Source organism: Apium graveolens, chromosome 8 (genome assembly GCF_009905375.1).
Source record: "Apium graveolens cultivar Ventura chromosome 8, ASM990537v1, whole genome shotgun sequence".
Classification (NCBI taxonomy): domain Eukaryota; kingdom Viridiplantae; phylum Streptophyta; class Magnoliopsida; order Apiales; family Apiaceae; genus Apium; species Apium graveolens.
In genome coordinates, this window is record NC_133654.1 from 118409729 (window position 1) to 118481817 (window position 72089).

Sequence of the window (72089 nt, forward strand, 5' to 3'; positions counted from 1 at the left end):
CACACACTGTAGAGGGCGGTGAATACAGTGTATAGCACAATCAAATCGAACTTTAATAACTTAAGTAACAGAAAACAAACTTTATTCAAAGTAATAAACTCTGTTACAGTATGGAACTGTCCTCTCTCAGTGATGAACAAATATCACGAGAGCTGCTAGGGTTATATTGAATAATCTTCTCGATTGTGATAACACTTATAGTGTAAACCCTATGTCTGTGTTTATATACTACACAGTTACAAGATAATCGCTAATTGATATGGAATATAATTCTGCTTCCTAAAATATATCAATCAGATATCTTTTCTTCCAAGTATTCTATTCTTCATAGAATTCCTTCTTCATGCATATCTCTTCTTATGTTTGTCTCGATCTTCTCTTCCTGTAAATAAGCTGCCTTCCTTATCTGAACGTTTCCTTTAAGTCCTGATATTATCTTCTGATAAATATCTTCTGAACCTTAAGTACTGATGACTTAAGTTCTGACTTCAGTATAAGTGTTGATTTCAGTTAAGTACTGATTTGTCCTGTTTAAGTAAGATCTGTAAACTAAACATAAATCACATTAGTCATGACATTATCAAATATATCTAACATTGATATTGCAAGTGTTTGGGATCGAACACGCGACTTATAGCGAAAGAGTTTTAACGTGTCATCTTCAACCACTCCACCACATCATTAATTGTGTTATTATATATATAACTAATATTTAAAAAATCAACTCAACTGATACCCAGTTTTTTAGATTTATTACTAAAACATGTTTTGTTAACCTTATAAACCTTATCACCCATTTAAATGATTGAATAATTATATTTCATTAAACTTTATAATTAGTTAATTTTTAACATAAATATAAAAATATATGTTCTAAAAATTATATAATAATATGTATAAGGTAAATTATAGAATATATATATTATATAATATTATAATATGTAATATATAAAATTATATATATATATATGTGTATATATTTATTAATTCGGGTTTTTTTTCGGATTTCGGGTTCGGATCGGGTTCGAATAGCGTTTCGGATCGGTATACCTAATATCCAAATCCAAATCCAAAAATTTTCGGGTTTAAAAATTAAATCCATATCCAAATCCAAAAAATCGGGTTCGGTATATCCAAAATTTCGGGTTTCGGATCGGATATCCGTCGGATCGGATTATTTTGCCATCCATAAAAATCCCTCCATTCAAGTTGGAGAGGTTTAGGACTTACCCTTACCCAATACCTGACATGAGATCAAATGCACAGTCTAGCACAACTATGGTCCCTGAACCTGTGGAAGTACAAACACAGGAACACCTACATGGACCTTCCCAAGCTGAAACCACTTCAAGTGTATGGTAGGAGAAATAAGGATGGCACACACAATGAGAACACATCTATTGAAGCTCCCTCATCTATTCAGGGGGGACTGCCAACACTCACTTCTGAACAACAACTTCGAATCTCTCAAATTTCTTCTTCCCATACAGCACTTGAATCTATTTCTCAAGTGAAAGCTAAATCAAGTGACTTGGTTCAAGAAACCTTGCTCACCACTCAGACACTACAATCAGATGGTGAGAGGCTACTACCTGGGGTAGACCTTGATGACACCATCAAAACCATGAGGGATTCATCAATTTTTACTGAAGACCCCATGGATGTCACAAATGCACCTTCATGTGCAAATCAGTCTTCACAGACTGTTAGGTTTAAGGGTAGTACTACTGAGGGAGAGCTATCTAAATCCTCTCCAATTCAATTGGAGGTTCCTCATGTAGGAACAAATCCCCTCAAAACCCCAGCAGAAATTGCATTAGCAATTGATGCTAGGAGTACAATTGCCAATGACCCTGCTATGAGAGAGGCAGGTTTATCACATTCACATGACAGTGCTTTGCAAGAAGCACAAGGGTTTGAGATTGGTGCACATGACAGTAAGCCAGTCAAATCCCCTCCAATTCAATTGGAGGTTCCCACTATAACTGTGGAACAACTGGTCATAAACACAGAGTAATCTGTGAGTAAAACTGTGATTTCAGTCACAAGTGGTTCTAATTCCTCACACCAACCTTCAACCTCACAACCTCAACAACCACATCTTCTCTCTGAATGGCTACAAGTATCTAACTCTCAACTTATATCTGTGGATGATCTTCTGGTTGAGCTGATTTCTGGATTAGCAAACATCTCACAACATCCACTCACTTCAGACATGAGTAATCAAGACTATCAAGCCATTATGCTCACATACAATGAAAATGTTGAAAAACAGAAGGAAAAGATTATGAATGATGCAGAACAAGATGGAAATGTAGATGCACGGCTATCTCAGGACTTTGTATTGGAGATGGATCAAGTTTTGGCTAGGTTTAGGGATGAATATGTCACTATTCTTGGAAGCAATGCCAAGGTCTTGACTCCACAGGATGTCTATGATGTAGTCACTGAGGTCTACAAAGCTCACTCAAGGCTTTTCACCTATTTGGTAAAGCTCTAGAACTTAAGCTGGCTGGTCATGAAGACAAGATAAGGAAGCTGGTGAAGGAGAAAATGGATTAGACTATACCATCTCAAGTACAGATCACCTCCAAGTTCAAGCATTTTGCTGATCAAAATGTCAAGAATGGATCTGACTACCATTGAAAAAGAGGTCAAAAATTTTAAACAATCCACCATTGCTCTTCATGAAGTAGTCCAGAAGCAAATCACCAATACAAATGACTCAAAGGTCAAAATGGAACAGCTTCACCAGAGCAGATTTGAACCTTCTGCCTTACTTATGGATGGCATCAAATAGGCTGTGGAAGCAACTTTTGGCTCCTCCTCATCTACAAGCTCTCATCAGTCTGGTCAACCTCTACAAATCTTCAAATTCAGTCTCTTCAAGGTCAAGTCTCCACTTTGCAAGCTTCAAATGACCAACTCACAGCTCAAGTGCATGCTTTCACTACACCGGTGAAGAGTCAACATGCAGACATTCAAGCCTTGGTGGACTTTCAAGAGCACCTACAAATGCAAAATTCAGTTGCTTTGGGAGCCATCATGGGTAAACTTAATATTCCATTCCCTGCACAAATTGGGGGAGATTGTTGTGCAAGACATGCCTGCACTTTAACAAGACTAAGTCAAATTGACAACCCTAAGTAACTTGTTTTGTGATCTTAGTTTGCATTTTGTATTGTAACATTTAAAGTCTGTAAAAATGATCAAGAGCAGACTGAAGTCTTTTTCTGTAAATAGTATCAAGCCTAAGAATTCTATCTGGAAGAACATCAAGAAGATCATGCCTCAGAAGAATTATGAAGAAGCTTGGAGTTGAATAAATTTATTTTGAGAAAAATGTTTTTAAGTCAAGATCTCTACAACTCACAAATTTAATGTTATAGAGAAGTCATTCGAGAACTCCAGAATGACTTATAGAGAATGCAGGAAAGCTACTAGAGAACTCATAGTTATCGACAAGTCAAAATTCACTAGAGAACTCTGAGTAATCGACAAGTAATTTCTTCACTAGAGAACTCAGAGTCATCGACAAGTCAAAATTCACTAGAGAACTCTGAGTTATCGACAAGTCAAAATTCACTCGAGAACTCTGAGTTATCGACAAGTCAAAATTCACTAGAGAACTCAGAGATGTCTATAAGCCAAAGTGAAGACATGAAGTGGAGAGATCTCGACAAGCTAACTTCTCTTATAGAGAACTCAGTGACCTCTACAAGTCAAATCAAAATAGAGTGGTTAGAGATCTCGATAAGCCAATATACTTATCGGGGTGTCAAGTTCTCTATATGCCTAACTGGAGATCTCGAGGTAAAATCTCAAAGTACAATTGCAGACCAGTTCAATATCCAAGATTTTGAGAATTAACAAATAATCCAACCAGTTGGATTGACAAGTCTACAAAAAGCAGCTTGAAGAGTGTGCAAGATCAAGGGTGAAGATTAACTAACAAAGGAAGATCAAAGTTAACACAATATGCAAAGATATGCTTGAAGGGTTTTTAGTACATAAACGCAGCGAAAACGTAAATTTAAATCTTAAAAAATCGAAACCCTCCGCAGGATCCATGCGAAAAATAATATTTAATTCGTAGTTCAATATGTTTACCTTAAGAAGCTTTATGTTAATGGAAAGATGGAGGTCTTTAATGGCGATCCAAAAATGATGAACGGAGATCCTTAGCAGCAGCTCCTCAAGTGTGAAGCACTCCACCGGTATCCACCAAGAAAATGATGTAATGAAGGAGGAGGAGATGGAGAGAATTAGGGTTTTGTAAATCTTTTTGGTTGAGGCAAAAATAGGGTCTATAATAGTATATTTATAGGCAAAATTTTCAGCGGAAAATTTTCCCATAAAATATTATTATTATTAACCCTTTATTATTCTCACTAATAATTAAAACACCTTTTAATTATTAATCCTTTTTCTAAACTCTTTAGAAATAATTCTCTCACTTGATTTAATTTCCAAAAATTAAATTCTTAATTAATAATATTAAGAACCTTTTCTTAATTAATTTATAATCAACTAAATCTCATTTAATCAATTATTAAATTTGCCAATTAATTATTTATTTCATATATAAATAATTATCAGCCATTATTAATTAATTCCTCCACCATTAAATCATTCTCTTTTATGGTGTGACCCTGTATGTTCAATATTAAGCCGGTAGTAGAAATAAATAATAATAAAACTATTTTATCATTATTTATATAAATTCTCTAATTCATTAAATATGATTAATTAATTAATCATATTTATTCTACATCGTGAGGGATACTTCTCAGCATATCGCGACTATCCGGATAATACGAATTCACTGCTTAGAATACCAAGAACCTATTCAGTGAGTAGTTACCGTACAATTAATTCCTTCTACCCTGCAATGTCACGATTAAATACAAGGCATGGAACTTGTGTCAAGCCTATCTTATTAAATCACTTGCTTTCCCATTCACTATGCTTAGTTCTATTTAATGTAAATTAGAAACTCCTTTCTAATTTCATTCACTCTGGCCAGAGATTCCTGAACTAACATAAGTAGATCAACATTGAACATTCTCTTCCTACACTGGAAGGGGTAGATCCTTTATTGATCATACACTATCTTCGTGTATAAATTCCTATACCCAGTAGAGCCCTTATAATTGTCCCTTGAGACTAAGAACTAAACCAAAGCATAGTTCAGTGTACACAAGATGACTATGATGACCTCAAGTCTAAGGATACTTGTACAACTATCACTATGTGAACAATTGCTGACACGTGAGTGAACTCCATCAGTTGTTCAGCTGTGTGAGTCATGTTCAGTGAACTTATTCTATAATAAGCACCTACATACTAGCTATAGTGTCACCACACAAATGTCTATGAGAACAGACATCCTTCATAATGAAGCAAGCATAGTATGTACCGATCTTTGCGGATTATTAATTACCAGTTAATAATCCTACGACCAGGAACTATTTAAGTTTAGAGTTATCATCTTTTAGGTCTCATTATTATGATCTCATCACAATCCATAAAAAGCTTTACTCTAAACTGTGGCATATCTTATTTAAACATTTAAATAGATAGAGCCCGCAATAAAAACAAAACAGGTCTTTTATTAATATCAATGAAATGAAAACAAATTACATAAAAGTTATTCCCAAATCCTCATACATGATTGGACTTAGGACATATATCTTTCAATGCTAAGCCATAAATGGAAGATATACTTTTCCTAAAATGGAAATGATAAGTGACAGTTTACTAAAGTGAATAGCATCTCTTATTATACACTGTGTAAACCAGTAGTTAACTATGATATAAAGTTAACACTGGTCCTTTGTTAGTGGCAACAATTTAGATAAGAAAATCTTGTATTCTCTCAAGGAAGAAGCTAAGCTCTTTATCAACAAAGAGACTAAAAATTTTGAAAGAACTGTGTACACTGTTATTGCTTGTTTAATTTCAATATTAACACATTTCAGTGCAAGATTAAATTTACTTAGTTCACAACCATAAATACTTCAAGAAAAGCCTAAAAATACTAACCGGTCTACCAGGATCCACCAGGATACCTAACCTAGATAATTCACTCCCTGGATGTAAGTCCGTCAGTAAGTAGTGAAAGAAGAATCCATCCCAGTAGTGGATCAATCGGTAGTTAAATAGTCCAAGAAGCTTTGGGCATTGCCGGTGGAGCTGTCAGCTTATCGTGCTTCGTTCTAGTTATGTAACTGTATATAGAAGCCCAGTCTACCGAAACTTTCTTTCTTCGTATTAATTAAGAAAGAGGAAAAAACAAACATTTTAGCACGTCTTTCGAGTAAGATTGCGGAGTTTTTTGCCCTTTTCCATAATATAAAACGAGGGAGCACTCTATGGATTTAGGATTTTACAACGGTGGAGAAGTTCTAAAATACTCCACGTTGGCCCAACAACCTAATATAGTATAGAAACAACACACTCTATGTAAATACTGGAAAACTACTCCTTCTAGACCATAGAGATTGGCCGGCTATTACTCTATAAGAGGGACCCCTGGTTATATAATATTTTAAAAGAGGCTTTCCTCACCTGCTAGACAAGATGCAACCACAAGAGAGAGAAAGTAGAGCTTATGCCTAGGATGAGTTTATTTACAGTAATTTTTTCTGGTTAAAGAATTTGCTCTGGGCCAATTAGGAGATTCTCTGGAAGAAATACGGGGTTCTGCTTCTGGCGACAACATGCTATTGGGTGGTGATCCCGCTTATGGGGTCAAATCGAGCAAGCGTAGTAGCATTCAGTGCTCTACGATCAGAGTTCTTTTCTACGGCTAATTGTGCTTTCTTGAAATCTTACGTATCGGATATCTTGTTATCTAAAAACTTCTCATTACTGCGCTTTAACGACATCGGCAGTTTTAAAACCCTCACCAGAGGCCTCGTTCTGTAATTGCTAGTTGCTGTAGAAGGTAGTACCGTCTGGCAGCATGACCCCTTTTGTGTGTAATTCATTACCTAACACTTATTTTCTAAAAATTGACATCTTCCTATTGTACTTTTTCTATCAATCTTGCAACCTGCATAATCTGCATCTGAATAGCCAATTAGATCAAAACTAAAAACTCTAAGGTACCAAATGCCAAGGTTTGGCGTCCCTTTGAGATATTGAAAATTCTCTTAATAGCTACTAAGTGAGATTTCATAGGATCAACTTGGAATCTAGCACAAAGATATGTAGCAAACATAATATAAGGCCTACTAGATGACAAATATAAAGTGAGCCAACCGTACCTCTATAACTTATAATGTCCACAGACTTTTCAGTTGTATACAATTCAAGTTTAGTGGCAGTGGCCATGTGAGTTTTTGCAGATGAGCAATCCTTCAAATTAAACTTCTTTAAAAGATCATAAATATATTTAGTTTGACTAACGAATATCCCATCACTAACTTACTTTACTTGTAAGTGAAGAAAATAAGTTGGTTCTTCCATCATGCTCATTTCATATTTGCTTCGCATCAGTTTGACAAATTTTTTGCAAAGTTTATCATCTGTAGAGCCAAATATTATATCATCCACATAGATTTGGACAAGTATAGTAGATCCATTTACATTTCTAAAGAAAAGAGTTTTGTCAACAGTACCTCTAGTGAAGTGATTTTCTGAAAGAAACTTTGACAAGGTGTCATACCACGTTCTAGGTGCTTGCTTCAATCCATAAAGTGATTTCAATCGATAGTATACATAGTGTGGAAAGTCGGGGTCTTCAAAACCTGGAGGTTGGCTAACATAAAGTCCCTCCTTTAATTTTCCATTCAGAAATGCACTTTTCACATCCATTTGATAGACTTTAAAATTGGCATGGGCTGCATAGGCTAGAAAGGTTCTGATAGCTTCAAGTCTTGCAACTAGAGAAAATGTCTCAAAAAAATCTATTTCCTCTTGCTGAGAGTATCCTTTTGCAACCAATATATCTTTGTTCCTTATGACTATGCCATTTTCATCCATCTTGTTTCCGAATACCCACTTAGTATTAATAGAATTCTTGTTTTTAGGTTGGGTACCAGCTTCCAAACTTTGTTTCTTTCAAATTGGTTTAGCTCTTCCTGCATAGATAAAACCCAATTTGGATCCATTAGAGCCTCTTCTACCCTCTTTGGTTCTTCCTGTGATAAAAAAAGCTACTTTATAGACATTCATCTTGAGTTGTACTCCTTGTTTGCACTCTAGATATTACATCACCAATGATCAGTTCAAATGGATGATTCTTAGTCCATTTTCTTTAAGGTGGTAGATTAGCTCTAGATGAAGTGGCCTCATTGGTGTCTTGATGTGTGACTGAGTTTTGACTAGATGATACCCCCCATGAGTTAGTGGATCTTTGATTTAAAGATTGAGTTCTGTCAAACAGTGATCTAGAATGACCTTCAGCGCCTATTGAAGATTGATCATCAACAAATGTTGTATTCTATCTTTAAACGGATGCTGCATTTTGTCTTTCAACGGATGATGTACTCTATCTTTCAACGAATGATGCGCTTTGTATTTTAATGGATGCAACACTCTGTGCATCAACTGCAGTTGCTTCATTTGATGACAAGTCTGAATGTCCTTTTGTCATTCCTTCTAGACCACTCTCATCATCACTATCATCATAGTACATCTCAACATTGTCAAATTTGAGGCTTTCATTGAAACCTTCATATTCCACTCCTTCAATCTTTTTATCATCAAACACAAATTGTATAGATTCCACAACAATGTTGATTCTCAGATTATAGAATCTATATGCTTTTCCAACAGCATATCCAACAAAAATACCTTAATCATCTTTTCCATCAAACTTTTGATTCCTTATAATAGAGCACTTGCATCCAAAAATAGAAAGAAAGTTCAGTGCTGGCTTCCTTTTCTTGAACAATTGATAAGGAGTCATGCATTTGGCTTAATTGATCAAAGAAATATTCTGAGTGTAACATGCATTGTTGACAGCCTCCACCCAAAAATAGGTTGGTAACTTTGATTCTTCTAGCATAGTTCTTGCAGCTTCAATCAATGACCTGTTATTTCCCTCAACTACTCCATTTTGTTGTGGTGTCCTTGGAGCTAAAAACTCATGCATGATTCCATTTTCCTCATAAAATATCCTCATTATAGAATTCTTGAACTTAGTTCTATTGACACTCCTGATTCTTCTAACTTTGAGATTAGAATGATTGTTGACTAGCCTGATGTGATTGATGATGATTTCACCAGCTTCATCCTTGGATCCAAGAAAATTTGTCCATGAGAATTTTTAAAAATCATCTACAAACACAATGCAATATATTTTCTTAGAAATTGACAATACATTAATTGGTCCAAATAAATCCATATACAATAGTTGTAATGGTTTATCAATTGTTGTTTCAAGTTTTCTTTTGAATGATACTTTCTTTTGCTTTCCTTTTTTACAAGCACCACATAGTCCATCCTTTGAAAATTCAACTTGAGGAATGCCTCTAACAAGGTCTTTCCTGATCAACTCATTCATTATCTTGAAATTCAAAAGAGATAGATTCTTGTGCCATAGCCAACTTTCATCTTGACTTGCTTTACTGAAGAGACATGTAACTGAATCTGCATATGTGGAGTTAAAGTCAGCTAAGTACACATTTCCTTTTCTTATTCCAGTAAGGACCACTTTGTTATTATTTTTGCAAGTGACAACATGGGCTTCTGAATTAAAGGTAACTGAGTTGCCTTTATCACACAGTTGGTTGATACTCAAAAAATTATGTTTGAGTCCATCAACTAGTGCTACTTCATCAATGATGACATTCACTTTTGAAATCAATCCATATCCCATTGTATATAATTTGTTGTTATCTCCAAAGGTAATGCTAGGGCCAGCTATTTTCTTAAACTCTGTGAGCAGGATATAATCTATAATCCAAGTACCATAGATTCCTTATATTTCCCTACACACATCAAAACCAAATTAAGTTAATTTTGGTACCCAAGTTTCCTTGGGTCCTGCCTTGTTACCTTTCTTCTTAAATTTCTTAGACTTTCCACAACTAAATTTAGGTGATTCAATATTAACCTTTATCTTGGGAGTTGGAATTTAAAACACATGATTAGTTTAAGATACATCATGCACATTATGATTAACATGGTATGACATAGGTTGTGCATACATGATTAACATGGTATATCATAGGTTATGCATACATGATTAACATGGTATGGCATAAGTTATGGTTATTGATCTAGTATCATGAGTATATCTATTAAGCAACACACACGCACATTTCTGGTTTGTGAGTTGGTTTGTGAGATTTATTTGAACTCTGTTTTAAGTCATTTCATTCTTAGAGGCATTCTCTTGTTGGTTGGTTATAGTTATTCTGAGAGGATCGATTGCATAATCATTTAGTTGCATTCAAGTAGTTGCATTCATGCATCAGGTTTGTTTTATAGTTTTTGAGTTTGTTTATGATTGAGAACAAGCATCGATTCAAGTTTGGGGGTATGATAAATGGATTTTATATCTACTTGGAACGCTTCATTACAGGCTTAAGTTGGTGTTTTGGACTCAAGTTGTTGGTATTTTTGATATGTTTTTGTGTTCATGTATTACAAGCATTAGTTGGATGATTAACTGAGCTTTTCAAGGTAATATGTTGCAAGGAGGTCAGAATATAATTCCACGACCATTCTCATGTTGAATAGCATCTCGAGAGCTTCACGTGGACTATTGGATCATCAAATTCTGACAGACAGAACTCAACTTACATCAAAAATAAGAAATTGGAGTAAAAATCCAGAAGCACGGTGCGCCCGTGCTGGAAAGTAGGGCGGCCGCGCTGAAAGAAAAATAGCACGGCGCGCCCGCGCTGGAATGCGGGGCGGATGTGCCAAAAGTCAAAAACAGCGCGCGCCCGCGCGCAAGGCGGGCCGACCGCGCGGGTTTGTTTGGGCAGAATCCTGTTCTACTTGATTTTTGAGAGAATTAAAGCCCTGATCAACCTGCCTATATATACCCTAAATAAGACGTTTTTAATAACAAGGAGCCAAGGGAGAGCAATAAGAAGACCTAGAGAGCACGAGACGGCTACAGAGAAGAAGATTTTTATATTCTTTGATATAGTTTATACTTGGGTGCCTGTTTTCGATTTATCTTTGAACTCTAATACTCTTATATTATTTTATATCATATTTTCATTGGAACCCATGGTGACCATGAGTTCGGTTATGAACTAATCGTTGTCATGGGGTTCTGACGGATTTACTTATGGATTTCTATAGTTAATTTGTTTCAATATCTTGGTGTGTGGTGATTGATTGATATCCTAGTATTGGTTGTGCTTATTCGTCTTATGTGTGTAGCTAACATATAAGATAGCGTTTTAATCTCTATTGAAGCGATAGTAAATATAGAGGTTTAGAACTTGCCATGCTAGTATAGGTTCATATATAATTGTTATGCATGATTCGTAGGTAATTTTAACCATCTTACTTGCCCTATGTAATCACGATAGATAACTTGCGCATTAAACCTTTATGTTGTCAAATTATAAAGACATATAGGGTCTCAACATAATTGGTGTCTATTCAGCTTCTATCTCTTTTATGGATGTCTACTTGATTTTTGAGAGAATTAAAGCCCTGATCAACCTGCCTATATATACCCTAAATAAGACGTTTTTAATAACAAGGAGCCAAGGGAGAGCAATAAGAAGACCTAGAGAGCACGAGACGGCTACGGAGAAGATGATTTTTGTATTCTTCGATATAGTTGATACTTGGATGCCTATTTTTGATTTGTCTTTGAACTCTAGTACTCTTATATTATTTTATATCATGTGTTCATTGGAACCCAAGGTGACTATGAGTTCGGTTATGAACTAATCGTTGTCATGGGGTTCTGACGGATTTACTTATGGATTTCCATAGTTAATTTGTTTCAATATCTTAGTGTGTGGTGATTGATTGATATCCTAGTATTGGTTGTGCTTATTCGTCTTATGTGTGTAGCTTACATATAAGATAGCGTTTTAATCTCTATTGAAGCGATAGTAAATATAGAGGTTTAGAACTTGCCATGCTAGTATAGGTTCATGTATAATTGTTATGCATGATTCGTAGGCAATTTTAACCATCTTACTTGCCCTATGTAATCACGATAGATAACTTGTGCATTAAACCTTTATGTAGTCAAATTATATAGACATATAGGGTCTCAACATAATTGGTGTCTATTCAGCTTCTATCTCTTTTATGGATGTCTGGTAGTAGGGTATTCGTACAATGAAAGTTGGTGTTTACGAGTTTCGTGTTATCTGGTTAGTTGTCATCACCATTGCATGCTAAGGTTAAGAACAATGACTTTGAATGAAGTATTTAATGAAGTTAGAATCCCATATTTGTCTCATATAGTTAATTTAATCACTTTTAATCTCTTAGTTAATTGCATATTAGTTTAATCTTAGTATAAACAACTCAACTTGTTATTGTCTTAGCACTGAGCGATATCCATACATTGTTGAATAGGTGCATAATCTTAAGTTAACTAAATAGAGTCTCTATGGGAATGAACCCGATTTATATCTTATACTACTTGCGAACGCGTATACTTGCATGTAATTTTAGCGCATATTTTTGCCCTAACAAGTTTTTGGCGCCGCTGCCGAGGACTCGGTGTTAATTTTTAGTTTATGTGCTTGACATTAGTGGTCGTAAGAGTTCACTGACTCAGATTCTTTTACTTTCACGGTTTACTTGTGTGTGTTTCAAGTACTCTAATTTTTATTACAATGGGAGAACCAACAGAAATGAAAGTGTTGATGAATTATTCTCAACCAAAGATCAATGACATTCAATCTAGCATTGTCAGGCCATCTATTGCAACTAATACCTCTGAGATCAAGCCTGGCATAATTCAGATGGTACCGAATTCAATCCAGTTTGGGCGTTCTCCAACGGAAGATCCTAATATGCATATTAGGGATTTCATCGAGATCTGTGACACCTTCAAGTTCAACAATGTTTCTGAAGATGTTGTGAAGCTGAGACTTTTCCCTTTTTCTCTGAGAGAAAAAGCTAAGTGTTGGTTACACTGTCTACCAGCAGGTACTATCACTACTTGGGAGGATCTCACTCAGAAATTTCTTACTAAATTTTTCCCTATGGCGAAAATAGTTGCAATAAGAAATGCTCTTACTCAATTTGCACAGTAATCGGGAGAATCTCTATGTGAAGCTTGGGAGCGCTACAAGGAGATGCTTAGAAAGTGTCCTCATCATGGAATGCCTGATTGGATTATCATAAAGTGCTTCTATAACAATTTGAGAGCACAGTCAAGACCCATACTCGATGCAGCATCAGGTGGAGCATTATGGGCAAAGAGCTACGAGGAAGCTAATGATCTAATTGAACTGATGGCTACTAATGAATATCAGTATCCAACTCAGAGATTGCCACAGGGCAAGGTAGCAAGAGTTCTTGAAGTGGATACATCTATGGATAACTATGATGTTAATTAATCAGATAACTAGAGTTTGTGAGTTGTGTGCAGGTTTGCATGTGACGGAACAATGCGCTATATCTAGTGAATCAGCTTAGTTTGTTAGCAAATTTCAGAGATCGCAGCAACCAGTTTGAGACACTTCAGCTGGAATCATCCTAACTTCAGCTGGATCAACAATCAGAATGCAATGCAACAGCTGTTCCAGCAGTTTAGAAATAATCAATTCAATCATCCTGGTTTTCAGCATCAATTTGCACCAAGACAACAACTCCAACTTCAACAACGAACTCATGGTGCAGGTCAATCTTCGAATGAAAAATCTGAACTGGAGAAGTTGAGGCTTATGTGCAAAAACCAGGCTCTTATATGCCAAAGCCAGGTTGTTTCTATCAAGACTCTGGAGAACCAAATAGGGAAAATTGTTAACGCCTTATTGAATCGACTACTAGGAACGCTTTCTAGTGATACAGAAGCCAATCCAGGCAAGAGGGAAGTTAACGAACAGGTGAACGCCATCACCTTGAGACCCGAAAAGGTCACAAGCCCCCAAATTCAACAAGACGAAGAGCGTGAAAACTCTGTACAGAATGCAGGTGCATCTGCACCCTTGCCAATTCCAGAAAATGAGATTGTAGCTGAAAAAGTGGTGCAGAAGGATGACGAGGTGGAATCAAGGAAGAAAATTGTGGAACACACTCCTCCTAAGGGTAATACTAGGGAGAAACAAGTCTATCCTCCACCTCCTTTTCTTAAGAGGCTGCAGAAGCAGAAGTTGGATAAGCAATTTGCTAAGTTTCTAGAGGTGTTCAAGAAACTTCACATCAACATACCTTTCACTGAAGCTCTTGAACATATTCCTAGCTATGCGAAGTTTATGAAAGTTATTCTCTCTCAGAAAGTGAAGCTCGATGACTTGGAAACCGTTGCTCTAACAGAAGAGTTAAGTACTATGCTGTAACAGAAACTACCTCCTAAGCTTAAATATCCAGGAAGCTTCACGATACCTTGCACTATTGGAAATCTGTCATTTGACAAGTGTTTGTGTGATTTGGGAGCTAGCATCAATTTGATGCCCTTGTCAATTTTCAAGAAACTTGGACTACCTGATCCAAAACCTGTGAACATGTCTTTGTAGTTGGCTGATCGTTTCATCACTTATCCGCGAGGAGTAGTGAAGGATATCTTGGTTAAGATGGATAAGCTCATCTTCCCTGCTGATTTTGTCATTCTAGACTTTGAGGAGGATAAGAAGATTCCCATTATCTTGGGAAGACCATTCTTGGCTACTGGCCGAACTATGATTGATGTGCAAAAAGGAGAGCTTACGATGAAGGTTCAAGATCAGAAGGTCACTTTTAATATGTTCAAGGAAATAAAGTTACCCACAGCTAAAGAGGAGTGCTTTAAAGTAGAGCGGGTCGACTCTGTCGTGAATTTGGAGCTTGAGCAATTGCCAAAGTCAGATACCTTAGAGAGATCCTTAATAGGGGAATCATTTATTGAAGATGAAGAAGGAGCAGAGCAACTGCAAGTTTTGAATGCACCTCCATGGAAGAGGAAGTTGGATATGCTATTCGATTCTCTTGGGATAGCAGAGTTGAAAATTTCTCAGGAGCGTCTCGAGCCGTCTATTGAAGAAGCTCCCACACTTGGGCTCAAACCGCTGCCAGGTCACTTGAGTTATGCATTCTTAGGTGCACCCCCTGACATGGGGTTGGAATATATGTATGATAATATAAAGGGTGACCGACCGGTTCCTCCCGTGCTTACAGATGGTCCCTCTCATGCACCACAGACAGTTGATAGGTTTGGTCTTGGTGATGCACAGTATGGATGGTTGATTCAGCGTATTGAGGTCGTGCATGACATCCACATACGTTTTACTAAAGATTTGACACGCGCACTTGGTACTATTTTTTGATACACTGGTGTCGAGGTTGATTGGCCACCTGATCCTCCACCTGAGGAAGGTGATCCTCCCGCTAACTAGGTATGCCTGAAATCCTTATTATTGCCTTCAATGAGGACATTGAAAATTTTAAGTTTGGGGGTGATAATGTTAGGATTAGTTTGTGTGTGCCCTTATAGATTCATATAGATTCATGTTGCATGATTATTTATATTTCATTCATATTTTTGCATGATTGTTCATATAGGACATTTTTATTTGTGTTTGTATGTGAGTTCATATAGTTTCATGTGCATGCATATAACATGATCCCTTAGGTTGAGCTATTGCTATATGATAAGTTGATGTTGATTTGAGTGTGGTGATGACGAATAGAGGGTTGTTTAAGTTCTAATGAATTGATTTGCATGTCAGAAAAAAATCACAAAGCTTTGGAGCTAGATCATGATCATATTTGTTTAATTGTTGAGATTTAATAACTTGGTTATATCTAGAATTTTTGGTATTCTCTTAATGACAAAAGAATATTGAATTTTTAAAACTGGAGAAAAACTTGGATTTCGTTGCTAGTTGTGAATAAGGCTAGGCGTTATATGGCTAGTAGCCGACTCATATTTTTATGAGTAGTCTAGGGTTGAATGAGATGGAGCGAATTTGTTGAAAAAAAAGAAAAAAGAAGAAAAAAAGAAAAGGAAAAAAAGAGTATGTGTTATGCATAATTGATCAAGAATGGGCTCTTTAATACTCAAGTTATTAAATTCTAGGGGAGTTTGTTCCTAGTGATCTAAGGGCTTTGATAGTCTGGGATTCGCTAACCTAACGCTCGCTACATGGGTATTATTGAATAAGTCTGTTGGGACCTCATTCATTGCACGGTCAAATAAGCATCTTTGTTATGTGTTCAATAATAGCGTGAATCCTTGTATAACTCTAGTAGGAAGGAGGTGTTGTGAGTCATTATGCACTTAACGTCTATTCTGTTTATAAACTTGTGATTATTTTGATGATAGATAAGTTATGGTTATTGATCTAGTATCGAGAGTATATCTATTAAGAAACACACACACACACATTTCTGGTTTGTGAGTTGGTTTGCGGGATTTATTTGAACTCTATTTTAAGTCATTGCATTCTTAGAGGCATTCATTTGTTGGTTGGTTATGGTTATTCTGAGAGGATCGGTTGCATTATCATTCGTTGCATTCACGTAGTTGCATTCATGCATTAGGTTTGTTTTATAGTTTTTGAGTCTGTTTATGCTTGAGGACAAGCATCAATTCAAATTTGGGGGTGTGATAAGTGAATTTTATATCTACTTGGAATGCTTCATTACATGCTTAAGTTGGTGTTTAGGACTCAAGTTGTTGGTATTTTTGATGTATTTTTGTGTTTGTGCATTAGATAGATGATTTAGTGAGCTTTTCAAGGTAATATATTTCAAGGATGTCAGAATCTGATGCCACGACCATTCTCATATTGAAGAGCATCTCGAGAGCTTCACGTGGACTATTGGATCGTCAAATTCTGACAGATAGAATTCAACTTACATCAAAAACAAGAAATTGGAACAAAAATCAGAAGCACGGCTCGCCCACGCTGGGAAGCAGGGAGGCCGTGCTGAAAGAACGGTAGCATGGCGCGCCCGCGCTGGAATGCGGGGCGGCCGCGCCAAAAGGTCAGAAACAGCGCACGCCCACGCGCAAGGCCGGTCGGCCGCGCGGGTTTGTTTGGGCAGAATCCTGATTCTACTTGATTTTTGAGAGAATTAAAGTCGTGATCAAGCTGAAGCCTATATATACCCTAAATAAGGCGTTTTTAATAACAAGGAGCCAAGGGAGAGCAATAAGAAGACCTAGAGAGCACGAGACGACTACGAGAAGAAGACTTTTGTATTCTTCGATATAGTTGATACTTGGATGCCTGTTTTCGATTTGTCTTTGAACCCTAGTACTCTTATATTATTTTATATCATATTTTCATTGGAACCCATGGTGACTATGAGTTCGGTTATGAACTAATCGTTGTCATGGGGTTCTAACGGATTTACTTATGGATTTCTATAGTTAATTTGTTCCAATATCTTGGTGTGTGGTGATTGATTGATATCCTAGTATTGGTTGTGCTTATTGGTCTTATGTGTGTAGCTAACATATAAGATAGTGTATTAATCTCTATTAAAGTGATAGTGAATATAGAGGTTTAGAACTTGCCATGCTACCATAGGTTCATGTATAATTGTTATGCATGATTCGTAGGTAATTTTAACTATCTTACTTGTCATATTTAATTACGATAGATAACTTGTGCATTAAACCTTTATATTGTCAAATTCTATAGACATATAGGGTCTCAATATAATTTGTGTCTATTCAGCTTCTATCTCTTTTTTGGACGTCTAGAGCCAACGTAAACCTTATAAAAAAGATAAAATATTTATTATTCGTACAACGAAAGTTGGCGTTTACTAGTTTCGTGTTATCTGGTTAGTTGTCATCACCATTGCATGTTAAGGTTAAGAACAATGACTTTGAATAAAGTATTTAATGAAGTTAGAATCCCATATTTGTCTCATATAGCTAATTCAATCACTTTTAATTTCTTAGTTAATTGCATATTAGTTTAATCTTAGTATTAATAACTCAACTTGTTATAGTCTTAGCATTGAGCGATAGCCATACCATTGTTGCATAGGTGCATAATCTTAAGTTAACTAAAAAAAGTCTCTGTGGAAATGAATCTGATTTATATCTTATACTACTTGCGAATGCGAATGCGAATGCGAATACTTGCGTGTAATTTTAGCGCGTGTTTTCGCCCTAACAATCATCTCCATCAGCTGCCCAATCATTTTCTTGAGTTATGAATGCCTTCTCTTTCTGTTTGAGAAACTCAAAATATTTCTTTTTGTAGCCTACAGGCTCAAACCTTTTCTTTTCATAATTTGGTTTTCTGCACTTATTTGCAAAATGACCACTTAGCCCACACTTGAAACATTTAAATTTGGTTTTGTCAACCAGGTTTCTGTTAGGCTTCACAGCTCCAAAAATTTTCTTGAATTGAAGCTTTGCAAATCTTCTAGATAGAAAGGCTAGATGCTCATCAACTTGATCCATGCCATCTTAACTTGGACATTCTTCATCTTCATTCATCAACCCTTTTCCCTTGCCTATCTCAGACCTTCCTTCACAAACATTACTGTTTGGTGCATTTTTAACAACTTCAACCTTCATTTCCACCATTCTCTCATGCTCAGCTACCAATGCCTTAGACCCACCTTTCTTCCTTCCTTTCTCTATTAGCTCATCTTGTTCTATTTCAAGCTCATAGGCTTCAAAATTCCATACAATCTCGCAAGAGTAAATTCCTTATACTCCTGAGAGAGGTTGTCATTAAATTCCATTCCTTTGGTAAAGAGCTTGGAAATTTTAGGTGGAATCCTTGGTTTTCTAGACTATTCCATACAATTTTAGTCTATTCAACAACTTTTGAAATCTACTGAAAGTATCATTCAGTGACTCACCATCTTCAAAATGGAAGTGTTCATATTATTATATGAGAAGTTGTATTTTGTTTTCTCTGACTTGCTCAGTTCCCTCACACAGTACTTGAACTGCGTTCCAAACATCCTTGGTAGTTTTGCAATTTATGACATTGTCCAACATGTTTTGATCAAGACCCTTTGAATAATATGTTCATGGCCTTCTTGTCTTTATGGACTTCTTCAATATCTTCATTAGTCCATTCTGCTTTAGGATTTGGAACAGTTTGCTCATCTCCAGTAGCATCAACAACATCTGTTGCAACCTTGAGAGGGATATGAGGTCCATTTTCAATGCAGTTGACATAGCTTTCATCTTGAGAGAGTAGATGAATGAGCATCTTCACTTTCTAGTGATGATAGTTGTCTTTATCCAAAATTGAAATCTTCACTCCAATATCCTTCTTGTTCATGTTGTTTGATTGCTTTGATCTTTAAAATCTTTGTATGTTAAGAGTTTGCTCTTATACCAATTGTTATTTCCCAATAATACAACAACATAATTAAAGAAAGGGGGTTGAGTAAAATTCTGGTTTCTTTTTGTTTTCTGAAAAACACTTTATAAATATACAACTTTGTTTTTGAATAAGTGAGAATGCATATAAAGGTTTTATAGTATTCTACTCACACAAAGTAAATAAACACAATGTTTAAAAACTTTCTGGTAGATTTGTCTTTCCACCAGAGATGTATATTTGAAGAAATCTATGTGATGCAAATTGCACATAGCTGCTTACAAGTACTTTCTTACAATTTTGAACTTGAGAGTATTTTATAAAGATACAGCTTAGTAAAATCTTGACCTCTTACTTTTTATCTAAATACTTGCTATACTTGATTTATATTGAACCAAGTTTACATGTGCAATAAAACAAGAATAATGTTCCTAACAGCTAAGTCCATGCACATGCTTCTTCATTTCTCTGTCCAATGCAATCCAAGTAAGATATATCATCTTTCAATATCATATTTTTGCATGAAAATGGAAATGCTTCATTTTCTTCCAAATCTGTAAGAAGCCTGCCATATTTCTTTTGTGCACTATCAACTTATGTGGCTCTGTCAGCCCCTGTCAAGTCATTATCAACTGTTATCTTGTTTATCACCCGTTGAAGTTTCATTGTTGTCATTCGTTGACATTATACTAGTGTCATCCATTGAAACTTTCTTGATAGCATCCGTTGAAGTTTGGTATGATATCAATTGAAGACCTCTTGACTATCTTATCCGTTGAAGGCATATTGAATCATCCGTTGAAACTTGTAGTTTAGCAATTGAAGATGTTTTTTTAGCATTTGATACTCTTTCACTTATACAAAATTACAAGGCATTTCATATCTATACTTAGCCCACCTATTTTGTATATCTTGCTAGTAGTCAACATGACTTAGAAATCACTAAAACTCCCAAATTCCTCGGCTATCATAGTATACAGAATGTGCTACATACTTATTAATATAAGTTACTCCTTCAACGGATAGACATACTGTGTTTATTCGTTAAAGGCCTCAAAATAATACTTAACAATTTTATCTACAAGACTACAACCTATTCCTAACAGTTTTAAAGTTTCATTTTCCGCCGCACTTTAGATTTAAAACAAAGAACATATATTTACCTCCTTCTCTATTTACCTAATGGACCTAACAACTCTTAATGATAAAACATAAAGCAAGGGACCAAATCATCAAATATTCGTAGAGGGGATCAAACTTTATATGACCAAAATAAATATTTAACGTTTGTATAGTAAAGCTATAAGTTCCTTCAACTCACCAAACCCATCTTTAATTGAGTTCAAATAAATATATGTTCAAAATCATTTTTTTTAAAAAAATAAGTATGCATATTTTATCTAATTTTAATTTGAACTTGCCCCATTGTTTACCTATGAATACTCACTAATGAACATCCACCTTTTAATAATTGATGTCAAAAGTTTATCATTCATAAATTACAAAAAATGTAATTTACTAAATGTTATAATTCATTCAACATTCAGATTATTCAGAAATATTAATAGTTCATATATAAATGATTGAAATTTGTCAAATAGCTTAGTCTAATAAATCAACAAGAGAAATTTAATACACTAAAATTATATTTTAGAGGCCAAATTCTTTTTACATGGACTAAATATTAAATTTTATAATTATATAAATAATAACATAATATTTTTAAAAATATAACACACATATGTATATCAATATTATGACGACACCCTGCCTCATGAGTAGAATGACATTTTTGATATGCCATAACTTATACGATCACACAGAGCATAAACAAATCACAACCACTAAATGATGTATGAGTAGGGATCAATACGCATGCTAAAATGACAAGGAACCAAAAGGCAGAGCTTATCACATTATTGTTAAATGTCAGCTATTTCGTATAGGGATTATTTTAGAATCCATGCATGAGACTAGTTAATTATAAACCCATAAATAATTTATTCATTTTAAGTGTCTTACAACTACGCTACACGTACAATTCAATTATTAAGATTAACTCTCATAATGAGTTATTCTCAAAAGGAAAATATCCTCAGATTCAGGCTCCATTTATTTGCCGGAAAATCTTTAATAAGCAAATATTTTTTGGATTTTCCGGTGTTTGTTTGGACTCTGAAAAATATTTACTATGAAGATATATTTTTTACGCGTTAATTTGATTTTTTGTAAAATATTTTTTACATTTTCCTCTATTTGTGTTTAGGAAAATAAAATATTTTCACGGGGAGGAAAATTTTTAATACAAAAGTGACGATTTTGCAGGAAAATGACTTCCCCTTTTTTAAAATCGAAAAATATTTTTCGAATAAACATTGTTTTTCGTAATTTTATTTTTTAATAGCCAAATAAAAAACTTTTCATTTTAATACAGACTTTTCTCAAAAAAAAATTTGAGATAACTTACGAGATTTTTTTTGATAAAATTATCCCGAGAAAATTATCAGGAAAATTTCCGAGAGACTTTTTGGGACGTAATATTTTTGTGGAATGAAATTTTTTTGCTGAGAAAATTTTCAAGAATTTTTTAGGGACAGAAAATTTTTTGTAGAAATATTTTGGGACGGAAAAAATTTCTCGTGGAAATTCGTGAGAAAATGTTCGGGACCAAAAATTTTTCTCGAGAAACTTTCAAACGGAAAATTTCTTAGAAGTTTTTTAGGACCGAAAAATTTTCTCGAGAATTTTTTGGAACGAAAAAATTTTCCCAACAAATTTTCAGAGAATTTTTTAGGGACCGAAAACTTTTCTGGGAAAAATATTTCGGGACTGAAAACTTTTCACCAGAAAATTTCCGAAAAAAATTTCGTGACCGAAATTTTATCACGAAATATTTTTTCCCAAGAAAAATTCCGCAAAAATTTTTCCTTTAAGTTATTTTGGGGAAAATCTCGAAGAACAATTTTCCCCGAAATTTTTCCTACAAAAATTTTCGTAAAAAAAATTTGAAAAAAGTTTCGTAAAAGTTTTGCAGAAAATTATTTTCTAAAAAATATTCTAAACAAACATATTTACTAGAATCTATTTTCCATAGATAATATTTTCCTGAAAAATATCTTGTAGAAAAAAGCTTTCAAGAAAAATATTTTTCTTTAAAAATATATTTTTAGAAAAATATTTTTCATGGTCAAGTTATTTTGAGGCAAACTAACCGAGTCTCGGTCTGTTCTTTTATAAAAAAATTGTTTGTTATCAGAGTGGCAAACCCGACCATGTGTTATATATCTCAACGATTTACAAGGTGTTGCTATATCAGAAATTATATTTGGCCGGTTTGGGCTCGCAAAATGGGTGGTTCAAATGTCCTCCAGATCCTTTATTAGCCGAGGCTTTAACTTGCACCAAGTTGGAAGATTTGTTGAAAGGTGAATTTGGAAACTCCTGTCAAGTTTTCTGTAAAGGTATGTCCCTCATTTTATTGCATGTATGTATCCCTGATGATGACTTAATGTAAGTTTTTATATATATATATATATATAAGATTAACTTACTGCTCCAAATCCAAAGTGAAAACGCGTGAGTTCTCAACTAAAGGCAGTATAATTTATCAACAGAACAGAACTGTGATCAAGGTTAAAAATTACAAAAGTTGATGAGAATTATACAGCAAGTGTGTTGCAAGTCATTTGTTGGCCACAATTTGTTGTTGCATCACCAACACTGAAACTGGACGGTTAACATCTGAGGCAGCCAGAATATCTCCTATAGCTCCCAACTCTGGCAGGTCACACCACTCTGCTAACCCCGTCAACAAAGGAGAATTCTCATTATGCGTCCTCCCTACCATTATCATATCAATATCACTATTCTCCAGTATTGTATTTATTAACAATGCAGTCTCTGGTCCATCTTTCGATTTCTCCTCTCTATATTCTATGTTATTCTGATGTGCTCCTTGCATCTTTATGTCCCTTAATGTTTCCGTGTCAAGAATTGTGTCCCATTGGTTCTCTTGTCCTGCATTTCCTGCAACTATCCGAACCACTGTTAGGCATGTGCCTAGCGAATTTAACATCATTCTCTTCGCGTAGGCTAATGCTTCACGGTCATCTGCTCCCCCTAAGAAAACCACACATATGTGATATATGGAGTCTTTTTCGTTGTCCATTGATGGTTGTTGGGGTCTGATTTTGCGACGATCAATAAGAAGGCCTACCGAGCATGGAGACATTTCAAGTACTTGTCTGTTTATTGTCCTCTGTACATTACTATCATATATGATTTTTCCTTGTGGACTCCATTTTCGATGGAAGGGAATTATGATCAGCGAGACTAACTTGTCGAATGCAAGAGAACAAATGTCATGATGCATGAATTTAGGTAATGACATAGCAGTGAACACTTGAACGCTGGCAACTCCAATGTTATTTTGTCCAAACTTTTCAAAAAGATCAATGAGATGATGTGAGCGCGATGTGTTGGTTGCATTCTTTTGGCCTAAGCCATGGTTGATTAAGACCGGGGTGGCTCTCCCCACGAGCTCCACCAGGTGGAGGGCATAGATTGCTAATGGACTTTCTTTGGAAGGACTGGAAATTTCTAAAAGTTTAACAGCAGCAATGGCGTCATCTTGCCTGTCAGCACAAGCAAGTACTCGTAGTTCAGCATTGTATGGCGTGTGTTGAACGTTTCTCTTCTGATAGCCCGAGTATGCTCTCGAATAATCATAGAGAAATCCCACGGAAAGGTGTGCCACTAATGCCATTACAAATATTGATAAAATCAACACTGTAAAGGTTTCATTATCAACAGACTGCAACAGAGTAATTCCAGTTTAATTAGTAACACTTGGTAAGTAGATAATGAAATAGTAAATACTGTTAAGTCTGACCAACCTTCATATTTCACAATATAATGTACCTGAAGTTTATAGACATTTTCGTACAATGCACCTTGAACAATGCCCTGGGTAGCCATGATAATGGAAAGATTAACTGCATCTCTTATAGGCATCTTGTTCAGCACAGACGTTCCAAAAACACATGCTAACTTCCCCAAGCTAATAAGGCAAATCACAGAAAGTACTGAGGACATGAAAGAGAAATCGTAAAAGACAGCTAAATCCATCTTTGTTGCAGAATATGTGAGAATGAAAGGCGCTAGCAAGCCTGATATGAATGTGTCCATCTTTTCAGCAATTCCGGAGCCTAAAGGCGGTCCAGAAGGCACAGCTAACCCGATCACGAATGGAGCAAAATTAAACTGCAGACCAACATTGTCACAGGTTACAGCACTCACAAGGACGCCACAACAAATCAACGAGATGTAGTAGTTCTTGACAGGCTTTCCTTCAGGTGTCCATTGGATAATTTTTAAGAACATCACACGACTAGCGACGGAAGCAAAGATTACAAGAATGCTCTCAATCAAGGTAAGGCTGATAACTGGAGCTCCATAATCTGAAGTGTAAATTCTGTAAGTAGTTGATAGTGCATTTTGACCTACATAAAACATATCACCAATCAATCCAGCAGCTAATGCAAGGCGACCAAGCTCCGAATTCATGATCTTAAGGTCAATGAGAAGCGCGGCAATGACAGGGAAAGGGGATAATGATATAATCCTGATGACAGATCTAATAGCAGGTCTTCTGTAAATTGGTTGATAATATTCCAACAATCTGTCATTCCCAAGGTAGCTGCCTAAAAGTAGAGGACCAAGGGCGGCAACAAGGCCAATGGACCAGCCTTTTCTTCCAGCTTTTGAAACCATGCTTGGATCCATCTTCACTCCAACAAGAAACATATACAATATGAATCCCAATTTCATCAATGTGTCAAGCAAAACATCATCGTCCGGGAACAACAATCGATGCTTCTCAAATCCCACCAAGTGTCCCAACATTGTTTTCCCTAGTATGATTCCTGCCTGCATTCATGCATATTATATTATATTAATACGTAGACATCATATGTCATTTTTATGAGCAAATAAATACAAACATTCTAGGGATTTTGGATTGTCTACATACCAGGATTTCAGAAAAATTCCGAGGAAAGCTGAAACGTTTAAACAACGAATGTAAAGCTTGAGCAACGCTAAACATTAATGCTAACTGTAACTCAACGCGTGGTAACAAATAACCCAGGAAATCTTGAAAGCCAACTTGTGCAAGACCAGGTGAATTAAGTGGTACATCCATGCTACATATTTCCTGGTATCGCTTCACATCGTCTCCCTGCTTAATGAAATCTGTCTGGTTCATAGATGACATTTTGATGTATGTACTAGTATATGGCTAACTCAATATCATCATTATTATTGACTGATTTGAGAACAAGCCCATTTTATGATTATGACAATAACCTGCATTTAAATATGTTAAATTTAACATAAACACTGATACAAGAAAAATAGAAGATAAAAATTAAACAATGAAAGTTGTTGTACAAGAAAGAAGGTGAAAGAATGACAGATGTTAATTGACCATGTCAAGATTTCATGTCAATGATGGAGAGAAAATGTATGAGAGCAGGGAAACAATGCAACCACAAAAAATAATTGAACTGAAAATTGTTAATTAATCAAAAAGTTTACTTGGAAGCTTTTAAGTTTTAGATGTATAACATAAATTTATCATCAAATATTGCAATAAAAAGGCCACCTACTCAAATGTTTAAGTACCAAATATGAAATATGATATTTAGGCATTTAATGGATAAATTTTGGCATACATGCATATTGAACCAGAAATTTACCGCCCCAGTTTTAAGAATTATAAATTATAATGGCAATGGCCAGATACTTTATTATACTTGTTATACTTTCTCACACCATCGGTGAAATATTTTTTGATGGAATATGACTACAACTTTTTTTGGAATTTTTTAAATATTCAAGAGTGGATTTTTTTAACAAAAGTATCTTTTTTATTAAATATTTTAAAAATTATTTTTGTATAATAACAAATACTTTATATTATCTTTTCTTTTCTTCTATGTCATCAAGTGTAAACCTTCAAACTGACCTAGTCTACGGAATTTATCTTAATTATTATCGAGCTGAATTTAAATATTTGACGAATCGAACTCGAGTAGGGTTATCAAACGGATATTTCGTATACGGATATGATTATATCTGTATCCGTATTCGCAATTGTCGGATTCAAATACGGATAATATCCGCTTTATTTCGGATATTGATAATATCCGTTTTTTCTCGGATACGAACGAATGTCTGATTTTTTGATGCCCCTACCGTATTAACAATGATTTTAGAACAATTTTTTAAAAAATAAAATTTAAATGATATTTTTATATATGTAAAATATTTGTACGATTATATAAAATTTGTATAAATATATTATTTAATTCATATACATACACTATAACATATACTATAAGTTAATAGAATAAATTTCTAATTATATATTATATAATTTAAATATCATATATGTATTTAATTTCGGATTCGAATATCACGGATTCGGATATCAATAATATCAGTTTTACTTTGGATACAGATAATATCCGTTTTTCTATGATACAAATGCGATACAAATACGAATTTTGTAAACAGATATCAGATTTTTCGAATTTTTTTGATAGTACTAAACTCATGAACGGTCATAAGTTACTGTCATAAATTACAAGGAAGCTCCTTTTTCAAATTTGTTAAAATTAGTTATAGATAAGCTCTTTAACTTAATCGGAGATGTGTTTCATAAAATAGAAAAATAATTAATTTATTAAACACAGTATATTAATTTAAGAAACTATTTATTCCAAAAAATTCTTAATCCATGTTGTGGAGTTTTTGTTAGTATATTGATTGTTATAAATGAAATTGAAATTATTAAGAGTCCGGGATCTGACATGTTGTCGAGAAAAGAGTATCAGCTGTATTTTTGTCGTGGTTGGTCTTTCCGGTTCCTCGTAAGTTTCCATTGTGTTTTTCTTACTAAGTTTGCTGTTATCAATTTACATGATTTTCTTGATATTTTAAATTTAATCCTCACCATATCTTCATTTGATGTTGTGGGCATAGTTTGATACATGATATGTCCTTATCTTTTTGTGTTTTACTTAAATGAGTTAGTAATTCATGGTTTGTTGAGGATGGATATTACAACTAACTAACCCCCTTGCAATACCATGAATTTATGTCAAAATATGCTACACAAGTTGCCTCCATTAGTAGTTTCGGCTTTTTTGGTTTATATTTAATTTTTTCATTTCTACAAAATTACCCATTCTTACTTTTCTACTGGTGTTTGTTAGCTATTGGAAAATTTCAGCTGATAACTAGCTACGTTTCTCTTGATCAGTAAATATGGTTTCCGGGTTAATCAATGCCAATCCTATTGTGTATGTCAAAAAGGAGGAGCGTCGACCTCGTACTCGACCCCGTTGCTTTGGAAGATGAGTATTCTGTGCAATCCATTCATCACTTGGAAATTTTTGATATCCTTTCAGTTGTGATATGTATTTAGATTTTAGAATATACTGTATATTACTGAATCACCGTTTGTCTTTGCTATGTTTTTTCTTTGTTAAGTGTACCATTAGGCTAGTATGTTTATTGTTGTCAAATTCTCTCAGAAGTATTAATTGTGTAAAGACTTCTTGGTCAAACGTTTCCATACCTTTTTGTGGAGAGACAAATATTTGTATGTCCATATCATTACAAATTTAAAATGTCTTAGCTTTTTTGCTATTAGTTCTCTCTTTCAGTCTATTTTGAGGAATTTTATAATCAATCATGTATGCGATTGTTGGCACTTCATTGGAATGCTATGAAGTACTACTACATATGGACATCTACATGCCGGGACTCTTTCTGAAATACATTGAGAATATGTGCAGAACTTATGATTTGAAAGTTAAAAGCCAAGAGTGCCGAACAATATTTCTATAACTCTGCAAAGATTGTGCACATAATTTATCACATTTAGTAAAAATTAATAATATTTGTGTTTGTCTGATGATAGATGTATTTCTCCTTGACATTCTTACATCATATTAGAGACATAAAAGACCCGGAGCATCCATATTCTTTGGAAGATTTGAAAGTTATTACAGAAGACGCGATTGAGGTAGATGACAAGCGAAGTTATGTGCGGTAAATTGCTTTGCTCCTTCCCTTTATCAGTTATGCAATATTCAGAAATGCCCTTATGTAAGGTTTTAAAAAAAATTGTACAATATGCTTTAGGGTGACATTCACTCCAACAGTCGAACATTGTAGTATGGCAACAGTTATTGGCCTATGTTTGAGGGTGAAACTTATGCGCAGCCTGCCTTCTAGATACAAGGTATCATTCACATCTTTCCTTAATCATTATAGTAGTATTTTAGTTCTCTGGCCAGGTCTAACTACTAGGGCAAGGGTTGGTTCTGCTCACTTTTGGGGTAAAACTTCGGTTTTTAAAATCGAAAACTGCAACCGCGATTGAACCAATGGTTGAGTTTCGGTTTTAAAATTCTCGGTTTGATTATTATTGGTTCGGTTTTGGTTTCAAAACCGATTAATATAAAAATGAAAAGAAATATTACTATTTACTACTAAAATTAAGTAGAAGCTTAGTAAATTTGAAAAATATGTAGAATTTTAAGATAAATTGAATGGACCTTATTTGGTTTTTTTCCAAAAAAGCATATAAAGTTATCATACTAGAAGCTTCTAGTATGAAGCTTGATGGAAAGTAGCCCTGATCAATGACTTGTGACTACTGAACAACTTAAACTTCTTGCTACTACAGCCCCTTATTTGAACAGTGTAGTCTTACATAAAATCTATAATTATCATAACATCACGTAGAATCTAGGACTATTAGGCTAAGATGAGTACTTAATAATCATGGTTGGAAATGCTGACAAAACATGTATGAAGTCATACCGGTACTAACAAAATATACTCACCGAGTGAAATTATTATCCTGATTTATGATGAAAAGGTAAAGCATCTTACTGCACTGCAACCTACACAAACTGATTAAACGTTAAATTTGTTTTTTCCCCTTTGTAAAGGCCTACAACAACAGTTAAAGGCCTACAACAAAATCTAGTTTTAGTTTTTTTTTTGCTCAGCCTACTGTACTGGAAGATTAAAAGAATAAAGATGTGACGGAAAATAAAAAACAAAAAAAATAAACATACTCGGATAAATCAATCTTTGTAATGAAAAGAAATATTACTATTTACTACTAGAATTAAATAGAAGCTTAGTAAATTTGAAAAATATGTAGAATTTTAAGATAAATTGAATGGAGTCTATTTGTTTTTTCCAAATAAACATACAGAGTTATCATACTAGAAGGGAACTCACATAACTAGATGATGGTAGCTCTAAGAAGTTGCATATATTTTGCTAAAACAAAATATTAGCCAATACTTAAAGACTAGAATTGAAGAATTTAAAGCACATTTTGTGTAGATACTTCAGAATAAAATAAAGGGCAATAGGAGAGGTGAATTTTGCAGTTACATGATTAGTGACCTACTTAAAACTTTTGCAGTGGTGTCCCGTGAATGTGAAGCTTGATGGAAAGTAGCCCTGATCAATGACATGTGACTACTGAACAACTTAAACTTCTTGCTACTACAGCCCCTTATTTGAACAGTGTAGTCTCACATAGAATCTATAATTATCATAACATCACGTAGAATCTAGGACTATTAGGCTAAGATGATTACTTAATAATCATGGTTGGAAATGCTGACAAAACATGTATGAAATCATACCGGTACTAACAAAATATACTCACTGAAATAATTATCCTGATTTATGATGAAAAGGTAAAGCATCTTACTGCACTGCAACCTACACAAACTGATTAAATGTTAAATTTGTTTTTTTCCCTTTGTAAAGGCCTACAAAAACAGTTAAAGGCCTACAACAAAATCTAGTTTTAGTTTTTTTTTTTGCTCAGCCTACTGTACTGGAAGATTATAAGAAATGAAGATGTAATGGAAAATAAAAAACAAATAAAATAAACATACTCGGGTAAATCAATCTTTGTAAATTGTGGTGATTGCTCGGGGATTTTGTATTACTCTTTTTTAAACAACTCATAGCTTGTAAAGTATGTATAAGATTATTTGCTTTAATGTCAGGCTTATAACAGTCTGTATAATATTGTTCGCTGTAATAGTAAGGATTATGTAGCCTGCCAATGAAATCATAACAGTCTGTTTTTTAAGTTTCCTCTCATTTAATCGCTAATCATCTTTCCAGTGCCCCTTCCACCTGGAATAAAACATAACTGACACTGATCACCACAAACCATTTATGAATCCCATCATTATTCACCATGCTGTTCTTTCTTTTGTAACACATTGATTTGATTGTGCTGGTTGTGGAAGAACATTTATACAGTTTTTTGGGTGTGGGGATTCTGCAAGGTCTCCTCTTGTCAGGAAATGTTTGTCGCAGTCCCTTTTTTTTAATACTGTAAAATCATCTTTCAAAAAATTATGATGATTTCTATTCGCTGTTTACTAGTCATAAAGTTTTGTGAGTTGTATAAAGTTGGAAAGATTTGGTGGCTTTGTAAAATATGCATTTTGTTTTTACAATGTTCCAGATTTGTACACATATTTTGATAAATTGGGGTCATCATCTTGAGTTGTATATATTGTGAATATGATATGGCGGGTAATTTGGCCTGTCCATGGACCATGATGACTGGTGTACTAGACGCTACTAGCGATGCATGCATAATTTAGTACTTCCGATTGCTATGTAATAACTCAAGCTGCTTATGTTTTTTTCTTTCCATGTTATATTTGAGTTGCATTTTGTAGGTGGATATTAGAGTTGCTCCTAGGACTCATGCAACTGAAGCTGCAGGTCTCCCCTTATCCCTCTCTCTTCCTTTCTCCCTTCCTCTTTCCCGCATGCTTACACACACTGCACTGCATGTATTAGGCAATTGCAAGTGGTTTAACTTATTACTTTAAGAATGCATTATATGTATGGTTCATTTGGCATGATATCTATGGTTTCAGTTCATTGGAAGTACTTTTTGGAGGTTGCATTAAACACAATATGCTCAGCCAAAGGTTTCTGGCAATTATAAAATGTTGAACTTGAAGACATAGGATGAAAACATAAATCTGCCTACCCTTAAATGATGTGGTCTTGTAAACACTATGCAAAGAATATGCAGCACCCTGTGGAGAACCATCTTATATGGAAAACCGTGGAGAACCATTGATTTTATTATAAAATTTCATCACAAATTGTAAAATTTTATTTCAAAAAATATAAATTCGATGCTAATCTAGAATAATAATTAAAGTTGAATATAATAAAAAATTTAACAATTAAAATTTGATAAAATTACTTGATTTTAAATTTGATTCTATAGTGGAATTTTTTTTATAAGTGTGATTCTAATGTGATTCTACTATAGAACTAATTTAAACTTTTTCATTATTTCAATGATTTTTTAAATATAAAAATTGTGTAACTTCGATTTTAAACTTGGTAATTAAAATTTATAACTATATATGATGAAAAATAAAATAAATTATAAATTTTATATTTTTTAAATGAGGTTCTCCATCTGTATATTAAAGGGTTCTCCATGGAGTGCTACCCATATATATTCTAAAACCAAGCAGAATTTCCCTAATAAATGGAATTTAGCATGGACGTTGTCAAGGGTTTACATCATAGCAAGTATTTGAATTCGAACAAGCGTGGAAATAAGATATATCTATAACTTTGGATGTTACTTACTGTATCTTTATACAGAGACTTCAAGTGGCATAACTAGGATTCAAAAGCACCGGAGCTAAAATATTAACGATAATATCTATGAGCCAAGGCCTAGGTTTCATGAAAAAAAATCTTATTAAATTTCTGATATCATCCGGGCTTTCAGCCTTAGCAAATCCCTCCCTGGCTGCCCCGCTGCTAATGAACCAACAGTTGGTCTCATTATGTTGTTATTATGGATTTGATTTTTATGCGAGAGTGACCCAAGATTGATGTTCTCTGCTGATAATCTATGATTTTGATATTCACACATGCAAATTATTAAATGCCAAATGGGAAAAATTGTTAATTATTTTGCAATAATGTTGCAGTAAATAAGCAGTTAAATGACAAAGAACGAGTAGCAGCAGCATTGGAAAATCCTGATCTTGTAGATATGGTTGACGATTGCCTTGCTCCATCATTTGAGTAAACATGGAAACTCTCTGTCACGTGCTTATAAAAGGAAAACTGGAATACTGTAGAGTTCCTGTTGACACCTCAGAAACTTTGTTCTTACATCGTGTTGCTATCTACTTTCAGTTGAATCCGTTTTCATTTTGGGATTAAGTTGAATGTTGCAATGTTTGTAATGTAATAGGTAGCTCATATTGTTTCATTGGGCGACAAGAAAGAAGATCAGGTTCTTAGAATACTATACTATGAGCTGAGACATTCTGTCAACTCATGACTGCATAGGTGCATAGTTAGAAGCAAAACAGGCAATAGCGTCAATAGATTTCCAGATTCATTCAGCTTGCTAAGATGGGTGGGGGTTTGTTCTACCTAATACCTTTTCTGTGAAATATATACAAAGTTATAACTTTCTAAAATGTTTAATACTGTAGCAGATATAGAGCTGTTTCGAATCTATTTACTTACTTTTGAAGGACATTTAAACGTTCATTTTCAAAATTATAGTGGCAAAAAGAATACTCCCTTCTATTCAATATCTCTATGGGGTAAAGAAGATTCAAAAAGAATTAACAAAAATTTTCGTTTAGTAACGTTATTAACAATGAAAAATCATCATATTTTTTCTTTTTTTTCAAAAAAAACGTATCTAATTGATCAGAATGCAAGAAACATCACACAACCTTTTATTACTATTACCCGTTTTGGAAATAAGAAGTTTTTTTCGTATCCTTATGAATCGGATAATACTATGTTATTTCCTATACTTGTATTGGTTCTATTTACGTTGTTCGTTGGATCCCTAGGAATTCCTTTCAACCAAGAAGGAGTGTATTTGGACATATTATCAAAATGGTTAACTCCGTATATAAACCAAATATATTGATCTGCCATTGCACTTCTATTCAACTTCTTACTATTATTTAATCTTAGTACACCTATCATATTACAGTTTCTGGATACTGTCCATCTTGTTTAAAGGGCATGCATCTTTGGAAGCATTTGAAGTTTGATTTCTTCATTCTGCTGTATCTTTTGTAGTCCTTTGATCTTCATAAAGGTCCTTTGCAATTAAAAGTAATCTTTAATTGGAAAAAAAATAAAAATCTAAAAAATGTTTTAAGTTACCAATTACACCAAAAATCTTTGGAACTATTTTTTTGAACTTCTAACATTTTCCAAAAATAAACCTGATAAATATAGAAGTTGGCCAAATCTGAAATCATAACACAATAGCAATATCTTAAACTACAAACTGTCTGTTTAATATTTTCCCACCAATTCTTAAACCATCCACTCTGTCTGTACAGTGAACACCCCACCAACTCTTTCCAGCATAAGACTAAACAAACTAAAAATCCACCAAATTGTTCCAATAAAAATCAACCCACCTAATGTTTCTTGTTCAAGCCTGTAAAAAGTCCTTTTTTAATTTATTTTTTTTCACATTTACCCCTTCAATTCTATATTTGAATGGTATAAATGTCAAAACTCCATCTTCAGATTCATGGGCCTTGTCTTTTTCCTCACCACTAGGTACCCTCTTGATCTTTTCATGTTTTTTATGTGTATATGTCTTTATCTCTGTCTCTGGTTGACTATTAAACTCAAAGCTTTAATCTTTTTTGATTATTAGACGTGTTAGACTAGCCCTTTTATTTGGACTGTTGAATTTTATCTTTGTTTGATCATTGTTGTGTATCTAGTTACTTCAAAGTTGAAGGCTTTATAATCTTGACTTTCAACTTTTTATGAGTGGTGGGTCTTAATCTTTGTTGCTAATGTTTGTGCTATTATATTCATGTTGACTTGGTACTTGTTTAGGTTGTCAATGTTTGTATAATAACTCTTGTTATCACCTTCCTTTTCTTTGTTCAAAGTTTCCCTTTTTGTTTTACCACAAGTAGTAAGAGCTAGAGTTTTGGTGGGTTATTCTAAACTTGTGGATCAAAGTTGATAGTATAAGTTAAGGATTTTATACATTTTTGGAAAGTACGAGAAATGGCGAAAACTGATAGAGAGGATTGGAGGGAGGTGGTGAGAAAGATGCTACCTCCTGGGGCTTATGTTCCGGAAGATGATGATGATCTAGATTATTCGATAGCTATAGAGTATAGTGGTCCTCCAGTTTCGTATGAGCTCCCTAGAATAGACCCTCTTGATGTGAATTCAGGCTCGATTCCCACTGCATCTGTAGTAGATGATTCGTTTAGAGATTCTAGAAATTTTGTTACTAAAGATGTTCCACCGGTTATTGAACCGATTGCTTTGCCAGTCTCTTATATTGCTGGTGTTACTACTTCGGATACTCAAAGTCATAGGATGTCTGGAAGCTCAGCTTCGGAGGTTTCTGTATTGCAGAATGCAGATTCTTCTTCGGATTCTCCTTCGGTCTCTCCTAGTCCCGTACATCAGCAGTCGGGCAATGAAGTTAGACGAATCCCAGTTGTTACTTTCAATACTGTTGATAGGTCCAAAAGCAAGGAGCTAGATGTAAAGGAGCCAGTATTTCCTGAATATGTTGGTGTTACAAAGGAAAAGAAGAAAAAGAAAAAATCAAAGGGAAGAGTCTGTTATAGGTGTGGAAAAGCAAAGTGGGAAACAAAGGAGTCTTGTTTGGTTTGTGATGCAAAGTATTGCAGCAGTTGTTTACTCAGAGCAATGGGTTCTATGCCAGAAGGGCGGAAATGTGTGACTTGCATTGGTCATCCAATTGATGAAGCCAATCGGTCAAAGCTTGGTAAGTCTTCAAGAATATTGTCCCGACTACTCAGTCCGCTGGAAGTTAGGCAGATAATGAAGGCAGAGAAAGAATGTTCAGCTAATCAGCTTCGACCAGAGCAACTGATGGTGAATGGGTTTCCTCTGAAACCAGAAGAGATGGCTGAACTCCTTGGATGCCCTTTGCCACCTCAGAAATTGAAACCTGGTAAATATTGGTATGACAAGGAATCTGGTCTCTGGGGAAAGGTAATTTCTTCCTTATGTTTTTTAGGAAGTGTTTGTACTTTTAATATACTAATCATTTCCACAAGATTGCTAACGAGAATTTTGCTCCTACGAACTGACAGGAGGGAGAAAAACCAGATAGCATCATCAGTTCAAACTTAACTTTTACCGGGAAGCTTAGTCCTCATGCTAGCAATGGGAACACTGAGGTTTTTATGAATGGAAGAGAAATTACAAAACTTGAACTGAAGGTGTTAAAGGTCAGTTCTTATTTATCCATTTATTCTGAGATATAAAATAGCTGGCTTGAGTGCATTTCTAGATAAATTTTTCGAACTTGATTAATTTGTGAAAGAAGAGGAGTATAAGAGTCAAACAAAAATCTTTGGTTTATCCTTGGAGCAAGTCCAATGTTGGTGTTAAAAGTGGTGCTATTTCTATAATATTGCAGTCAAGAAAAAGGCTCTACTCCAATGGGGTGCCAAACATGAATGCAAAATAGCAAAATGTTATACTTAGTGCTAAATATAGAACCAAGCATAAATGTTGTTATAATCGCCACATGAGCATGCAAGTGGGTAATTGGAGGGAAAATTGACTATTACAATAAATAGTGACAAACGTGATTGTGCATTTAAAGATTAGATAGGATTAATATAGCTTTTTTTTTAATAGGTTTGGTGCCATTTTAAAACTATGCATTGGAGCACAAGTTTAATTTTATCATCAATATTTTTTTTTTCAAAATATAACAATAGCTATACGTATTTTTTTAACACCACCACTAGACTTTCTCTAACACTATCTTTATGCACAAGAATAAGGGAATATGTTCTGCGATTAGTGTCTTTGTATGCTGCTCTATAGCAGTTTAGTTTTATGTGTTCCTTAACCTTCTAATAACTCTGGTGAAGCTAGCATCGTCAGTAAGAAAATTATCTACTAAATAAGAGAAAATCCTCACTGCAATGATTCTCTTAGAATTAGAACTGGCCCATGAAGCCATCTACCGGCTAGATGCCTTATTCAAATGTCAGATCCGTGGTTCACAAATTGATTGTAGGATTCAACTTTTATCGTTTGTATATATACCTGGTTCTTTTCAGGATGGTCGGTGTTCTGGATTTTTATAATTCACTTCATCAATTAATTCTAACCTCATTTTATCAATTTTCAGCTAGCAAAAGTACAATGTCCTCGTGATACTCATTTCTGGGTTTATGATGATGGTCGTTATGAAGAGGAGGGTCAGAATAATATCAGGGGCAATATTTGGGAAAAGGTAAAAATATTTTATGGTGACAATTTCTAGTTATGATGTACGATGTTAGATACCATTTATATCCTGATGGCACTTTTTTTATTTTATATTTCTGACAAATGGATCTTGAAGGGACATTAATAATGTCATTGTTCTTAATTAGGCATCAACACGACTTATTTGCACATTGTTATCCTTACCCGTGCCCCGTGGTCAGTCTCATGGGCGAGATGAGCCCAGCACCTATTCTACTGGTCCAAACTTTTTAGAGCAGAAAAAAGTTCAAAAGCTTCTCCTATTTGGGCTTGAAGGTTCAGGCACCAGTACTATATTTAAGCAGGTATTTACTTTTTGAACAGTAATAATCAGGTACCTTTAACTCTTTAAGCATTTACTTTACTTTCTGAAAGATGACAAATTATACAGTATTCATTAGTGAACTTAGTATAGAACTTTCGTAGACCTAAAAATTGATATGAATATATTATTCTTGGAGTCTGGGAATTTTTTTCTGTGAAGTGTGAGTTACTTCCAAAGAAATATGTTTTTAAAGCTCTGCTTGTGTGTGAATTATTTCCAAAGAGATATTTTCTTAGAGCTCTGCTTGTGTCTTTTATGTGGTTTCAGTGTAATTTAAATTACTGAATCACAGTTTCCTTGTGTTATGTTTGTGTTATGCAAGTTAATATCCTGCTACTTTGGTTCAAGTATCAAAACCGCATCTTTATACTTGTAAGTATTAAACCCAATCATGGGCCATCTGCAGGACAAGGGTAAATAACATTACATTCAAATGTTTCCGGATTATCAAGTGATAAAAACTTTTTTTGTTTATCTCCTTTTTGTGTTCCCCATAAAAGAATCTGGATGCCATTTTGTATGACATGTCAAAATTACATTGCTACTTTATTCTTATTTTTATGAACTTTTAGCACTTTGCACCCCTAACGTTTGGGTGTTTTTTTGTTTTGGTCTCATACTTTAATTATTTACACTTTGCACCTAATAGTTTAAAAGTTGTTGCAGTTTACACCCTTTTAACGGAGTTCTGTTAAAAGGGTTGGAAAACCGTTAAAAATCAAGTTTTTTCACTTTGCACCCTTCGAGGGGCGCAAATTGTAAAAATTCTGGGAAAAACGCAATTTATTTATATAAAATAGTTTCAATTTAAAAAATAAATAAAAGGGTAGCCTTCAAGTAACCAAAACTCATAAGATATAATAAGATTGTTACATTGTAGGGTTTTAAAGCCTAATTAAAGATTGACAATTGCTTACAAAGTCTCCCAATTATAACACAAAACCTAGAGTCTCAAAGTATATATAAATGACATGACATGACCGTGATGGTTGTCATGTCGGTCGACTAGTCGCGACTAGTCGGCGATTAGTCGACTAAGCGGTGCTTGGATGTCGACTCAACATGTCGACTAGCTGAATGTCGATATTTCGGTCGACTAGTCGACTAGTCGGTCGACTAGTCGACTAAGCGGTCGACTAGTCGACTAGTCGAACTGCTCAGTGTATATATTATTTTTTCTGCATAAATTTTTTACATGCTCATCACATCACAGTTGTATCAGACAATTGTTATTGATTAATTGTTACATATTTTACATGATTGCAAGTACTTTTATTTGTTGTACTAAATTGTTAGATGATTGTAAGTACTTTTCTTTGTTGTCATTTGTTAGATCTTCTAGCTTTTTCATCATTCTCTCCAAGTGTTGGATTCTTAATTCCTTAGAATCTGAAATAAAACATTCTGGAATGAGTTGGAACTTAGAACCTAGAACTTAGAAATCTAAAATACATAATATATATACATTTGTGTGTATATATATATGTATATTGATTTTTAAATTATAATAATATATTAATTTTTTGTCGACTAGTCACTAGTCGACTAGCAGGAGGTCCGTCGACTCGCCTCGATTCATCGACGTGACAACCATGATGACCCTTCGTTATCATAATTATATTTTTGAATTGACTCTCCAAACACTAGAGATACGTAAGCATCTTATGAAGGCAGAGTTAAAACTCGAAACTCTCAAAATCTATGCATAATTAAACCGAAAAACCGAACCGAACCGTGCTAATTCGATTCGGTCCTGATTTTTCAGAAATTCGACCGAATAGACCGAAATAAAATTCGGTTCGGTCCAGTTCTTGTAAAAAATATTTTGATCCAGACCGGATTGACCAAGTCATAAATAATATAATTTTATATTATATATATTTTACATATATTTTAAAAATTACAATCATAAATTTTAATTTATGCACTCTTAGAATTACATATCACCTTACTTTAATTATATTTTAGATTCATAATTTTTGGTTTAAAATTTTATTAAAATTTTATTTTTTTCAAAAAATTCGGTCAGTTCGGTCCAAAACCGGATTGAACCGAATTATTTCCATTTGGTCCGGTCCATAATACAATTTCGGTCTGTTTCAGTCCAAGAAAATATGAAAAGGTTTTTCAGTCCATCGGTTCGGTCCGATTTGGACCGAACCGAATGAATGCTCTACCCTAGCAATTTTCGTTATCTCAATAATGTGAGGATGATAACTCAACAATAGAAAAGAGAGTTGCAACCATTACTATATTCCACGAAAATATGTTTAAGAAAAAATATTTTTCAATTATCTTTTTTTAACATGAGATAGTCAGAGGCGGACAATGAATTTTATTTTATTTTTATTTATTTTACCCGAAGTTTCTTACCTTTTATTTTTTTTAAAATTAAAGCTATTTTGTATAAATATTTTTTTTTTGAATTTTTAGTCTTTGCAGTTTGCACCCCTCGAGGTGTGCATAGTGAAAAAAACTTGATTTTAACGGTTTTCCAACCCTTTTAACGGAACTCCGTTAAACGGGTGCAAACCGCAACGACTTTTAAACTATTAGGTGCAAAGTGTAAATAATTAAAGTATGAGACCAAAACGAAAAAACACCCAAACGTAAGGGGTGCAAAGTGCTAAAAGCTCTATTTTTATCTATAACTCTGAAGAAGCATGTTCATCAATGCTATTATGGTTGTAAACTTTCTGGTGTGGATAGTTGCATATAGAGCAGGAAACTATTATTTGTTAGTACTTGATTTTTTGCAAGTATTAGATTCATAGTTTAAAGCCATTACCTTAGAATCATGTTGACAAGTCATTCATCAGTACAACTGTACTTTGAAAAAGTCCCTTTGATCTCTTTCCTTCTTTTCCAGTGTGATACTGATCGTTGAAGTACTAGTGTATTCCAGATATTTGACCCTTTTTTTTGTATAGATTATATTAGTTTTGTGATCGGCCAAAAAGTTTGTTGTGCAATTGAAAGTTATTTTATCTTATGGTTCCTTGTCAAACAGGCTAAACTTTTGTATGGGAACAAGTTTACTCCGGAAGAGATGCAAGGTATGAAGCTCATGATCCAGAGTAACATGTACAAATATCTCAGCATTCTACTTGATGGACGAGAACATTTTGAGGAGGAGTTGCTAACGAGGAATCAAGCCACCCAAGCAGGTGATCTCCCTAACAAGTTGATTTTGTTACATTTACAATATAATTTTATGGTTTCACATGTACTACTTATTTTTATTGATTACTGAAATTTACAACACTATAGAGCTTTCTTTACAAGCCTTAGATTCTTTTCAGATGGAGAGGCTTACATAGAGGAGAATGTTTATTCCATCAACCCAAGGTTGAAGAATTTCTCAGACTGGCTTCTAGACATAATAGCTACTGGTGATTTGGATGCATTCTTTCCTGCAGCTACCCGTGAATATGCTTCACTAGTTGAGGAGGTGTGGAAAGATCCTGCTATACAAGAAACATACAGGAGAAAAGATGAACTTCATTTCCTTCCAGATGTTTCGGAATACTTCCTAAGCCGGGTACCTTATAATTGCTGGCTATTTTAGTATAGTGCTCCCTCTTTCCCATATTATATGTCCTAATTTGAAATTTTCATTTTTCTGGTGAGGTTAAGTTAACTTTTACTTCAAATTAAATATTGTTCTTTTGCATTTTTGTAAATTTAAAATCAGATCTTATAATGTATTAGAAATAGTTTCCTAGAGTATTTTTTTTGTTAATTTTTATGTATTATATAGGTCCTAGAGATGTGTATAAAGTAGATAATTATATGTGTTTCCGTTAATATCTTTTATATAAAAAGGTGTTTAAATATTTTTTTATGAGAAGGCCCATTAAAATCGATTTTTGTAAAATATGTAGCCCTAGAGGTGTGTTTAAATTAGAGTAGTAAAATGTGTTATAATTTGAATAGCTTCTTAAAATAACTGTCAAAATAAGTTTTAAAATACCCAGGTCCATAAACCAGCCCAATTACTTTAAAAATTTGGTATAAAGGAATAACATGTGTTACAAAAACCGTCATTATTACGATAGGAAGTCAAGCAAAACAAAAAAGTGAGGTGGAGGAGTACTAAGTGTGGTTTATGTTATTTCAGTGCATATGCTGGTTTCTCAATGTCACTTTTGCCCCTTTTCACATGTCAAGAGTACATTTTTAAGTTGTATCCACTCTTATGCCTCAAGTACTCTTAAATTATAATTAGCTGATTCAAGGAAGATTTTCGAAATATTCCAGATTGCTAGCTGATCATGAATTTATAATGACACATTAATAAGAACTAGCTTACTCTTTTTATTCGATCATCTCTCTATATATATATATGCTTTGCATTTTGAAAGATATGCCGACCAATGTAAACTTTCAGAATCAGTTTAACAGTTTTTTAGTAGCCCCTATGGTAAATATATACCAACCAAAATGCTATCAGTTTATAAAGTTCCAGTAGCATTGCTTTTTATTTATATATATATATATATAATTGGAAGATTGGTCATATAGAGGGGCATCTTGAATTAAGTTTAATAGTTAAATTAAATATCTTTATTGGTAAGTGGTAGTTAAATTTTTTTCTCTCTTGCTTCTTGAAGCTTCCAATTGCTAATTGGTTGTAATAGTGGATCACACAGCTTCTCTAATCCCTCAAATTTATATTGTCTTCTTAGGCTGTGGAAATATCTAGTAACGAGTATGAACCTTCAGAAAAGGACATACTATATGCGGAAGGAGTCACCCAAGGGAATGGTTTAGCTTTCATAGAGTTCTCTCTGGATGATCACAGCCCAATGTCTGTAGCTTACTCGGACAATTTGGAATCTTCACTGCCGATGAGTAGGTAAGTTATTTAATTATATTGTTACAGACTACCCATTCACCCATTCAATTGACAGTATCACAACTACTAGTACTTTCTATATAGTACTGCGTTGATGTTGTATTGACTAAATATTACCTTAACATATATCACCCTCAAAACCCAAAATGAGTTGAATTAAATATCTTTTAGCAATTTGTTTTGTTTGGTTGACCACTGGACTCAGTTCTCTATTCAATTTTGGCTTCTAGATATCAGCTTATTAGAGTGAATCCCAAAGGCATGAATGACGGTTACAAGTGGGTAGAGATGTTTGAAGATGTCCGTATAGTTGTCTTCTGTGTTTCTCTGAGTGACTACGATCAGATAGAGATTACTTGTGAGGATATTGGAAGTGAGGTGCTTCTTCAGAACAAGATGATGGAGAGCAAAGAGCTATTTGAGAAGATGGTCAGGCATCCATGCTTCAAGGATACTCCTTTCGTTTTGATACTAAACAAGTACGACCTCTTTGAGGAGAAGGTCAACCGGGTGCCACTAGGTACTTGCGAGTGGTTGACTGACTTTAGCCCTGTGCGGCCTTATAGCAACATAGCTCCCCAGGCTTACTACTACATTGCAATGAAGTTCAAAGAACTCTATGCTTCTCTTACTGCTCAGAAACTTTTTGTTTGGCAATCCAAGGCAAGGGAACGCGTGACGGTAGATGATGCATTTAAGTATGTAAGGGAGGTCATTAGGTGGAATGATGAGAAGGAAGAGAATTATTATAACAACGTGGATGATTCATTCTATAGTACAACAGACGTAGAAGTGACCTCGTCGCCAAGGGAGTAAAGTACTGACTGTATACATTATATACATGTACTGTGAAAAATGAAGAAATTGTATGTGAATAGTAATATCCATGTTTAATTCTGTAGTGGTATTGCATAGGAGCTCTAGTGATGTACTGATGCAGATGTTAATAACTCCAAATGTACTTTGCATATAAGCAGATGATTGGAATTCCAAATCTGATTGCAGTACACTGGATTCACAGAAATAACCTCTATATTCCTGGGAAGGGTAGAGCAGTAGAGGTAAGAATATGTTGAATTGTGAGGATATTCTTTAATTTCTTTTTCTTTTTTTTTTTTTAACTTAATTGTGTTTATTGTCTTATTGTGCACCAGTTATATATATTAAACTATCTTAAGCAATATAACTGTTTTTTGTTTTATAGTTTGATTTAATCAGAGAAATGATAATGACTGTTAATTTTTTTTAGTAAATAATTGAGAACTATTTGAACCATGTAAACAACATACTAAAACTAAAAATTTATTTTGTATAATTAGCACATTTTAGTACTTCATTTACTCCACTACATTAAAAAAATTGTTAGGCGTCCAAACTCAGTTTCCAAATACTTATCTGTACATTAAAATGGGATGTCATCATATGTGCATATACCTGCGTTCACAAGACAATTGTTGTGCCAAGTTATTTCTGAAAATAGTTGGGTTTTACCTAGCACTAGCTAGATACTCATACATAATAGATGAATACACATATTTTGCCCTACAACCAAAAATCATATCAAGGATGCCCCTGAATATGAAAGGGCTAGCAGAGTCCAAGGCTGACCTCACATTATATAACCTTCAAGTTTGTCACTCCATTCCACCGCAATGATCTGGGTCCTCCCCTTCCTATATCATTTGGAACCGATCTTAATTTTGTAAACCTCTCCCAAACTCACATCTGCACTATATCCTAGTGAGTGGATGTAAACCTCAAACCAACTATAGACTCTAATTTCATGAACTCAGCAATTGAATTCTGAAACAACCTCATGTCCCTAGCGTATTGCAATGCTATTATCACATGAATAAAAAGATTGTATTAACAATATTATTAACCAAAAAAACGGATAGGTCTCCAGAGAACCAAAACTGTACAATTATACCATCACAAAAGAATTGATCAAAACACAAAAATGAGAAAAGTATAAAGAGATATAGACATAGTCATGATGTTATAGAAACAAGAGATACTACTTCTTAACACACTTACTTGAGCTTAGACGATGATTGTTTTCTTTCGCTAATAGACCGATAGTAATAGATGGGATCATGCAGCGGATGCATCAGTCAGTATATGCTGCTGCAGTTGGTAATGACACTTCCAACACTACCAAATGCATGAAACTTACAGAGGATTTAAAGAAATCTTGCTAGAACTATGTATCCAGATTTGTTCTAGAACTAGCACAAAATCTTGCTGCTTTAACCGTATCAAAAATCCTTTCAAGCCTCCTAATACGAGCGTCAAGTCCCAGGTGTTCTAATTCCACTGCAGTATGCACATTGCTTTCATCTTCAGCATTGTCATTGTTATCCTCCCGACTCACAACTGCAACTTGTTCCAGCTCATTTCCCGTTTCAGTAGATGATTTCATTTTCTTACGCTTATTAGAAGACATACTATGACAACTCATTTCCACAGGTTTCTTCGTGAGCTCAGAATTTCTATCTACATCTGAATATTTTTTTGCTTTAAATTGTTTTTCTGTAGACAATTTACTCTTTTCACACTTATATGAAGACAGACATATTCTGCAGACTCAACTCCACTGGTTCACTAGGGAATTTTGTCTTCGAAACCGATGGTGTATGTTTTTTATTTTGGATGTTGTTGTTAAACAATTCAAGGCTTTTATACCAAGCCACATACCGGGAGGAGAAATTAGGCACAAAATATCGAGGTGGTATATATAGTTGAACACCTCTACTAGTTCTGTTATAACTGCTCCAAGCAGTTTCAGGACTCCCACTAAATTGAACAACTTGAGGAAGATCTTGGTCTAATCCAAATTGCATAGCTACTCGATGGGGCAGATATTGTTCTGTATAGCCTAATCCAACTCACTCAGCAGCTCTCAAGCATCGCGCAAATGACTCTACTGCATCCGAATCAACCACTACCCACTGTTCAGCATCTTTGTACAAGTTAGTTAACACACTATTGCTTGAAATTATAACATAAGGACGCCACAAAAATGACAGTCCAGGAGAAACCAAGGCTGACCTCACATCATCAACCTTCAAGTTTGTCACTCCATTCCACCGCAATGACCAAGGCTCTCCCCTCCCTAAGTCATTTGGAACCGGTCTTAATTCCTTAAATCTCTCCCAAACCCACATCTGCACTAAATCATAGTGACACGATATAAACCTCAAACCAACAATAGACTCTAATTTCATAAACTCAGCAACTGAATTCTGTAACAACCTCATGTCCCTATAAATGCAAGCAAGAACAACGGGTGCTAACGCAATTCTCATACCACGCGATAGATGAATAGCAACATGAAAATCCTTTATACCAATGTAATTCTGAGGGCGAACAAGAACAAACCTCGACAACCACAATGCAAGAAATGCTTCGTGCTCTAAAGCACTACCATTACGCATAAAATACTCCATCCAACTAGAACAACTAACATTTCGTCGATGCCGTAATCTAACATTCTTATGATCAATTTTCAAACACTTAAAAGTATCAATAAATTCATCATCTAAAGGAGTGGTAAATGAGGCACCTAAAACAGAGAAACAACCTAAATATATAACATCTTCCAAAATTATAGTAACCTCACCCCATGGGAACATAAAAGTGTTAGTATCAGCACACCACCACTCAGCAAGACCAAGTATTAACATCTTGTCTTTGGAAACTGTGCATGTTGAAGCCAAGATTGCATCATAAATACCAGCTTTCTAACATTTTTCTTGGTATCTAGGCTTCAAACTCTGGACCCAAGAATTCCATTTCTCTGATGACAGGCCCTTGTAGGACTGTAAACTGTAGCACTTTCCAAGTTTTTGAAAACAGGGTTTTGAGTAAAAGAGTGACTTAGGTGGTGGGCTTTTCAGAGGATGAAGATTAGAATCAGTGATAATGGGTTTAAGTAAATGGGCTGTTCTGTAAACTGGGTTGTTACCATTGTGTGGAACCATGAGCTCTTGTCTCTCTTCCACCAGAATATCTTCCATTAACAACTTTCAAGCAGCTTCTAGCTGAAACCAACTACTAAATATGTGAGGACGCAGAAATGTGTTGGGCATTATTTTCACTTCACTTGTGCTCTCCCCACACCACACTACATAAATTATACTACTTGTTTAAAATATAATTTCTTTTGGCACACTTTACGGGAAAGCGTGTGAAGGAAACTTATTTGTTTATTGAAACTTTATTACACTGACTGGTGGTAAATGAACCTTTCCCTCCTTGCTTGTTTAATAGATGAGATGCCTTTAATTATTTGCGAATGGGATTCAATTAGTGAAGACATTGTTACAAAATCAATTGAATTATCAAAATTAATCAGATTTTTTAGAATTAATTAAAAATTAAATTATTATATTACCCTTACCACCCCGATTGTGATAGAGATTTACTTGGCCAGCTAATTAAGGCCCTGTTGCCCGGGGCTTATAAGTTTTATAAGCACGTAACTTATGACGAGTGTTTGTCGATCTAATTTATATGTCAAATTTATAATTTATGAGTTAAATGTTAATAACGACGTATTTTTTTTCAACTTATTTTAATTTTTTATTTTTTAATTAATTTTTGTTTTAAAATATATATTTATAAATGTTAATTTAATATAAAATTCACAAATTAAGATAATTATATACAAAAAAAATTATTTTAGTTCATTTAAATAAAAAATTCTGACTTATAAATAAAATTATTTAAACACTTACAGAAATTATAAGTATTTATTTATTTATTATTTATAAGACACTTATTAATTTTAAATTATAAATTATCTATTTTAAAATTTCACAAACGGTAACTAAAACACAGACTCAATTGAGAGTTAGATCAAATTGATCAAACTGACTGTTACATGTAATCCTAAAAATATAAGGGATGTAAAATTAGAATTCTACCAATAACTTATTAAGATTAGGGTTTAACTTAAGTGAGTACAGTTAGTTTTTTAATGTGAATGTATGAGAATATTATTCTAATAACAGAAATTATTTAAAAAATTATAACTATATCATTAAAAATATATTATGTACTACACATTTTTCTCCTAAACTTATATTTTAGAATATATGAAGATAAAAACAACCCATGTTACTATAACCTTTTTGAAGCGAGCAAAATTTTATTAACATAAGTTAAGATCCACGAACTTTTAAAAGACCTGGAGGAAAATTATCCGACCATACAAATCCAGAATCTAATAACCCATTATTGTGTATATGTTGTGTACTTGATGATTTCTTTAACAAAACATCTTGGTAGATTTTACTTAATGAAAAATATAGCACTCGACGGATAAGGATTATAGTCCCGACGGATAACTCAATATAGTCCCGACGGATGATGATTCATTATCCATCGAGTGAGTAGCTTATGTAACAATAAGTCTGTAGCACATTTCTGCATACACATTGTTTAGATTCTGTAGTAGTACTCAAGTCATGTTGACTTTAACTAGATATGCAGAATAGGTTGATTAAATGTACATAGATGATGTTTTGTAATTCTGCATAAATGAAATGAAGTTAAGTGCCAGATTGCTACCCGACGGATAAACAACAATGTTATTCGACGGATGATCAACAAGACAACCCGACGGATGATCATGAACTCGACGGATGATCATGAACCCGACGGATAAAGAATTCAAACATCTGTTGACAGTGACAACACAGTCACATGCGTCGAGTGTATATAAATGGAATGTGGAAGCCTATTCAACTGGGTTTTAGAGAACAAAGAAGCATTGCCATTTTCATGCTATTATGAAGATATTCAAAGATGCTGGAATAGAGTAATGAAGTAGCACAATATTAGATTTGATAGTTTTTGTTTTATTATCTTGTCTTATTGCTTTGTAATCTTGGTGTTATATAAACCAAGAGGCAACAAATAAAAAAAAGAACTAAGCAACCAAGAGAGAAACATTTGTAAGCTGTATTCTTAGCATTTCTCTACAATCTTAGTTGTTGTCAATTTGTAAGCAGCTGTGAGCTAATTGCTACACAGAGTTCTCTTGATATATTATATATATCTCTGGTGGATCCATTCAAATCCACCAGAAAGTTTTTAAAGACTTGTGTTTTTAATTACTTGTGTTTTGATTCATTTGAAGTTATTATTCCGCACTCTGTAAATCAATTCACACTGATATATATATATATATTTAAGTTAGAACAATTTTATTTGTGAAAAAGTTTCAAGAATTCCATTCAACCCCCCTTTTGTAATTCTTATTGCATTGTTAAGGGACTAACAATTGGTATCAGAGCAAACTCTTGATAAACAAAGAGTTTAAAGATCACAACAAAACAACAAGATGAACAAGAAGGATGTTGGAGTCAAGATTCCTTTTCTGGATAAAGATAATTACCATCACTGGAAGGTAAAGATGCATCTTCATTTACCTTTTCAAGATGAGGCCTATGTAGATTGCATAGAAAGAGGCCCTCATGTACCAATGAGAGCTGCAACTGGAAATGAGCCATCTGTCCCCAAGCCAAGGCATGAATGGTCCGATTCTGATATTGAACAAGTCAGGAAAGATAAGAAGGCCATGAATATCATGTTCAATGGAGTTGATGGTGATATGTTTGACAACATCATCAATTGCAAAACTGCCAAGGATGTTTGGGATACAATATAGATTATCTGTGATGGCACTGAGCAAGTTAGAGAAAACAAGATGCAACTACTGATTCAGCAATATGAGCATTTTCATAGTGAAGAAAGTGAGTCTCTCACTGACATCTTTAGTAGGTTTCAAAAACTACTAAATGCTCTGAAGTTGCATGGAAGGGTCTATCAGACAAAAGAATCCAATCTGAAGTTCCTTAGATCTCTTCCAAAGGAATGGAAACCTATGAAAATCTCATTGAGAAACTCTCAAGATTACAAGGAGTTCACTTTGAAGAGACTGTATGGCATCCTGAAAACCTATGAGCTTGAAATAGAGCAAGATGAGAGGATGAAGAGAGGAAAGAAGAAAGGAGGATCCATTGCACTAGTTGCTGAGTTAGAAAAAGAGAAGGAGATGAAGATGGAAGCTGTTGAATCAACTTCAAAGGTCTGTGAAAACAAGGGCAAGGGGCTGGCAACAGAAAATGAAGACTCTTTGAGCCAAGATGACATGAAAGATATTGATGAACATCTAGCATTTCTTTCCAGAAGATTTGCCAAGCTCAAGTTCAAGAAGAACTTTGGATCAGCTAAGCCAAATAGAAACATGGTGGATAAATCAAAATTCAAGTGTTTCAAATGTGGCTTGGCAGGGCACTTTGCCAGTGAGTGTAGAAAGTCAGATTCCAACAAAAAGAAGTTTGAGCCTGTGGATTATAAACAGAAATACTTTGAGCTGCTCAAACAAAAGGAAAGGGCTTTCATTACACAAGAAAATGACCGGGATGCAGATGGTCTGGATGAGGATGTTAGCTATGTCAATCTAGCCCTAATGGCCAAGTCTGATGAAACAGAGACAAGTTCTTCAAGAAATCAAGTAATCACCACTAACCTTGCATATTTATCTAAAGCTGAGTGTAATGATGCTATAAATGACATGTCTACAGAATTATATCATTTGCGTGTTACACTTAAGTCTCTCACCAAAGAAAATGCTAAAATCAAAGAAAATAATTTGTTTTTAAGTAAGAGGAATAATGTGCTAGAGTCTCAGTTCATTGAATTTGAAAAATTAAGAATTGAGTGCAAAATTGGTAACGATTAATTAACTGAGTCCTTGAAGAAAGAAGTTATTTTGAAGAAGCAGCTTGAACGTGAACAGGAGGTGATTAAAGCATGGAAAATATCTAGAGATGTTCATGCTCAAATCACCAAAGTTCAAGGGATTGAGTCCTTTTATGATGCAGCCTGGAAGAAGAACAAGGAGAAGCTGGAATCCAAGTTGGTGGAAGGATTGCTAACAGATGTAGACTCGACGGATGATGAGGGTCATCCGTCGGATAGCAAAAAGGGTTATCCGTCGAGTGATATAAATCCTCATCCGTCGACTGTGAGCAAGCCTGTGAGTAAAGCCAAGCTTGTCAAGTTAAATGAGAGATATGGATCAGTTTCCAAGAATTTTGTTCCAGGAGAATCTAGTCAAGTAAAGAAGGAGAAGAAGGCTAATGTTGGTCATATGACTGTCAAGCAATTGAGTGACAGACTTGAAAAGATTGAGGTTAAAATAGAGGCTAAAAAGAAAAATAATAGAAATGGTAAAGTAGGGATTAACAAACACAATAACTACACACCTGATAAATATGCTACTAGAAAAATCTGTGTCAAGTGTGGTAGTATAAATCATTTGTCTGTTAATTACAAATCTGCCATGCCTACTTCCATATCTGTGCCACCTCACTATCCCAACATGGATGCCATGCCTCCTATGCCTATGAATGCTATGTCCACATAGAATATGAATGCACAGTTTGCTAATATGCCATTTGTACCTAATCCTTATTATGCTGCATATAGTATGCCACAAATGCCATTTAGCATGCCTTACTGGAATAACATGCTCAGTAATTGCATGCCATTCCCTGTTAATCATAATATGCATGATAATTCTGCTGTAATGAATGGTTTCAAAGGTTCAACTCAAATGACTAAGGATGAATCTGATATCCCCAAGTCAAATGAGATCAAACCTAAGAAACAGAAAAAGAAAGCTAACAAGGTAGGACCCAAGGAAACTTGGGTACCAAAATCAACTTGATTTGATTTTGATGTGTGCAGGGAAATAGAAAGAATCTATGGTACTTGGATAATGGTTGTTCAAGACACATGACTGGTGATTCTACCCTGCTCACAGAATTCAAGGAGAGAGCTGGCCCTAGTATTACTTTTGGAGATGACAGCAAGAGTTATACTTTGGGATATGGCTTGATTTCAAAGACAATGTCATCATTGAGGAAGTTGCCTTAGTGGATGGTCTCAAGCATAATTTGTTGAGTATCAGCGAACTTTGTGATAAAGGCAATTCAGTAACCTTTAACTCAGAAACATGTGTTGTGACTAACAAGAGAAGCAACAAAGTGGTTCTCACTAGTGTGAGAAAAGGAAATATGTATCTAGCTGACTTCAACTCATCAAATGCAGAATCTGTTACTTGCCTTCTTAGCAAAGCAAGTCAGGATGAAAGTTGGTTATGGCACAAGAAGCTATCACATTTAAACTTCAAGACCATGAATGAACTAGTAAAGAAAGAACTGGTTAGATGCATTCCTCAAGTGGAGTTTTCTAAGGATGGATTGTGTGATGCCTGTCAAAAAGGAAAGCAGATGAAAGCATCATTCAGAAAGAAGCTTGATTCAAAAATTGAAGAACCTTTGCAACTGCTTCACATGGATTTATTTGGACCAGTCAATGTATTGTCCATTTCAAGGAAAAGATATTACCTAATAATTGTAGATGATTTCTCAAAATTCTCTTGGACATATTTCCTAAAGTCTAAAGATGAGGCTAGTGAAATCATCATCAATCACATAAGGAAAGTCAATAATCATCCTGATTTCAAAGGGAGAAGAATCAAGAGTGACAATGGAACTGAGTTCAAAAATTCTGTCATGAGAGCATTTTGTGAAAAAAATGGAATTTTGCATGAGTTTTTAGCAGCAAGAACTCCACAACAGAATAGAGTAGTGGAAAGGAAGAACATATCACTTATTAAAGCTTCCAGGACAATGTTTGAAGAATCTAAATTACCAACATATTTCTGGGCTGAAGCTGTAAATACTGCATGCTACACTCAGAATATTTCTCTGATTAATCAAGCAAAATACATGACTCCCTATCAATTATTTAAGAACAAGAAGCCAACTCTAAATTTTCTTCATGTCTTTGGATGCAAATGTTATATCTTGAGAAATCAAACTGATCAGAATGGGAAGTTTGATGCTAAAGCAGATGAAGGAATTTTTGTTGGATATGCTGTTGGTAAAGCATATAGAGTCTACAATCTAAGAACCAACATTGTTGTGGAATCAATACATGTTGTGTCTGATGATAAAAAGATTGAAGGACTGTAAGATGGAGACTACCATGAGAGCCTCAAATTTGACAATGTGGAGATGGTTAGTGATGACAGTGATGATGAAAGTGATCAAGAAACAGTATCAAAGGATAATGCAGAAAAATCTACTACCAATGAAGCACAAAATTCAACATCTATCGAGTTGCATAATGCTTCATCCATCGGGAGACAATCTGCCTTATCCGTCGGAAGGCAACCTGCTTCATCCGTTGGTACTCAAAATTCACCATCCGTCGGGTTATCAAAAGGAGTTGGGAGTCAGGATGGATCACTTACAGAAAGCTCCCATTTCTCAAATCAAAGATCCATTAACTCAGGGGGAGTTTCTAACATTCAAAACTCAATCACACATCAAGACAACAATGAGGCCTCTTCATCTATAGCTAATCTACCTCAATAAAGAAAATTGACAAAAGATCACCCCTTTGAGCTCATCATTGGTGATGTATCTTCTAGAGTTCAAACAAGGAGAGCAACTCAAGAAGAATGTTTGTACAACAGCTTTCTTTCTAAGGAAGAACCAAAGAAGGTATAAGAAGCTTTGTTGGATCCTGATTGGATTTTAGCTATGCAGGAGGAGCTAAACCAGTTTGAGAGGAATAAGGTATGGAAGCTGGTGCCCAAGCCTAGAGGAAATAATCCAATTGACATCAAATGGGTATTCAGAAATAAGATGGATGAAAATGGCATAGTAGTCGGGAACAAAGCTAGATTGGTTGCTAAGGGCTATTGTCAACAAGAAGGAATAGATTTTGATGAAATATTTGCTCATGTTGCAAGACTTAAACCCATCAGAATCTTCTTAGCCTATGCAGCCCATGCCAATTTCAAGGTCTATCAAATGTATGTCAAAAGTGCCTTTCTGAATGGAGACTTGGAGGAGAAAGTCTATGTTAGTCAGCCTCCTAGTTTTGAAGATCCAAATTTTCCAGAATATTTCTACTATCTTTTGAAAGCACTTTACGGACTGAAGCATGCACCTAGAGCCTGGTATGACACTTTATCAAAGTTCCTTTTGGAAAATCACTTCACAAGAGGCACTGTAGATAAAACTTTATTCTTTAGGAATGTTAATGGCTCTAGTATACTTGTTCAAATTTATGTAGATGACTTTATTTTTGGCTCTACAGATGAAAAACTTTGCAAAAAGTTTGCCAAATTGATGCAAAGTAAGTATGAAATGAGTATGATGGGAGAACTAACTTACTTTCTTGGTTTGCAAGTTAAGCAAGTTAGTGATGGAATATTCATTAGTCAAACTAAATACGTTTATGATCTTTTAAAGAAGTTTGATCTAATGGATTGCACATCTGCAAAAACTCCCATGACCACTGCAACTAAGCTTGAATTAAACACTATTGAAAAGTCTGTGGATATTTCAAGTTATAGGGACATGGTTGGCTCACTTCTGTACTTAACAGTTAGTAGGCCAGATATAATGTTTGCTACATGTTTGTGTGCTAGATTTCAGGCTGATCCTAGAGAATCTCACTTAGTAGCTATTAAGAGAATTTTCAGATATCTCAAGGGAACACCAAAACTTGGCATTTGGTACCCTAGAGATTCTGGCTTTGATCTAACTGGTTATTCAGATGTAGATTATGCAGGTTGTAGAATTGATAGAAAAAGTACAACATGAACCTGTCAATTTCTAGGAAATAAGCTCGTGTCGTGGTTCAATAAAAAGCAAAGTTCAGTCTCTACCTCTACAGCTGAAGCTGAATATATTGCTGCTGGCAGTTGCTGTGCACAGATTTTGTGGATGAAAAATCAATTGCTAGACTATGGTCTGCAAGTTGAGAGGATTCCTATTTTCTGTGATAATACAGTGCAATTTCCATCACTGAAAATCCAGTACAACATTCAAGGACAAAGCACATAGACATCAAGTACCACTTCATAAGGGAACACGTAATGAATGGTACTGTGGAACTACATTTTGTTCCAAGTGAAAAGCAACTTGCAGATATTTTTACCAAGCCACTGGATGAATCCACCTTCTCAAGGTTGGTAAGTGAGTTAGGTATGCTTAATTATTCTTAAATTATTTCAGATAATTTGCAAGTTGTTATGCAGCCAGAAATTTAATTGATTTTTCAGTCTAAGATGGAATTTTGGCTAAGTCAAAATTTACATCTCAACGGATGATCTTTATCCATCGAGTGTGATCATCCGTCAGAATATTGCTTGTAAATAAAAATCAATTATTTTTCTGGAATATTTTATAACTCGATGGTTAACAGTTTATCCTCATCCGTCGAATTGTCTTAATCTTAGCCGTTAATTTCCTGAACATTATCCATCGAGTATACTTACAGTTTGTAAGCATGACACGACGGATAATTGATGGAATTTTTACAGTTTATTTTTAAACGGCTATTTTAGGCAATTTTCATTGGTTACTTTATTTTACTTTATTATTTTTGACAATTATTTTTGAGATAGTATAAAAGCTTATTTCATTTTCATTGCTTTTCTTTTATCATTCTCAAATTATCTACTCTAAATTCTCTCTTTTCTCAAAAGCAATTAACATCTCTATCTCTGCAATTTATACTCTCTAACAATGGCACCAATAGTCAAGATTATGTCACAAACTGGATACATCTATGAGAAGAACAACTTCACGGCTCTAGTAAACAAGGGGATTCAACATTCAAGTGACTACCATAAAAAGATAGATTTTGTGATGAACTGCAAACTTAGTTATGCAATGCTAGAATCACCCACCATCTTCTGTGAGGTTGTTGAAGAGATGTGGACTACTGCTTCATATAATTCAACAGATAAGACCATCACACTCACCATTAAAGGTAAGGGATTCTGTATTAATAGTGATGTTATCAAAGCATGTTTCAAGATTCCTGATAATACTGTGACCTCACCACACACAGACACTGATATAGTTAATATGCTTAATTCCATGAACTATGCTCTCTCTACTTCTAAGTTAAGTGATATTAGGAGATTGGGTCTTAAGAAGGAATGGAGTGTCATGTGTGATGTAGTAACCAAGGTCTTTTCTGGTAAAATCATTAATTTTGACTCTGTCAATATTTCCATGCTTAACAAGCTTTACATGCTAGTTACAGATAAATTCTTCAATTTCAGTGATCTTGTTTTGTTTGAGTTGGGATTTAAATTAGGAGAATTAAATAAGAGGGATAAAAATGTTTATTATGCTAGATTTTTCATGATGTTAGCTAACCACCTCTATGAGGAAATTGAACTTGAGAACCCAAACAACAAATTAGATTGTTGGGTTCAAGAGAGAAGAATTATTGCAGATTTGAACAGGGCAAATCATCATAGAGAAGTGCCACTCTTTTATTTCCCTGTAATGGTAGCACCTCAGGTAAGTGAGGTAAGTTCATCTATCCCTACTATTCCAACCTCACAAATTTCTTTGAATTCTAGTGTAGCAATGGCAACTGTGTCAATGACCCAACAGTTGCCTACCCAAACTACTAAATCATCAAAGATTTCAAAATCCAAATCAAAGAAAGCCCCCTCTGGTATCTCTCAAAAGATGCCATCTGCAAAATCTACCAAAGCCAAAGAGGGGAGTATGAAGGTGGGTAAGGTAGGTGAGGGACAGGGTGAACATAAAAGAAACCCTAAGAATAAGGATGGAGAGTTGAGTGGTTCCCAGCCTAGCCACACTGTACTTTCCCAACAAACTGCAGTGATTAATAAGGATAAAAGCTCATTTCTAGTTGCATCCTCCCAAAAGGATGTGGCTATTGAACAAAGCTCTCAGCCAAGAGCACAGGCCAAAAGGGTAAGGGACACTAGCTCACCCCAAACTTATGCCAGAAAGAAGAAATCCAAAACCCTTGGGGATGCACAGGGTTCACACACCGTGCAAACTGGTGCTAAATACACAGTCACTACACCTTCACAAATTCAACTTGATGTGGCTCCAATAAATGTGGAGTCACAACCAAAATCATTAGTTATATAAGCACCTCAAACACCAAATTCTCCCACAAACTCTCTGGATGTGGACATGATCAACACATCAATTCCTGATTCCCCTTCTTTAACTTTGTTGGGGAAGCCAAAATCTATTGCAAGTGAGCATCATCTTTTGGATGATTTGTTGGCTCACTTGCCAATTCTTTCAAGAACTGTTGAAACATCTGTGCCCAAAATCTCATCAATCAGCACAGAGTCCACAATAGTTTCAATTCCAAGTTTATTCATTTTTACTCTCTCGATGGATATTGCTCATCCGTCGAGTAGTGATTGTATCCTGACGGATAAGCCTAACAGCATTTATCCGTCGGATAGTCAAACTGCTAACCCGATGGATATTTCTCATCCGTCGGGTGTCTCTGCACAACTTCAAATTTTATCTATTATCTCTAGTGCAGAAGACTTAGTGGTTGTACAGTCACTCTTAGGATTGAGGGAAGAGAGTGCTATGAGTGAGAGTCTGGGTTGCTCCCAGGAAAAAGGAGAGAAAAAGAGTGAAAATATGTAATCCATTTCTTCAGGATTGACAAAAGAGAGTGAGAGGAGTCCCACCTTAGATTGTGAAGGTGAGGGTGCGAGGGTGGGAAGCCAGGGTGAGACCCTGATGCAACAAAAGAGAGAACAAGAGAGAAATGCAGGTACAGGAGCTATAAGGATGGATGTCATTGCTAGTGAGTTAATGAATGTCCAGGATATAGACAGGGAGTGACTATCTCAGTAATCTCAAGCTGTTATAGATTCCACCTCCCTTGATGCTGAGGCATTTACTCACCCTGTTCTAGCTTACCAACTTCTAGCTGAACAGGGCAATGACAATACAGAAAGGATGCTCAATTTGGTGCATATCACTCAGTCAATGCTAAGAGCTAAGGATGCCATCACAGCTTTGCCCTCTACAGCTGGTGATGTTGATTATGAGACTGGTGGTTCAGCAGATTTCTTTGGAGATGAAGGTGGAGATAGTGAAGAAGAGCCATTGGACATAGGGGGAGAAGTAGGTTCCAGTTCAAGATCAGGCATGCCATCATGGGCATTTTCAAAACATTGTGATGAACACTACTTCAAGACAACCCTGATCCAACTCATAAATCAGACAAATTCTGCTCTTCAAACCACTACAAATGCCAGCACCAAGAAGCTCCTTCAAGCACATCTTGCTTCTCTATAACTATAACAGATTCAAGGCTTCCAACATGCTAGAGATGTTAACACCATCAAGGGTGATATTGATGAGATGAAAAAGGCTCTTTCTGACAAGATGGACTCTAAGCTTCCAGAAGCTACAATGCTTGATATCAAGAGACAACTCAGGAAAAATTCTGATCTTGCCACAAAGATAGATGCCTTAAATATAAGAATGTCAGCTATGGAAGCATCTCTAACAGCCATTCATCTTCATCAAGCTCAACAAACAGACTTGCTTCAGAAACTAGTGGTTGCACAAACCTCCTCCTCTACTCAACTTGATGATAAAAAAAGGGGGAGAAAGGACCAAGTGAGGGGTAAAGGCTTCAAATTCAAATCAGTAAAGTCATTGTGCCTACAATTGCTTTCACCAAGCCACCATTTACAGACAGCCAATTTAAGAGCAGCTGAAAAGGAGCAGCTGAAACCAATCAACTGGGAGAAGATTGATGAGGACATACAAAAGAAGTTTGGGATGTTAAAGAAGCCAGAAAAGTCAGCCATTCATCACTCTCAAGTCAGACAAATCTCTGTGAAGATGAGCATGAACTGTCTGGAAATGGGACAACCATCCTGCATCAAATCTCCAAAGGCTGAAATAATTCTGAAGCCAAGGGTAAACTATCCAAAATCATCATTAAAGAACCCTTTGGATACAGTGTATGAGACACCTAAGCCTGATGAGAAGAAAATGTTATCAAGGTCAATTGCCTTCTACAAGGATCCAGCTTATTCAGCTTCAAAAAGGAGGATTGCTAAAGTTTTCAGGAATGGGAAAGAAATTTGTGTGGTGCCTGGACATCCTCAATTTGCTCAAGCAAAGAGGGAAGAAAAGGCAAGATTAAAGCAGGAAAAGAAGCAAGCTATTCTAGATGCTAAAAAGGCTAAACAAAAGAAAGAGCAAGCTGCTATCTTGGCCAAGCTACAAGCTGTGAAACCAACACAACAGATTTCTAATCAGCCATCTGAAATCACTGAATCTCAAGATCCAAATAAGCAAGTTGAATCACAACAGGAGAAATCTCAGAGATACAAGGAATTGGCCAAAAGAACCAAAAGGAAATTGGACTTTGTTGGTAGGGAATTGGAGAATCAGTTTCCCAAGGAATCCACTCCAACTACAACTCAAGCATCCAAACCCTATGTGGTATTTGAAGACATCAAGGTGGTGGATCCTTACAGAAACATTCATGGTGAACCTATTGTGCCTAAGGATGAACCAATAGACTGGGAGAGCCTACCAATTCCTGACTTCAATCTGCCAATCCTTAACAAGTCAAAGAGAACAAAGTCAAGAGCAGTCAAGAAAGTGAAGTTGTCACCTCTAAAATCCAAATCTCTAGTCAAAGCTCAATCTAAAGTCAACAAGGGATATTACATGTACTTGTGTGACCTCAATGAATTCTCTGATCTAAATCTCTATCTAGATGAACTAGAAGAAGTGAGAGGGATTGATGCATACAGAAATCTACCTAAAAGGTTAGTTTTCAAGTACAAGGGAGGAAAGGAGATTCAATGGCCTCTTCACAGGATCCTTCAAGAAAGCCAAGCTGTACTGATAAAAGTTTATTCATCTTTCAAGAAGAACTTTGGGTTTAATGTAACTGCAAGAAGACTGGTTCTAAAGAAGATTGAAAAACTGAGGAGTATTAGAGCTAAAGATGCGCTCCCAAAGACTCTAGTTATTCCTTACACAGGGAAAAGAGTGCATTTAAGGCCCTACTGGCTGATGGAGTTCATGGATGACAAATGAGTTAGAAGAATTTTTAGATTAGAAGACCAATTGAGCATCTCTAGCAATGAGACTCTATTGGAGATGTAAGAAAAGCTAAATCTCTCAGAATCTGATGAACTGGAATTCCGCAGACAGCTCCAAAATCAGATAGAAGAAAACAAAAGAAAGCTTGGAAAGAGATCCAGACCTTCAAGGAACTAGATAAATCTGCTCAGGCTAGAGGAGCACCTTGAAAATGACTGTGAGCTAAACTTTGTACATTTTGTTAAATGAAGCACTTTACAGTTTTATCTACTTACTTTCAAAGTTGTATTTTTAGGGTGTTTTGTTATCATCAAGTTTCTCTTAATTTATGGCTACAATTCTAGTAGACATAAATTGGGGGAGATTGTTGTGTATATGTTGTGTACTTGATGATTTCTTTATCAAAATACCTTGGTAGATTTTACTTAGTGAAAAATGTAGCACTCGACGAATACGGATTATAGTCCCGACGGATAACTCAATATAGTCTCGACGGATGATGATTCATTATCCATCGACTGAGTAGCTTATGTAACAATAAGTCTGTAGCATATTTCTGCATACACATTATTTAGATTCTGTAGTAGTACTCAAGTCATGTTGACTTTAACTAGATATGCAGAATAGGTTGATTAAATGTACATAGATGATGTCTTGTAATTATGCATAAATAAAATGAAGTCAAGTGCTAGATTGCTACCCGACGGATAAACAACAATGCTATTCGATGGATGATCAACAAGACAACCCGACGGATGATCATGAACTCGACGGATGATCATGAACCCGACGGATAAAGAATTCAAACATCTTTTGACAGTGACAACACAGTCACATGCGTCGAGCTTATACAAATGGAATGTGGAAGCCTATTCAACTGGGTTTTTGAGAACAAAGAAGCATTGCCATTTCCATGCTATTATGAAGATATTCAAAGATGCCGGAATAGAGTAATGAAGTAGCACAGTATTATACTTGATAGTTTTTGTTTTATTATCTTGTCTTATTGCTTTGTAATCTTGGTGTTATATAAACCAAGAGGCAACAAATAGAAAAAAGAACTAAGCAACCAAGAGAGAAACATTTGTAAGCTGTATTCTTAGCATTTCTCTACAATCTTAGTTGTTGTCAATTTGGAAGAAGCTGTGAGCTAATTGCTACACAGAGTTCTCTTGATATATTATATATATCTATGGTGGATCCATTCAAATCCACCAGAAAGTTTTTAAAGACTTGTGTTTTTAATTACTTGTGTTTTGATTCATTTGAAGTTATTATTCCGCACTCTGTAAATCAATTCACACTGATATATATATATATATTTATGTAAGTTAGAACAATTTTATTTGTGAAAAAGTTTCAAGAATTTCATTCAACCCCCTTCTGTAATTCTTGTTGTATTGTTAAGGGACTAACACCCATCTTGCCAGAAAATGAGCTGCACTATTACCTTATGGCCGGACATCAAAACATCCAAAAACTTACACTCCGTGTTGGGGTACCATTGAAAACTGCTGTACTGTGAAAAAAGTGCTGGTAAAAAAATGCTGTCAGAAAATTAGATTACTGTCTGGTAATTTTTAAATTTATACATATTTTGAGATATAATATATAAAAATAATGTTATTGAGAAAGTTTGATAATGAAACTGATAACTACTTCTTGCAAAAACTGAAAACAGTTTTTTTCCAAAAGTACGGGAGAACATACTTTTGGTAACAACAACTTTTAGACCAAAAGCGTTTTTCCAGACAGCAATTTTTAGAATTTATTAAAAACCTTTCTGACAGATTTTTAGTAAAAAGCTGATTTGCAACAATAATACCAAACGGGACCTTAAACAAACTATTGATCACATCTATATGTATCATCATAAACTAGATATATAGGTGACTTGTCATTTTGTTGACACAAAACTCCTCCATTAATATGATGTGCCTAAAATGTATAAATTAAAAGTACCATAAGATGCAGTACTGAAAAGTGCAGGGACATTATAACTTCTCGAAATTCCTGCAACAAAATGGAACATATAATATGATATGCCCAAAATGTGTAAATTAGAATTTACTTTATTAAAATTTATAGACAAAGAACATTTGACCGTGTTCAAAAGAAATAATAATCTACGATACCTGAGAATTTCTGCAATTATGTTATTACATTTCGTTGAGATACATCAATAGTTCCCTTAGTCCTCTGTAATGGGGTATTATACTTTCTAACAGTACGATCCGAAAAATTCAGGATTATAATATTAAAATATTTAACCTAGAGAAACAAAAGATCGTAAACCAAATCATGACAGAGTACAATTTTTCAAGGTATTAATTGACGGATTAGCGCAGAAGCTTTACCAAATTAATCATGTGCAATAAAAATAAAATTCAGTACACCACTAAGAAATCTTGGTTGTTATGAAATGATAATTAATATACTAATATTAGATGAGCCATGAATGTTAGGTGATAAATTACACACAGAGGGGGGGGGGGTGAATGTGTTTTTGTGTTTTTAATGCTTTTCTTGAACTATTTTGGGTGTGAACAAAGTAAATCAAATCTTGTAGTGAAATGTGTTCATGCAGGAATTAAACATGCAATAATAAAGAACATAGATCTTTCAAAACTCACTTAATTTTATATTAAAATTAAGAATGTTTTGCTACAAAATTTCTAGGCTATTTGTTGATAAAGAGCCTAGCTTATTTCTTGAGAGAATACAAGAGTTCCAGATCTAAATTGTTACAACTTATAAAGGACCAGTGTTAACTTTATAATTTAGTTAACTGCTGGTTTACACGGTGTATAATAAGACATGCTGTTAACTTTAGTAAACTATCACTTGTCATTTCCATTTAAGGAAAAGTATATCTTCCATTTATGGCTTAACATATCTTCGCATACTGTGTTAACTTTGATCTTCCTTTGTCAGTTAATCTTCACCCTTGATCTTGCACACTCTTCAAGCTACTTTTTGTAGACTTGTTAATCCAGCTGGTTGGATTGTTTGTTGATCGTAAATCTTGGATATTGAACTGGTCTGCAATTTTGTACTTTGAGATTTTACCTCGAGATCTCCAGTTGGTCTATAGAGAACTTGACATCTCGATAAGTGTATTAGCTTATCGAGGTCTCTAATACTCTATTATAAATTTAACTTGTAGAGGTCTCTGAGTTCTCTATAAGAGAATTTGGCATGTCGAGATCTCTAGTATTCATATCTTCACTTTGACTTATCGATATCTCTGAATTCTCTAGTGGCTTATTGATTTATCAATAACTCAGAGTTCTCTAGTCAAATTTGACTTGTCGGTAACTCCGAGTTCTCTAGTGAATTTTGGTCTATCGATATCTCTGAGTTCTCTAGTGGAATTTGACTTATCGATAACTCAGAGTTCTCTAGTGAATTTTGGCAAATCGATATCTCTAAGTGCTCTAATAGCTTTCTTGACTTCTCGATAAGTCATTTGGAGTTCTCGAATGACTTCTCTATAACACTAAATCTGTGACTTGTAGAGATCTTGACTTAGAATATTTTTCCCAAAATAGATTAATTCAACTCCAAGCTTCTTCATAATTCTTCTGAGGCATGATCTTCTTGATCTTCTAGATAGAATTCTGAGGCTTGATACTGTTTAAAGGAAAAAGACTCCAGTCTGCTCTTTGACATTTTTACAGACTTTAATGTTACAAATACAAAATACAAACTAATATTACAATACAACTTACTTAGGGTTGTCAATTTGACTTAGTCTTGTTAAAGTACAGGCATGTCTTGCATAAAAATCTCCCCCAATTTGTGAGAAGATTGCTTCACACAAATTCATGCATGTTAACAAGATTAACCCCAAGTTAAAATGAAAAAAAAGAAATTAATACATAAAACTTGACAGAATTACAACTTTTATACATTAGAAGATTTACAGAGTTTGAATGGTTACAAGTATCAGGTAAAGACGATTTTTGCTTTTGCTTCTTCTCTAAGGAGATCTTTTAAGTGATCAAGAATTTCAAGTTCTTCTATTATAGGTGTCTCACTTAGAGCTTCTACAAGTTTTTGTCTTGCTACCTTTGGATAACCACTGTCTAACAAATCAATCCTAAATCTTGAGAATCCACCAACCTTGATGTCTAGAAATTTCCCATCCTTAGAGATTCTATTCATCCCTTTGGCCTTGAGCTCTTCTGATCTTCTTATGAACGTCACAATTTCCTCATCATACTTTCTCACTCTTTCTTCAAATTCAGCCTCATTTATTTTTCTTCTTTATTCCCTTTCAATAAACCACTCATCCAAAACTGATCTCCATGCTCTTGTAGCAGTATCCTTGTCTTTTAGCAAGCTTATCACGCTCTTGATTTATGTAGAAGAGAGAGAATCCATCAAATTACAGCCAAGGAAAGTGAAGGACCCATATTCATTATAAATTCTGACTTCCTTTAAGGATATAACCAAGACCCTAACTATTTCTTCAGCTAATTTTTGAAAATAATCTTCATCTGATATGCACCACTTCAAGGGTAGGAAGTCATTTTGCTTGAGTCAATTCCAGAGAGCCCTTTCAGTAACTTCTACTTTTTCTGTAGGCTTGACTTTATTAGGCTTCCTTCTAATAGATTTGAGATTGACTTTTAGTGAAGGCTTGGCTAAAGGTAAGGTTGTGATTTTCTTGAGAGTTTTTTAGCTTGTGGTGATTGGAATTTTTAGGAAAGAGTTAGCTGTTTTTTTATATAGAAATTTTGGCTTAGAGGTTAAAAGTGGTTTGTTGATTGAGGTTGTTGATACAGAAGTTTTGGCTAGAGGTTGAGCTAGAGCTGTTTGGATTTTTAGGGTTTGTTGTGGTTCTGAGCCATCATGATTCTTTTTACTCCTCCTCTCACTTCTTCTCTTCTTCTCCTTATCCTTTTTGTATTCATCCTTCTTCTTTTCCTCCTTACTGCCAGTTGCTTTAGAAGCTTGACTTGGATTTGAGCCAGAAGAATTTTTCTTGTCATCCTTATGCTCATTATCATCCTCATCTTTCCTTAGACTGTACTGAGTGTTTGGCAACATGGTGTCAGGATTCAAGAGATAACTGTCCAGGATTTTTATCATTTCAACATCCTCAGGCTTTTTGTTCTTTTTATACTTCAAGTCCGACTGCAATGTCATGATCAACCTCATGTTTGATCTAACACAGTGTTTGGGAACAATGAGATGCCTTGCTTGACTGGTTGTTGGACAGACATAAACTACTCCTTTGTGTGGATGCAGATAGGCTTCTGAGAAAGCTGCTATCTATGCCTTTTTGAGCTCTTGGAGTAGTTGAGTGTCTTCTTGAATCACTGGATTTACTCTGTCAATCATTTCATCCAGTTCAGATGCTCTTAAGGTTTGAAGATATGGAATAGTCACTTGGAGACACCTGTCCATACCACCATCATTGATGTTCATGACAATCCTTTTTCTCTACGAAATTATCAACTTTCACCACCAATGCTCTTGTAAAATTATGTTCTTGGATAAAGTTTTCTTGCAAGCCATATAGTTGTGTAGTGTAGATACTCTTAGTGCTACAAGAAGGTCATTGAATTCTTGATCTTGATTAGGTCTTTCTGCAACCCTTAGTAGTCTTTCTTTGCCAACATCAACTTGAGCACCTGAGCTTTGTCCCACCAGAACGAGCTCTTTAGATTGTGTCTTAGCATCCCTAGATTTTGCAATCCTAGCCTCAATCTCCCCCTTAGTCTTGGAAACAGGCATGAGTAGGGGAGTTAGAATTTCTGGTCTAATTTGTTCAGGTAATGCAGGCAGTAAAATGTTGAGCTTCCCCATAATGGCCCCCAAAGCAACAGAATTCTGCATTTGAAGGTGCTTATGAGAGTCCACCAGGGTCTGAATGTCAGTTTATTGACTCTTGACTAGAGAAGTCAAGGCTTGGACTTGTGTAGTGAGAGTGGCATTAGAAGTCTGCAATTATGAGATTTGGTTTTGGAGAGACTGGATTTACAGATTTGTAGATGTAGATTCAGGCTGATAGGAGCTAGTATATGTTGAGGAGCCAAAGGTTGCTTCTACAGCCTATTTGATACCATCCATGAGCAAAGCTGAAGGCTCATATCTACTTTGATGAAGTTGCTCCAGCTTGGCTTTTGTGTCATTTGAATGAGTGATTTGCTGTTGGAGCATAGTATGAAGAGAGATGAAGGATTGTTTGAGATTTTTGACTTCTTTTTCAATGGTAGCAAGATCCATCCTTGACATTTGATCCGCAAAATGCTTGAACTTGGAAGTGATCTGCACTTGAAATGGTATAATCTCATCCATTTTATCCTTCACCATCTTTCTTATCCTATCTTCATGACCAGTCAGTCTCAGTTCTAGTGCTTTTCGAAAGAGATGGAAAGCTTTGAGTTAAGCCTTTGAAACTTCATTGACTGCATCATAAACTTCACTAGGTGTTAGTGTCTTAGAGTTGCTGCCCAGAATTGTCAAATAAACTTCCCTGAACCTAGCTAAAACATCCCCCATTTTCATATTATAGTCCTTGTTCAACCAAGCATCACAGTAGCCATCTTGTTCAGCTTCATTCATAATTTTGTCTTGTTGTGCTTGGACATCTGATTGATAGAAGAACATGATTGCTTGATAGTCCTGGTTAGACATGACAGAAGTCAGCAATTGTTGAGAGATTTGTGCTAGGCCTGCAAGCTGATCTACCCTGAATTCTTCAAGATTTGACTGAGGTGCGGCTTTTTGGATTCAGTTAGAGAAATGATGTGGTTGTGGAGGTTGTGAGGTGGAGGGTTGAGTTGTTAAGGTTTCAGAACCACCTGTGACTGAAGTCACAATTTTACTCATAGATTGCTCTATGTTTATAACAGTGTGTTGTCCTTCACTTATAGTGGGAACCTCCAATTGAATTGGAGGAGATTTTACTGGGTTACTGTCATGTACACCGACATCAAACCCTTGTGCTTCTTGCAGAGCACTGTCACTTGAATGTGATAAACTTGCCTCCCCCATAGCAGGATCATTGGCAATTATATTCCTAGCATCAACTACCAAAGCAATTTCTGCTAGGTTTTGAGGGGAGTTGTCCCTACATGAGGAACCTCCAATTGAATTGGAGAGGATTTAGATAGCTCCCCCTCAGGAGTACTACCCTCAAACCTTTCAGTCTGTGAAGACTGATTTGCACATGAAGGTGCATTTAGTATTTCCATGGGGCCTTCAGTAAAAACTGATGAACCCTCCAGGGTTTTGGTGGTATCATCAAGGTCTACCCCATCTAGTAGCCTCTCTCCATCTGATTGAAGTGTCTGGGTGGTGAGCATGGTTTCTTGAACCAAGTCAGTTGATTTGGCTTGCACTTGAGAATTGGATTCAAGTGCTATTGGTAGAGAAGAAATTTGAGATATGAGAGATTGTTGCTCAGATGTGAGTGTTGGCAGCTCCCCATGAATGGGTGAAGGATCTTCAAAAGATGTGCCCTCACTGTGTGTGTCATCCTTATTCCTCCTACCATATACTTGAATTGCTTCAGGTGCAGGCTGTGCAGACTCTGTACAAGGTGCATTGGGGTGAATGCTCTTTTCAATAGACACACCCTGTTGAGAGGATGTATCTAGAGTCTGTTTAGTCCCCATTTTTACAACTGCATCCTGTTAGGAGGATACAGAGGTGGCTTGAGTGGTCATCTCAGATTTCTTACTCTTCTTTGATCTCTTGACCAAGGGGGACTCAGCTTCAGTTTGATCCTCACCACTCTCAGTTATAACTGTTAAGGTTACGTCCTTTCTCTTCTTTTTACTCACCTCATCCTTTTGAGAAGATGAGGTGGTTGGTTTCCTAGCTTCTACAAGTTTTAAAGGAATAGGCTCAACATGGGTAGGTTCATGTGGGTGTGCCTATGTTTGTGCTTCCACGGGCTCAGGAACCATTATTGCACTAGGTTTACTTGCACTAGTTCTCATGCATGACATAGAATAAGGGTAAGTTTTAAATCTTTCAGTCATGAAAGGTGTTAACTTAAGACTTACTGGAACCTTATTCTTAGTAAGAAGTGATTCAAATAAAATTTTGGATACTTGCTTACAGTTGCCAATTAGTGTCCTGTTTACACCTTCTAGCATATGTATGTCATTAACTTTATAATTTAAAGCTGACATAATAAATCTAGGCAGAAAAATCTCCTTACCTCTTGACTCCAATGACATTGTGAACCTGGTGCTCAGCACCTCCAGTATGTAGTATCCTACATTTATCTGTTTGTTAAGGGCCATTGAGTAGACCAGCTTTTGGATAACACTTGATATGTTGTCAAATCCTGACTTCCTGCAGGTGAATGCCCTTATCATAGATTCAAACAAGAATGACCATTCCCTCCTTAGATACTTCTTGTTCATGCTGGCCAGATTAATCCTCTCAGAATAATTGATGAAGTCCATGAATCCATACAGCTCATCCTGAGTTGGAGCCTCCACCAGTTTGTCAGTAGGAATGCCCAAAGCCTTATTGACATCATCCTCAAGAATCTCCACTTGTTGTCCCTTGATTGTGCAGTTTATCACTATGGTTGTAGCTTGATTCTCATGCACAAATGTCCTTGTTGTTGTTGTGTTCCAGAAATCCCCTAAAACATCCAAATACAATACAGGATTAGCAGTAAGAGCACCTACAAAGTAAGTCTCAGAAAGGAACTTGACAAAGCATTGAAAAGCTTCAGGTGCTTGGTTTGCATCTAGAAATGCAAGAAAGTTGGTCTCCCTGGGGATGAAGGGTACAAGATTGTTGGTTGTCACTGATATGAGTATGAAGTTTAGTGGGTAAAAAAATTTGTGAGAAAGGAGTGAAAACGAGAGAGAAATCGGTTTTTGGATTGTAAGGCTAGGTCACTTGAGATCTTGAAAGTTGTAAGTATGTATATGTATCGAGATGTTTGGGTATTTATAGTAAAAGTAAATGACTTGTCGAGAACTCAAAAATAGACGTTTGTAATTAGTCTATCGAGAAGTCATTTTAAGAAATGAAATTATATATTGAGAAGTCATTTTAAATTACTCTTATAGATAACTTAAAATTGACTTACCGAGATATCAAATAAATACCCAGTTTGTCTAAAAATGGACTGAATTAATTCCAACTTTTATTTGAATAAATTCAAAATAAAATTAGAATAAATTTTCCAAAAGTATTTTACCAAAATAATTTAATAAATTAAAAGTGTAAAAGTTGTACTTGTAGAGAACTCTGTGAATTATCACTACTAGAGAACTCTACAAGGACTTATCGATAAGTCCTATTAAAGCTTATCGAAAAGTCACTCGAGAAGTCAGTGAATTGACTTATCGAGAAATCACTTGAGAAGTCTTAAAATGACTTGTCGATAAGTCATTTAGACTTATCGAGAACTCAGTTCTCTATATACTTTTGATTAACTTAATTCTGCCTTGTGTTAATTTTACATATCAAGGATGTAAATTTACAACCAAGCAGTTTACTTAGAATTTGAAAACTTCCAAGCTAAAATTTTTGTTTTGGAAAATAAATATGCAGAGATTTCTGAAATATTTATAATTCATATTTCAGTTAATTTCCAATTAAATCAAATTAATTTTGATTTACTAGAAATTAATCTGTTGCAACACATTAGTTGAGTTCTTGCCTTAGGATGAAGAATTAAGCATTCCAATTTTACCTACAAGTCTGGTGAAAGTCGCTTCATCCAAAGGTTTAGCAAAAATGTCAGCTAATTGTTTTTCTGTTGGAAAAAAATAAGCCTAATGGTACCATTTGTAGCATATTCTCTAATAAAATGGTACCTTACATTAATGTGCTTTGTTCAAGAATGATTAACTGGATTAGCCACTATAGATATAGCACTAGTATTGTCACACATGATAGGAATTTTGTGTAACACTAGGCCATAATCCATTAGCTGATTTCTAATCCAAAGCACTTGAGCACAACAACTTCCTGCAGCTATGTATTCAGCCTCTGTTATAGAAGTTGATACAGATTGCTGTTTCTTGCTATACCAGGATACAAGTCTTTGACCAAGAAATTGACAGCTTCAACTAGTACTCTTTATGTCAACCCTGCATTCAGCAAAATCTGCATCTGTGTAGCCAACAGCTTCAAAACCAGTTCCCTTAGGATACTACAATCCCAAGTTTGGAGTCCCCTTCAAATATCTGAAAATCCTCTTTACAGTCATCATGTGTGATTCTTTTGGATTGGCTTGAAATCTTGCACATAGACATGTTGCAAATATGATGTCTGGTCTACTTGCAGTTAAATAGAGCAATGATCCAATCATTCCTCTATAGCTTGATATATCTACACTCTTGCCTTTTCTAACTTCATCCAACTTTGTTGCTGTAGACATAGGTGTAGAAGCAGGTGAACAATCAACCATACCAACAATTTTTAATAAGTCCTTGACATACTTAGTTTGGCTGATGAAGATTCCATCACTTCTTTGACTGACTTGTAGTCCAAGAAAGTAACTTAATTCCCAAATCATACTCATTTCATATTCACTCTGCATAAGCTTAGAAAAGCTTTGGAAAAGATTTTTATTAGTAGAACCAAAGATGATATCATCCACATAGATTTAAACTAGGATCATATCTTCACCATGTTTCTTTTAGAAGAGAGTCTTGTCTATAGTACCTCTAATAAAACCATGTTTCAGTAGGAATTCTAACAATGTATCATACCAAGCTCTAGGTGCCTGCTTTAGTCCATATAAAGCCTTGAGTAATTTGTGCACAAAATTTGGAAATTCTGGATCTTCAAAGCCAGATGGCTGTTACACATAAACTTCTTCTTCTAACTCACCATTTAGGAAGACACTCTTGACATCCATTTGATATACTTTAAAATTTGAATGTGCAACAAATGCTAGAAAAATCATTATTGCTTCAAGTCTTGCAATTGGAGCAAAAGTTTCATCATAATCAATTCCTTCTTCTTGTGAGTAGCCTTTTGCAACCAACCTTGCTTTATTTGTGGTAACTATACCATTTTCATCCATCTTGTTCCTGAACAACCATTTTGTTCCAATAATGTTTCTATTCCTTGGTGCAGGAACTAACTCCCAAACTTTGTTCTTTTCAAACTGATTAAGCTCTTCTTGCATTAAAGATATCCAATCAGGATCCATTATGTTAGGTCACACAACACTATATAATGGGGTTGAATATAGTGTTTATACAATTAAATCGATTTCAACACAAGTCTGCAACAAATATCAAACAATTTAAATAAACTTTGTTATAATAGAATTATTGTTCTCTCTCAGTGATGAACAATATCACTAAGAGTTGCTAGGTTATAATGTATAATCTTCTCGATAATGATAACACCTATAGTGTAAACCCTAAGTTGTGTTTATATAGTACACAGTTACAAGATATCTTCTAATTGATATGGAATATAATTTTGTCTCCTAAAATATATCAATCATATATCTTCTACAAGTCTTCTAGTACTCTAACTCTTCATGCATATCTTCTTTTTGTTTTAGTCCAGATCTTCTCCTGTAAATCAGCAGCATTCCGTATCTGAAGTATTCCCGCACTTAAGTTCTGATATATATCTTTTGATGCCTTAAGTTCTGATATTAAGTTCTGATATTAAGTTCTGATATTAAGTTCTGACTTCAGTAAGTTCTGATAAGTCCTGTTGTTAAGTTCTGAAAACTAAACACAAATCAGATTAGACATGACATCTCAAATATATCTAACAATCTTCCCCAACTTGTAAATTATGAAAATATACAAGTTAATAGATTTGATGATGTCAAAAACATTTAAGTACAAATTCAATGAGAGTTTAATTAGACAATTAACTACAACTTACAGTCCTTGTAGCTTTAATCAATCTTACTGAGTCAAATCTGAATCCAAAGTGATTCTTGACAAAGTTTGATATCAGCTTTTCTTCTTTATTCCTCAGGACTTGAGCTAGTGTAGCTTTGACTTGTTTCAATTCTTCACCCTGACTTCCAATCTGATAGATTGCAATCCTAAGTGCTGAGATATGATTTCTTTCTAAAACATCACCAAGTCTGATTACTCTAGGATGGGATGAGTGTTCATTGTAGCACCGACATTTCTCTTTCAGAATGACTTCAAGTTTAGCAGAATCCATCTTCATTGGAATTTCACTTCCATCATCTTCAACTATGTTTGGAATGAATTCTGTAACCCTTGAACCATAAATTCTTCCTCTATCTCTTATGGTCTTCATAATGAAATTTGACCTTCTCCTGATAATCTCAGACTATATCTCTAAAAGATAATGAAAGAATTGAAGTTCTTTCAGAGATTTGTTTAACACATCTGATTCTGACATTTGATATGTTCTTCCATCTTCAAGAAATAGAATCAGATTTTCTTTGACATTATGCTTATCATGAGCATCTAGTACCATTTGAACAGATATAACCTTATCAAGCTGTTTCTGTGTAACTTCTTCAAGAGGTTTGTCAATCAATAAAAATGGATCTCTAGTAAGTACTTCAACTCCTGTCTTGATCTTGGCTTCATCAGAACCTAGTCCAGCTCTGTCTCTTGCTTCTCTGGCTTTCAATCCAACAATCATAAAATCAGATAGCAGCTGGCTTTTCTTAGGATATGATGGATTAACATTCTTCCATAGGAGTTTTCTCTTATCAGTAAATGTCAATTTATTCAAATCAACTTGAACACTATCAGAGGTTGATGTCTTGATGACTTGATCATGATTTGCTGTTTCTTCTGTAGCTTGTTTTTCTTCATTCTGAACAACTTAAGCCGTGTCAGAGGTTATCTTGGTTTCTTCTAATATCTTCCTTCTTTTCAGAGTTTGAACAGTTTCATCTACTGCAGCAGCATCATCAAATACTTGAACCAGTTTGCATAGAGGTTTCATCAGGATTTGAGGAATCTTCATCTCCTGTGGCTTTGCTGGTTCATCAATCTTTCCTTTCCCTTTATCTTTGGGATCAATCTCAACTTGTGATCTTGTTTTGAGCTTTGAAGCCTCATAATTTGACCTTTCCTTGATCTAATACCTTTTACCTTAGGCCATGAAGGTTTCTGTGCATCAGAAGCTTTAGTCTTAAGATTTGTCTTCTT

General features: G+C 35.0%; 3 protein-coding genes, 1 non-coding gene and 1 pseudogene across 5 annotated transcripts; 2 read left to right on the top strand and 3 right to left on the bottom strand.

Moving 5' to 3' along the window:
- Window positions 1–13166: 13166 nt before the first annotated feature.
- LOC141682251 (small nucleolar RNA R71) lies at window positions 13167–13273 on the bottom strand. The gene has a single exon (XR_012559652.1). It is a non-coding gene; the product is annotated as a small nucleolar RNA R71 (small nucleolar RNA).
- Window positions 13274–22703: 9430 nt separating this feature from the next.
- Window positions 22704–25755, bottom strand: LOC141678626 (cation/H(+) antiporter 4-like). Its single transcript, XM_074484972.1, has 3 exons — window positions 25426–25755; window positions 24315–25322; window positions 22704–24207 (listed from the first exon to the last, which is right to left on the bottom strand). The coding sequence occupies exons 1-3, from the start codon at window positions 25666–25668 to the stop codon at window positions 23077–23079; spliced, it is 2382 nt and encodes a 793-aa protein (XP_074341073.1). The 5' UTR covers window positions 25669–25755; the 3' UTR covers window positions 22704–23076.
- A 1970-nt stretch (window positions 25756–27725) lies between these two features.
- LOC141676511 (protein AE7-like) lies at window positions 27726–32989 on the top strand (annotated as a pseudogene).
- Window positions 32990–33878: 889 nt separating this feature from the next.
- On the top strand, window positions 33879–43201 carry LOC141677246 (extra-large guanine nucleotide-binding protein 3-like). 2 transcript variants are annotated; one of them, XM_074483090.1, is made up of 9 exons: window positions 33879–34106; window positions 34846–35540; window positions 35642–35779; window positions 36697–36801; window positions 36944–37120; window positions 40151–40307; window positions 40443–40681; window positions 41829–41998; window positions 42229–43201. In XM_074483090.1, the coding sequence occupies exons 1-9, from the start codon at window positions 33965–33967 to the stop codon at window positions 42812–42814; spliced, it is 2409 nt and encodes an 802-aa protein (XP_074339191.1). In that variant the 5' UTR covers window positions 33879–33964; the 3' UTR covers window positions 42815–43201. The 2 variants fall into 2 exon arrangements, with proteins under 2 accessions (XP_074339191.1, XP_074339190.1); XM_074483089.1 differs by lacking the exon at window positions 33879–34106 and having other exon boundaries at window positions 34197–35540.
- Window positions 43202–44886: 1685 nt separating this feature from the next.
- LOC141679931 (serine/threonine-protein phosphatase 7 long form homolog) lies at window positions 44887–45684 on the bottom strand. Its single transcript, XM_074486290.1, has one exon. It carries the CDS (start codon window positions 45682–45684, stop codon window positions 44887–44889), a length of 798 nt encoding a protein of 265 aa, XP_074342391.1.
- Between the last annotated feature and the right edge of the window lie 26405 nt (window positions 45685–72089).

What these genes read in the sequence shown, in the direction of transcription:
- LOC141679931 (XM_074486290.1), bottom strand. Translation starts at nt 45,684, where the DNA reads ATGTTAATACTTGGTCTTGCTGAGTGGTGGTGTGCTGATACTAACACT.
- LOC141678626 (XM_074484972.1), bottom strand. Translation starts at nt 25,668, where the DNA reads ATGTCATCTATGAACCAGACAGATTTCATTAAGCAGGGAGACGATGTG. An exon ending in GGAATTTTTCTGAAATCCTG is followed by an intron (nt 25,323 to 25,425) that starts GTATGTAGACAA and finishes GCATGAATGCAG; the next exon opens with GCAGGAATCATACTAGGGAA. An exon ending in AAAATGTCTATAAACTTCAG is followed by an intron (nt 24,208 to 24,314) that starts GTACATTATATT and finishes ACTCTGTTGCAG; the next exon opens with TCTGTTGATAATGAAACCTT.
- LOC141677246 (XM_074483089.1), top strand. Translation starts at nt 34,572, where the DNA reads ATGGCGAAAACTGATAGAGAGGATTGGAGGGAGGTGGTGAGAAAGATG. An exon ending in AATCTGGTCTCTGGGGAAAG is followed by an intron (nt 35,541 to 35,641) that starts GTAATTTCTTCC and finishes ACGAACTGACAG; the next exon opens with GAGGGAGAAAAACCAGATAG. An exon ending in TCTTCACTGCCGATGAGTAG is followed by an intron (nt 41,999 to 42,228) that starts GTAAGTTATTTA and finishes TTTGGCTTCTAG; the next exon opens with ATATCAGCTTATTAGAGTGA.